The sequence below is a fragment of the Orcinus orca genome, chromosome 19 (genome assembly GCF_937001465.1).
Source record: "Orcinus orca chromosome 19, mOrcOrc1.1, whole genome shotgun sequence".
Classification (NCBI taxonomy): domain Eukaryota; kingdom Metazoa; phylum Chordata; class Mammalia; order Artiodactyla; family Delphinidae; genus Orcinus; species Orcinus orca.
In genome coordinates, this window is record NC_064577.1 from 11,573,765 (window position 1) to 11,635,391 (window position 61,627).

The following is a 61,627-nucleotide window of genomic DNA, read 5'->3' on the forward strand; positions in this document are numbered from 1 at the left end:
GAGCCTGCGCTCTACAGCCCCCGAGCCACAACTACCGAGTCCCATGTGCCACAACTACTGAAGCCCGTGCACCTAGAGCCTGTGCTCTGCAACAAGAGAAGCCACTGCAATGAGAAGCCCACGCACTGCAATGAAGAGTAGCCCCCGTACACAGCAATGAAGACCCAACACAGCCAAAAATAAATAATAAATAATTAAATACATAAATTCTTTTAAAAATACATAAATAAATAAAAATAAAATAAAATTCTGAAGGTGTCTTTTACCCTAAACGATTTTGGGGGTTCCCCAGAAGGTCACTGGATCACTACAAAGATTTTTTTCTTTTCCTTTAGAGAGAGATGGTAACAAACAAACAAACAAAAAAGGTTCATTTGGTGTGCACCATATTCTTAACTATCTCATCACTATTTTAAGAGCTATATGGGAAGAGCTGTTCAATCAAAAGGGAATTCAGCCATCCCTAGGTTAATATGTACTGGCAAAATGTTAATGGTAATATAAGTGTTTCAGAGATTGTACACTCTACAGATTGGAAGGTGTTGGAGATTTGTCAGTGCCCTCATTGACCACAAAATGGTCTTCCTCTTTGGGAAACATACATCAAATCCTCATAAAATAGTTCTGTATTACGTTCAATAGATAACATTATTCTCCATTATGATATTGGTGGTTATTATAATAAATTAACTGTAGCCATTCAACCTTATCAATCTGTAAGTTTTCTGTTTCCTTCTGCTCTTGCCTGAAGACCCTGTTTGTAGCTATGTGGTCTAGAAAAATGTCTTCAACAAAGAAGGGTAGTCTGAAAGCCTCAGGAAAGGCATGGTACCAAGTATTCTTAAATACTATTATTTCAAGGGACACACTCAGGAGTATGGGCTTCTGAGCAGATGTTGCTTAGATAACTGTCAGTTCCATCATTAGACTGAGTCAGGATTTCCAGGACTATTCTAGTCTAGACACAGAGAACTTCATGAGACTTGAATGCTGACCCAACATCCAGCAGAACAAGAATCAATTAAGTGGGACTGCATAAAGTGATGAGGGAAATGACCTGGACGTTATTGGTTTGGAGTATTATTGGTATGGTTTTAATGTTCTGTGCCCTTGGCTACACTGGGTTCCAGTATTTTGTGGCCACAGAACTCACTGGGTACTGCTGCTCCTTATGGAATCTCTTGCATATTGGGCAGTGTCTTCTGGACCCATCAGTTCCAGGTCCCCTCAGAGCACTTTCCATCAAGACCTCTCTCTGCCCCATCCTGATGATTTTCATGTGATGCTGGTGGGCAGGGTAAAGTGAAAGGGTGCTGCTTCCTGGGAGCTAAATTTTGTTTTTCCCATACCTTCCCTCTGACATCACCCTCTTTAATTTTAGTTAACATTAATTGAGACACTCCTATATGCCAGGCAGTTTTCTTGGTACCAGTACGGTAATGAATGGGTCCTGTCCTCTCTTAATGGGAACCTTTAGCTTTGAGCTGTTTCTCCATGATTGACATGCTTCCCCTGGTATGCTAGATTGTTAGAAAAATAGCAATTTCCATCCCTCCCTATACACATTCTCTCCACAATATGGCTTTGTAGTTCCTCCCATCAAAAGGTGGAGTCTATTTCCCAACTCTCTGAATCTGGGCTGCCTTGTGATCTACTTTGGCCAATAGGATGCAGCAGAAGTGATGCTTCAGTTCCAAACCTAAGGCTCCAGAGTCCCTGCAACTCTTCAGATTACTCTCTTGGAACCCTGCCCAAACACTATGCAAACAAGCCCAGGCTAGCCTAACATGGTCCATTACCCCAGCCCATTACCCCAGCCCATAGCCAGCCAAATGTCAGACACAGCAGAGAGGCTGTCCTAGACCAGCCAGCTCCCAGCCAACCCACCACAAATGCATGAACCAGTCCAGCTAAGATGAGCCACGCCTAGCCAGACCAAAAAACCACCCAGCTGATCTACAGACCTGTGAGGTATAATAAATGCTTGTTGTTTTAAGCCACTGAGCATTGGGGTGGTTTGTTACATAGCAATAGGTAGCCAATACACCTGGGATCTTATCTACTTTTCCCAACAATTCTGGGATCTTCAAAGAAATGAAAGAATTACCTTTCCTTATTACCCTAAGTTTACCTGACTTTTAAGTGACAGAAAAAGAATTGAACTCAAATCTATATGAAAGGAAAATGCTCTTTTCACAATAACATAGGACTTTCCAAGACCTCACCTAGCTTCTCCATTCTGCCATTTTAAGGTTGTTAAAAATCAGGTGACATGAAATACATCAGATTTCACAAAAGAGTATATACTGTGTGATTTCATTCATAAGAAATTCTAGAGTAGGCAAAACCAATTAGCTGTGAAAGAAAGCGGATCATTAGCTGCCTGGGGACAAATAAGTGGGTTAGACCGCAAAGGGCTATAAGGGAACTTTGGGGGGTGATGGAAAATGTTCTATCTTGATTGGAGTGGTAGTTACCTAGGTATTCATATTTGTCAAGAGTCATCTCTGCTCTTTAAGTGTGTGTATTTTATTGGGTAAGAATTACACCTCAATAAAGCTGATTTTTAAGGTTAAAAAGAAACAGAAGTTGGTGAGGATGTAGAGAAAAAAAGAAACCCTTAGGCACTGTTGGTGGGAATGTAAACTGGTGCAGCCAGTATGGAAAGCAATGTGGAAGTTCCTCAAAAAATTAAAAATAGAAGTACCATATGATCCAGCAATTCCGCTTCTCGGTTTATATCCAAAGGAAATGAAAACAGGATATCAAAGAGATATCTGCAGTCCCATGTTCATTGGAGCATTATTCACAATAGTCAAGATATGGAAACAACCTAAGTGTCTATCAGTGGATGAATGGATAAAGAATAATATTCTACCATATATCCATTATATATATGTATATATAAAATGATGGAATATTACTCAGCCATGATAAAGAAGGAAATCCTGCCATTTGCAACAGTATGGTTGGAACTTGAGGGCATTTATACCAAGTAATATAAGCCAGACAGAGAAAGACAATACTGTATGGTATCACTTACATGTAGACTCTTTAAAAAAAAAAAAAAAGTTGCATTCACAGATAGAAAGTAGAAGGGTAGTTGCCAAGGGCCGGGAGTTGGGGGGAACAGGAAAGGGTTGGTAAAAGGGTAGAAACTTTCAGCTATAAGATGAATAAGTTCTGAGAACCTAATGTAAAACACGGTGACCATGTGACCAACAAGGGATTAATTTCTGAAATTTACAAACAGCTCATGCAGGTCAATATCAAAAAAACAAACAACCCAATCAAAAAAATGGGCAGAAGACCTAAACAGACATTTCTCTAAAGAAGACATACAGATGGCCAAGAGGCACATGAAAAGATATTCAATATCACTAATAATTAGAGAAATGCAAATCAAAACTACAGTGAAATACCACCTCACACCAGTCAGAATGGCCATCATCAGAAAGTCTATAAACAATTAGTGCTGGAGAGGGTGTGGAGAAAAGGGAACCCTCCTACACTGTTGGTGGGAATGTAAATTGGTACAGCCACTATGGAGAACAGTATGGAGGTTCCTTAAAAAACTAAAAATAGGGAATTCCCTGGTGGTCCAGTGGTTAGGACTCCACACTGTCACTGCCAAGGGCCCAGGTTCAATCCCTGGTCGGGGAACTAAGATCCCACAAGCTGCGTGGCACGGCAAAAAAAAAAGAGAGAGAGAAAGAAACTAAAAATAGAGCTACGATAAGGTCCAGCAATCCCACACCTGGGCATATATCTGGAGAAGAACATTGTTCAAAAGGATACATGCACCCCAATATTCATTGCAGCGCTGTTTACAATAGCCAAGACATGGAAGCAACCTAAATGTCCATCGACAGATGAATGGATAAAGAAGAAGTAGTACATATATACAATGGGTATTACTTAGCCATTAAAAAGAATGAAATAATGACATTCACAGCAATATGGATGGGTCTAGAGATTATCATACTAAGTGAAGTAAGTCAGACGAAGACAAATATCATATGATATTGCTTACGTACAGAATCTTTAAAAAATGATAGAAATGAACTTATTTACAAAACAGAAACAGACTCACAAACTTAGAGAACGAACTTATGGTACCAGGAGGGAAGGGTTGGGGGGAGGGATAGATTGGGAGTTTGGGATTGACGTGTACACACTACTGTATTTAAAATAGATTAATAATAAAATAAAATAAATAACCAACAAGGACCTACTGTATAGCACAGGGAACTCTGCTCAATACTCTGTAATAACTTAAATGGGAAAAGAATTTGAAAAAGAATAGATACCTGTATATGTATAATTGAATTGCTTTGCTGTACACCTGAAACCAACACATTGTTAATCAACTATACTCCAATATAAAATTTTTTTAAATAAAATAATTATAAAAACCACAGTGGCCATAGTTGATAACACTGTATTGTATAATTGAAATTTGCTAAGAGAGTAGAACTTAAGTGTTCTCACCTAAAAAAATAGATAAATATCTGAGGTCATGGATATGTTCATTAACTAGATGGGGGAATCCTTTCACAACACATACCTGTATCAAATCACGATGTACACTTTAAATATCTTACAATTTTTGTACCTAAGTTATACCTCAATAAAGCAGAACTTTTTAAAAAAATACCTTAGGAACTCTAGATAATCTTTTAAAAGTTAAGGGGGAAAAAAAAAACCAACTCCAAACAATGGCAGTGCTCCAATCTCCCAGGGCTTATTCCTCTCCCACAGGAGAAGGTCCCCCTCCCCCAGCCCCGCCATTTCCTTGGCCAGGTGGTCCGCTCCCCTAGCTGCCCTTGCTCAGCCCAGCCTCGCAGATCCAGTGGTAGGGTCTCTGGCACGCGTCGTCATTCCACTTGCCATCGGGGTGGAAGTGGGCACAGTCCTCGCCCCCACCCAGCCCGTGCCCTTGCCAGTCGTCCGGCTGGCCTGGCTTCCAGTTCCTGAGGGGAGAGGACAACAGGCAGCTAGGGAGGCACAGAATCCAGGTCAGGGAGAAGGGGCTGAGGGTCAGACCCTGGAGGAACCGAGCTGAACGAGGAAGAAGGGCACAGAAACCCGGGGCACTCACTTGAAGTTGGTCTCATAGTCCGTCCCATCCGCCCATTTCCAGACTCCATCCAGATCACTGAGGCCCATCCAGGTGTAGGAGGAGCCTATATGGGCCTGGACAAAATCCTGGGACAACAGAAGGGCAGTGGTGACTTCTCCCCACCCTGCCAACTCCTTGGACTAGCAGTTCTGAACTTAACGTGTTCATTAAACCCGTCAAGGAGATTCGGGGTGTTAATCCCAACGCCCGGGGCCAATTAAACCTCTGAGGGTCTGGGTCAGATGGCAGTCGTTGTTAAAAGCTCCCCAGGTCGGGCTTCCCTGGTGGCGCACTGGTTGAGAGTCCGCCTTCCGATGCAGGAGACACGGGTTCGTGCCCTGGTCCGGGAAGATCACACATGCCGCGGAGCGGCTGGGCCCGCGAGCCATGGCCGCTGCGCCTGCGCGTCCGGAGCCTGTGCTCCGCAACGGGAGAGGCCACAGCAGTGAGGCCCGCGTATCACACACAAAAAAAAAAAGCTCCCCAGGTGATGCCAATATGCAGCCAAGGCGGAGAACCATTCTCTTCAATGGGACGTGTCTCGGATCTGCGCTCTAGGGGCCTCACCTGTTCCTCTCTGGAGTTGATGACCACCAGGTAGGCATCCTCCAGCTGGCAGTACTTCTCAGCCTCGGGCCAGGGCTTCCCCGAGGAAGAGAACCAGTAGCAGCTGCCTTCATGCTCCAGCCAACTGGTAGGACAGCAGTTGTTTTGCGAGCCTAAGGGGCCGGGGCAGGGGAGGGTCTGAGATGCTGTCTGGGGGATGTGGGCAGACGCTGGGGCCGGCCCACCCCATGCAGCCCTCACCATTGCTCTTGAGAGCAGCCATCTTGCAGGTCAGGGAGTTCAGGTTCTTGACCAGCTGTTGGACTCGCAACAGCGTTTCGGAATAACCTGGGACGCACACGGATGGGCAGTGGGGACAGTGCCCTGGGTGTGGCTTCTGCTCCTTGAGTCCCTGGAGACCAGAGGTCCACGCCCGGGGCCCCAGCCTAGGAACCCCCTTGCCCTCCCACACGCCTCATGCCCAGGTGGAGGGGAGCAGGGGCCTGACCTGCTTTGAGTTCCTGCAGCTGGTTCTCCAGGCTGCTCTCCAGAGAAAGCACCTTGTCATTCAAGCTACGGGCTGGAAGGGAAGGCACTCAGCACCACGTGACTGCTCCCTTTTCTCCCCCCGCCCTGAGTGCCTGGCACTCACCCCTCCACACACTCTCCCGAAGGGTCTCTCACCTGCTTGCAGTTCCTGCTTGTGACTTTCCACCTCAGCTTTCAGAGATGTTATCATTTCTTGCAAACTTCCACCTGGAGAACACAGGGACTCAGGGCTCAGGAGTCAGTTCCTCCCCCTCTCCCACCGCACCCCACCCCAGTCCAGAGCCCCTTCCATACCAGGCTCACCCTGGGATTTCAGTGCCTGGACCTCAGCCGTAGTGTTTGAAGTGAAGTTGCTGAAAGTTGTTCTCAGGGTTGCCAGGTCCCTCTGAAACTTGGAATCTGATCAGGCGGATAAGACAATCAGTGCTAAGGGTTATCAGGTCCTCTGTGCCAGCACTGGGCAGGGCACTTGACATGCATTGTGTCATTGGGTCCCTACAGCGTGACCCCACCCAAAGGGATGGGTACTATTGTTATACAGTATTGCAGGTGAGGAAACTAAGGCTTCGAGAGGGGACGTAATTTGACCTCATTCCCCAACTGATAAGTGACAGGGCCAGCAGTCATCCTCATTTATCACTCTCGCCACCAGTGCCCCCACCACTGCACCCCATTATTTCTCTCTTCCCTGCCCACCCGGTGCCCCTCACTTTGGGATCCGATCACACAGATGCCGACCAGCAGAAGGAGGCTGAGGCCCAGGGAGAGCAGGAAGGAGCGGGTGCTGGAGAGGAGCCGCTGCAGGAAGGTCTCGAGGGCAGGCAGCCCTGCAAGAGGAGAGGGTGTCAGGACAAGGAGGGTCCAGGACGTGAGAGACGGGGAGGAGGATAGGGCCACGGGGACCTGCAGGGAGGAGGCTGCTGCAGCTGATGCTGGGGGGAGGCTGGACAAGGAGAGTTGTGGGCGGGGGGACGTCCAGGCCACTGACCCCTCATGGACCAGCACAAGTGCTCAGTCACACGGGCCCCTCACACCCCTGGGGACACATGTACACAAAGACACACAGACAGGGGATGATGGCGATGTATAAGGTCCTATCATCAGAGCTGGGGCACCAGGCAGGAGGACCCAGGGAGAGAGACGGCGACTACCTTAGCAGGCTCACACTCATCAGTGAAAACAAGTTAGAAAATGGGTTTACTAATAAGGGGCACATTGCACTTGCCCATAAGGAACACACACTGCTGACCTCTGGATTAATAAGCAGAAGTACAAGTAGGGCACATCTATAGGAGAGAAGAGATTTACTGTTGGCCATTAAGGTAAAGGCTCTACGAAGAAGTTATTCCTCAAGACTTTGGAAATAAGGGCTTCCCTGGTGGCGCAGTGGTTAAGTAATCCGGCTGCCAATGCATGGGACACGGGTTCGAGCCCTGCTCCGGGAAGATCCCACATGCCGGAGAGCAACTAAGCCTGTGAGCCACAACTACTGTGCCCACATGCCACAACTACTGAAGCCCACGTGCCTAGAGCCCGTGTTCTGCAACAAGAGAAGCCACCGCAATGAGAAGCCTGCGCACCACAACGAAGAGTAGCCCGTGCGCAGCAACGAAGACCCAATGCAGCCAAAAATAAATTAATTGATTAATTAAAAAAAAGGCTTTGGAAATAAAAGAAGGAAAAATAAAATTCTGGAAAATGTACACTAGGTGCTTTTAACATGCCCAGGCTGGGAGGCAACAATCATTATGGCTGCAATGGTTTTAAAAGACAATATTAGCAATTTCCTTCAGTGTAATTAATCTGGGTCTATGTTTTGTTATTCCTGGATGTGTCCATAATAATAATAGCTACAATAAATAGCCAGTAAATCTTTTAAGTGGCAAAATTAAAAAAAAAAAAAGAGAGAGAAAGAAAATGGGTTTACTCTCATGCCCTTCCCCAGAGCACAGGAAGCCAGGACTGCTGTGGACCTTGAATCGTGTTTTTATTGGGGTCCCCAGAGGCTGGGGCCTCCCCTTCAGAGTGAGAGACCCCACCAGTACATATGGTAGAGGTGCAGACATGACACGACAGCAGAAATCCTTCTAAACATATTCAGAGGAGATTTTAGGAAAGACCGTTTCCTCATTCATCTTACCATCTGTAAACCCCTGGCTTTTCTTCTCACTCTCCAAGTACTGGAGGTCTTCATACTTCACTGACATGTTTGGACCAACACGGCCTCTGAGGCTGTCAGAGCTGAAGTAGAGGCAGGGCCAGCGGCCAGGCTGGGGAAGGAGCTGGGATAAAGATGGAGGCTGGGACCAGGTAAGACCCGCGTGCAGGGCTGGAGATAAGGGAAGAGATGAGGGTTGAGAAGAAGCCCAGGGTCAAGGCTAGCAACGGGGGATGGGCTTGGCTTTGCAGCTGAGGTCAGAAGTGGGGTCAGGATTGGGCTTTGAGCTAGGGTCAGGTTGAGTTTGGGGTTGACAGTGCAGGTAAAGTTGGAGCTAAATGTATTGCTAGGACTGGGTCTAACACTGGGAGCTGGAATCGAGGTTGCGTCTCCTGCTAGGATTGGGGTCAGTACTCATGTTGAAGCCATGGATGGAGCTGGACCTAAGCTTGGTGCTGAAGTTGGAAATAGGAGAGAGTTGAGGTTCAAGCTTGGGTGGGGGCTGGTGTTAAGATTCAAGCTGACTTGGGACTACCCTGGCGGTCCAGTTGTTGGGACTCCCCGCTTCCACTGCAGGGGGCAGAGGTTCAATTCCTAGTTGGGGAACTAGGATCCCGTGTGCCACACTGCACGGCCAAAAAACCCACAAAGGTTCAAGCTGACTCTGGGGGTGAAAATGCCATTGGGGTTAAAGGAGGAACTGGGGTTGGTACGGGGTTCGGCTGGAGTGGGGGCTGAAGACAGGGCTGGAACTGGGCTAGAGAAGGGGTTGAGTGTGAGTCTCAGTTTGTGACTGAGGTTGTGGCTGCCACAATTCAATCTGCATCCAGTGAAGGGAAGAGAGTCTAAAATCTCTGCTCGGTCATTAAATCCCCAAGCTGCCCCCTGATATATCTTCCCATTCAGTCTCACCTAAGACCCACAGTCCCCTCTCCCTGCTTTCTCTGACATCCTCCCTGCCCCCTTAGTCTCACCTGCATCCCCAACCTGGTTACCTGTGAAAAGTCCAGAGGCTATGATTCTTGAGTTCTTTGTGCAGCAGTGACCAGAGCTGGAAAAAACTAAATCCTGCAGAGTTGGGATGGAGGTGACTGAAGGAGGAGCCACCTAAGTGACTGGAGACCTGCTGGTCTTTGTGTCTGAAAGACCAGGAGTCTATAATCTGGGAATCTCCCGTTTCCCTGATTGGGGCAGTAAATAACAGGATGGAATTGAAATCAAAACGCAGGCAGACGTGGTGTGCACAGGGCAGCTGGATACGGGGCCAGCTCTGCTTTCCTCTTGCAGGGAGTGTCTACTCCCTTTCCGCTTCTTTTGAGTTCCCATGACTTCCTCAATTTTATCATTTGGGAGAGAAGCACTGGACCAGAAGGAAACAGAGGTGCAGTCTGCCCCACACCTCCTTTCACTTCCTGCATCTGAAGACCTCAGAATCCTTGGTGTCTCCATCACTGCAAACCCGGGTCCAGAGGAGCCCATTGCTCTGCTCTCGCTCAATCCTGACCCGGGGTCCCTGGCATCTGAGCTTCCTCTGGGGCCTCAGCCATCATGCTCCCCTAGCTCTGGCCAGCTCTCTTCACTCCGCTCGGAAGGAGGGAAGCGGGTGGTGGAGAGTAGGATTTCCTGGCCGGAATGGGAGGGGAGAAGCCAGGGGAAAGAACAGAATTTATTGAGCACGCAAATCTGATGAGGATTGTGCCAGACACTTGCATTAACCATTCAATTTCCACAAGAACCTTGGGAGGAATTTTGGATTATAGACTTAGGGTCAGAGCCATTGTGTGACTTGCCCAAGGTCTCACCCCTGGTAAGCAAAAGAGCCAGATTTCCAGCCCAGTGCTGCCGGACACACTAGCCTGGGCTCTCTCCACATACACTGTCCTCACGAAAGGGATTCAATTTAATCCTGTCAACTCTGTAAATCCCTCTAAGGGGGCTGCTCTGAATTCACACACACAATCTTTTCACAGTTAAGAAAGATTCTTAGTGTCTTAAAAGGGGAGGAAGGAAAGCAAATACATTTCAGTTTCTATTTTCTAATTAAATGGGATTGTGTTCTGCTATTTGCTTTTTAAAATTCATTTAACAATGTATCAGGAACATTTTACCATATCAGTTCATAAAATGTCCTTTATTCATTTTTCATCTTCATCTCATTTCATAATCTGTGCCATAATTTATTGACTAAGCTTTTCCCTATTGATAAACATTTAGGTTGTTTCCAGTTTCGTTTTGTTTTCTTGCTTTGCTTGTATTTATTTGGTATTTGAATCAGTACTTGTTACAGGTTGGGTTATTGGAAGCCAATTTGGGGTGCAGTCTATTTATTAGGGATCCACATCTGTGAAAGGATGGGGAAAGAAGAGGAGGAGGCAGAGGAAGAAGTTAAACAGATGCAAAGACCCCACAAAGCTTTAGCCAACCCAACTGCACCGCCTGTCAGAGCTGCCCATCACTGGGCTGAACCAGGGCCTTTATTACCTGACGTTGCTCAGTCACCAGATGCTGCCACCGCAGCAGGGGTGAGACCTCAGGGGAGGTGGCTGTGTGCACAGGTTACACTCCCCACAACTGGGCAGCAAGTCCTTCCTGGGAGCGGGGTCTGGGTCTCTCATCTCTGTGTCGACCCCAGTACTGTATTAGTTTCACACCTTAATTGGGGATAATCAACATTTTTGCTTATTATTGAATTATTGATTATTATTGAATTAAAGATTATTGAATCTTTCTCACAAAGAACATGGTATGTTTCTCCATTCACTCATCCAAGCATTTACCCATCCATTCAACAAGTATTTACTGGGTGTTGATAAAAGAAATTTTCACATATTGAGGTATGGGGAAGTCATTCTGGCTTTTTCATGAGCTAACTTGAATTTTATGCTAACTAAAACAGCCTGTTTGTGGCCTATCAAATATACATTGTGGGCTTCCCTGGTGGCACAGTGGTTAAGAATCTGCCTGCCAATGCAGGGAACACGGGTTCAAGCCCTGGTCCGGGAAGATCCCACATGCTGCGGAGCAACTAAGCCTGTGCACCACAACTACTGAGCCTGCGCTGTAGAGCCCAAGAGCCACAACTACTGAAGCCCGTGTGCCTAGAGCCTGTGCTCCACAACAAGAGAAGCCCCCGCTCGCCACAACTAGAGAAAGCCTGCATACAGCAACGAAGACCCAATGCAGCCAAAATTAAAGTAAAAATAAATGGCCCTTAAACACACACACACACACTGTACATCTGCTTTAATTAGTAAAGGAAAGCGTACACTGACCAGAAGTAAAGAATGTCCATGTTAAAATAAAGATTAAATGCCCCTCTTCTTGGGATGCCAATGCTGGTCCTCCTTTGATGATAAGACTCCCTTCCCAGGTGCCAAGGCCATACTGACTTGCTGTGTACCTTTTGGTCTGGCTTTTTTGAAACCTTGAAGAAACATATCCTTCAGAAGTAAACAAACAGGTAAAAAAGGCCCTGGTCACAGAGCTTATATTCTAGTGGGTGACAGATAAACAGAATAAATGAGCAAAATATAGGGACATCCCTGGTGGCACAGTGGTTAAGAATCCCGCCTGTCAGTGCAGGGGACATGGGTTCGATCCCAGGTCTGGGAAGATCCCACATGCCACAGAGCAACTAAGCCCGTGCACCACAACTACTGAGCCTGTGCTCTAGAGCCCGTGAGCCATGACTACTGAGCCTGCGTGCCACAACTACTGAGCCTGCATGCCACAACTACTGAACCCACAAGCCTAGAGCCCGCACTCCGCAACAAGAGAAGCCACCACAATGAGAAGCCCTCACACTGCAATGAAGGGTAGCCCCCGCTTACTGCAACTAGAGAAAGCCTGCACACAGCAATGAAGACCCAAAGCAGCCAAAAATAAATAAATAAAAATTAATAATAATAAAAATATATTGAGTAAAATATATATAATGTCACACGGTGATAAGTGCTGTGGAAGAAAATATAGCAAGGAAGTGGGTAAAATAAGGTCAATTTTTAACAGGCTGTCAAGACTAGGATGTCAAGAACAGCCTAGACTGGGAAGATGATTATCTGAGCAAAAGTCTGAAAGAGGTGAGGGAGAAGTAGATGAATCATAGCGGGAAAACCTGGAGCTCCAATTCTTCAGGGCCTGTAGGCTATTGTCACGGATTTGTTTTTACCCTTAAGAGGGGCAGGCTTTGGAGGAGGGGTCAGAGCAGAGGACTGAGTGAACTGATTTACATTTAAACTGTAACAATGTGACTACTGTGTTGTGAATTTCATGAACCGGGACCAGAGTGGCAACCCAGAGTCGGGGAGAGGGACAAATTCGGAGGTTGGGATGAACAAACACACACTACTATATATAAAATGGATAACCAACAAGGACCTGCTGTATGGCACAGGGAACTCTACTCAACATTCTGTAATAACCCATATGGGTAAAGAATCTGAAAGAGAACGAATATATATATACGTATAACTGAATCACTTTGCTGTACACCTGAAACTAACACAACATTGTAAATCAACTATACTCCAAGAAAATTTTTTTAAATAATAATAAGAGCCATTGTAATAGCTGGGTGAGAGATGATGGTGGTTTGTGCTTGGTGGTGGTGAGAAATGTTTTGATTCTGAAATACTGTGAAGGTAGAATTGACAGGATTTTTGCTGATAAATTGCACGTGGATTTTACATACACACACAAAACAGTTCTCCTTCTAGTCCCAAAAATAAATGAAACTTTGAGCATTTCCCATAAATTGCTGACTCTCTAGGAAAAACAACTTTCTCCCTGCCTTTGTAATGCTGATGCCTTAAGATCTCTCATGACCTTTTGTGCACAGGCTAATCATGTGAGAGAAGTTCTGTTTTGCCATCAGGAGCAGACTGATGAAAACTTGTTAAAACTGGTTATTGTGCAGTATTTTCCTTTGAATACCTGGTGTGGTTTTCTTTGGTAAGCCTGTCCTCCCAAAGTCTGATTCCCTTACAACTTTTTTTTTTAGTTTCAGCTAAGCAGTTTAATTTATATCCCTGGTACTCATTCCTTGTGAATATATTTATTATCCATATTGTTATTCAATCTTAAAAATTGTGACACACAGGCTCATACTGTTTACATGATCAATCATGATATGTACATGTTAAACAGGTCTGAAACAGACATTTGTCTTTATCTTCCTAGGAACCCATGCACAAAAGAGCACAACAAATGAGAATTTAAATATACATTCAGCGATGATTCCAGAGAAAGTTCTTTCTTTGATCTGAAGTGGGATTTAAATTTTTATAGTAAGAAAAGATTAAATATAAAAATTAATGATTAGTCATGCCCTTACAACTTCCTTGCAAGTAACCTTTTTTTTTTCCCTTTTGTCTCTGAGACTTCTTTCATGGTTGACAATCATAGCTTCCTTCTTCCACTACCTTTTCCATGATCCCTTACCCTCTCCCAGCACCTCAGCTGGTCAGGATTCTTTTACCGAGTGGGGTGACCCCAAACTTCATTTCTGCAGCATCCAAGTCCTTATGGTCCTGTCTATCTTGGGTCACCACAATGCACCACTGACCATTATATTATTGGACATGTGAGTGCTATCTAGCACCCCAGAGTCTCATGAATTCCAGGCTCTGTCTTCTTTTTCCCCATCGTGAAGCAACATACCTATTTCCCTTCTTAATAAGAATCAGTCACCCCCAAAAGTACAATTTCCCATATCCCCTACCTAGTGGTATAATGAGGAGCCCAAATCAGCCAGGATTCAATCTCATCTTCAAACTGAAACAGAACCAAAGGTGTGTTCCCTGGTGGGTGGGTTCTTTCCTTGGGCACTAGAACTTCCAAAATCCAATGATCCCAGATTGTGCAGATGAAAAGGAAAAAGTCCTTACGTGGGTTATTAGGTGCCAGGTAAGAGACACTACCCTTCTCTGTCTCTTAGTCGTGTACATGGCTGTGGGGGAGAGGGCACCATATTGGTCACTGATTTAAGGTGTATCCTCACCTGTAGCTCAGGCATGATAGGTCAGGGAAAGATAGTAAAATAAGAAATTTATCCAATTTCCAGCCCCCGAGCCCAGAAATAGAAATTTGATGTGTCTTTTCAGATATATTTATATACCTATAAGAATACACGCACATAAGTAGAGAATTTTTTTTTTTAAACACAGAATTTTCTCTGTAACATGCTTCTGCCGAAAAATGGGTCTTGAGGATTTTCTCATGTGGCTGCCCACCTCCAGTTTAACGGCTGCATGGTGTTCCAGAGTACAGATTTCCAGACTTCATTTAATGATTCCCTTGGTGATGCATTTTGAGATGCTTGTATCTTTGGCTTTTATAAATAATGTTGACGTGAATAGGCTTATATATACTTGTTTGTGCTAAGAAGCAGATATTTCTCTTGGTTAAATATCTAGAAGTAGAATTGCTGAGTAGACACAACTATCTTAAATTTTTTAATTGTACAGATACTGTCAAACTGCTCTGAAAAGACATTACCAATGTATTTTCTCCCCGACCATGTATAAGATACTGTCAAACTGCTCTGAAAAGACATCACCAATTTATTTTCTCCCCGACCATGTGTAAGGATTTTCATTTATTCCCACCTTCACCAATAAACCTTTAAATGGTGGCAGGCTGTCTTAGGGGAATCCGCTCCTCCTGGGGAACCTTCCCTCCACTCCTCTGGACCTCAACCTGAAGCCAAAGGCAGGGGCAATCCTAGGGCCTTTTGGATTTATTCCTACCATATAATCTCAGGTTTTCAATCTACCATACTATGTTGTCTTTTTTCTTTCCTGACTTTGACAGATTTGTTATTTCTTCTTGCATTTTCTTTCTTCTAATGGTTTAGAAATTATGCACCTTGTTTCTATTCTTTCAGTGATTACCTTCAAAAGTTCTTATCTGGAAAGCTTTTATTATCTTATTGTTCTACATGATACTCTGAAATTCATAGTAATGGGACTAGGTATGGGCCTTTTTTGACCCATTGTGCAGAGAATTTGAGATCCATTTCCATTTGAGATCTATGTCATTCAGCTCTGGGGGAGGTTCTGGTATTTCTTTTTTAATTGTTTTATATTATCAAAGTATATACACATAAGTACACTAGGGGAAAGTAAAAAATATTATAATCTAATTGAATGACTTAGTAGAAGACCTGGAAGAAAAAAGTTGAGGAAATTTCCCAGAAGTAGAGCAAAAAGAAGCATTTCTTTAGAGCTAGATAAAGGATGTTCACTCTCCCCAGTTCTTTGTGAGATTGTCCCAGTGAAGAAAGACAAGACAAATCAAACACATGAGGACTGAAAGAAAGCTGTCATAACTGGTAAATGATATGATTATCTACTTTTAAAATCCCAGAGAATCAGCACACAAATGATTAAATCTTAAAGATGCTAAATGTATATCTTTTGTTTTGAGATCTCCAGTTTGCAAAGTTGATGTCAGATGTTTGAAAACTTCTCACGTTTGGATATTGCTGGAGTAACTTTGGTTGTTTGTAAAGGTGGTAAATGGTGGTAACTTTGCTCATTTTGTCAAATATTAGAAAAGATAGATTGCGGAATTGTGCCTCATTTCACCTTATTGTCCAGGACGTCTCAGTGGGATATTAGAAGCATAATGCCTTTTGGCATGCTGTTTTCCCCCCTGATTCTTACGTAATCAAAAAGGATTGCCATTTCTTTTATGGCTTCTGGATTTCTAGCCTTGTTTAGAAAGAGCTCCCTATCCCAATTTTATACATTTTCCAAATTTTCTTTCTAATATTTGTAATGATTAATGTTTGCATTTAAATAATTGATCCATCTAAGGTTTATTATTCCTGTATAGGGCTTGAGACAACAGTCTGGCTTTGTTTTATTCCAAATGAATAACTGATTTATAAACTATATTATATTTTATCTTTTCCTCCAATGAATTAAAATGAGACTTTTGTCACATGTTAAATTCCTAACTATATTTGTATATATTTCTGGACTTGTAGTATGTTCCACTGATTTAATTTCTTTTCTTGTGCTAATATCATACTGATTTGATTTTAGCAGATTAAAGTGACCTCTCACAATTTCTTAACCATAAATCTTATATATACTTAGACTTTGGTTCTTCTACATGAACATTAAAGTTATTTTGTCCTGTTCCAAAAAAAGTTTACTGGCATTCAGATCAAAATTGCATTATGGGGGCTTCCCTGGTGGCGCAGTGGTTGAGAGTCCGCCTGCCGATGCAGGGGACACGGGTTCATACCCCGGTCCGGGAAGATCCCACATGCCGTGGAACGGTTGGGCCCGTGAGCCATGGCCGCTGAGCCTGCGCATCTGGAGCCTGTGCTCCGCAACGGGAGAGGCCACAACAGTGAGAGGCCCGCGTACCGCAAAAAAAAAAAATTGCATTATGTTTACATATAATTTCTGGAAGGACTATTTGTAGTATTATACCTTGCTATCCAGAAACACAACACAGCTTATCATGTTATCAGGTCTAGCTGGTGTTTCCAAATGTCTGACGGATATTAATCTTTAGGATTCAGGAGCAAGAAATCAGAATTCTAGGAAATTCTCAGGAATTACTGAAATCACGTTATTCCAAAAATTTAACAATGCTATATTTACATTATTGAAGTGATAATGAGTTACTCTGCTAATACTTGGAGAATCTTCTTTATCAATAGGGCAATACTAAACATTTCAGAAATTTAATAAAACAAAACATACATAATAACAGATGCATGGTTTGTTATTATTACGAGCCAATATATTGCAACAGGATTATATATTTCAAAAACATGTAAATATGCCCTCCAAACACCACTGTTGAAAATAAAAGACAAGTAAAAGATCTTAAAAGCATCCTCCTACAGGGGAAGAAGGATTCTGATGACAGCTGAAACTAGTTTCATTAGAAATTGAGGCCAGAAGGAAATGGCACATTTTTCAAATGGTGAAAGGAAAGAACTATCAACCAGAGTACTATGTCCAGTGAAAATATCCTTCAGAAATTAAGGTAAAGACATTCTCAGTTGAAAGAAAACTAAGAAAATTTAATGTTAGCAGATCTACTCTAAAAGAATGACTAAAGGAAGCTATTCAGACTGGAAGGAAATGACACCAGAAGAAAACACGGATGAAGAGTAACAGAAATGGTAAATGTCTTGGTAAAATAATAGATTCTTGATCTCTTCTTGAGACATTTAAATATGCTTGCACAACACTGTAAATCAACTATATTTCAATAAATTTTTAAAAAATAAAATAAAATATGCTTGATGGTTAAAAACAAAGAAAAAAAGTAACATTGCCTACTGGGGTTTTCAAGGTATGTAGATTTAAAATATAAGACAACTGTAGCATAAAGAGGGTGTTTTAGTTTTCTAGGGCTACCATAACAAACTACTACAGATTGAGTACCTTAAACAATAGAAATTAATTTTCTCACAGTTCTGGAAGCTAGAAGTTCATGATCAAGGTGTCATTAGGTTTGGTTCCATCTGAGGTCTCCCTCTTTGGCTTACAGATAGCCATCTTCTCACTGTGTCCTCATATGATCTTTCTTCTGTACATGCACATCCCTGGTGCCTCTTTTCGTATGTCCAATTTTCTTCTTTTTATAAGGATACCAGTCGGATTGCATTAGGGCCCACCCAAACAGCCTAATTTTAACTTAATCACCTCCTTAAAGGCCCTATCCCCCTAAACAGTCACATTCTAAGGTACTGGGGATTAGGGCTTCAACATATGAATTTTAGGGGAGACACAATTCAGACTATAACAGAGAAGAAATAAAGGATCTTTACAGTGGTAAAGTTTCTGTATTCCATTAAAATAATAAAGCATTGATTCTAGGTAGGCTGTAAAAAGTTAAGTATGTATTTTGTAATTCCTAGAGCAACCAATTTTTTTACACTACACAAAGAGATACGGTCAAGGACTTCCCTGGTGGGGCAGTGGTTAAGAATCCACCTGCCAACGCAGGGGACACAGCTTTGAGCACTGGTCCAGGAAGATCCCACATGCTGTGGAGCAACTAAGCCTGTGCGCCACAACTATGGAGCCCACGTGCCACAACTATTGAAGCCCACGCACCTAGAGCCCGTGCTCTGCAACAAGAGAAGCCACCGCAATGAGAAGCCCGTGCACCACAACAAGGAGTAGCCCCTGCTCGCCACAACTAGAGAAAGCCTGCGTGCAGCAACAAAGACCCAACATAGCCAAAAATAAAATTAATTAATTAATTTTTAAAAGAGATATAGTCAAAATCACAATAGAAAAACTAAAATGGAGAATTAAAAATGTTTAAATAACCCAAAAGTATGCAGGAAATTGGAAACAGAGGAATTTAAAACAGAGGGAAGAAACAGAAAACAAATCATGGTAGATCTAAATGCAAAAATATCAATAATGACATTAAATGTAAATGGTCTAAACACATCAATGAAAAGGCAGGGAATGGATTTTTAAATGACCCAACTATATGCTGTCTACAAGAAACTCACTTCAAATATGATATAAATTGGTTAAAATTAAAATATGGGTAAAGATAACTAGGCATGGCTTCCCTGGTGGCTCAGTGGTTGAGAGTCCACCTGCCGATGCAGGGGACACAGGTTCGTGCCCCAGTCTGGGAGAATCCCACATGCTGCGGAGCGGCTAGGCCCGTGAGCCATGGCCGCTGAGCCTGCGCGTCTGGAGCCTGTGCTCCACAATGGGAGAGGCCACAGCGGTGAGAAGTCGGCATACCGCAAAAAAAAAAAAGATAACTAGGCAAACCCTAATCAAAAGAAAGCTGGAGTGGCTATATTAATACCAAAGTAAAAGTCAGAGCAAATCCAATTACTAGGGATGAAGATGAACATTACGAGATAAAAGGGTTAATTCACCAATAAGGCATAACAATCCTAAATGTATATACACTTAACAACAGTATTTCAAAATACATGATACAAAAACTGAAGGAAATGAAGAGAAAGAGACACATCCACCATTATGGTTGAAAACCTCAGCACTCCTTTCTGAGTAATAAAACATGTAGACATAAAAATATAGAACTTAATACCATCAACAAATTAGACCTAATTGACAGTTATAGACCACTCCACCCAACAATAGTGAAAACACATTATTTTCAAGTTCACATGGCACTTTCACTAAGATACACCATATCATGGATCATAAAACAAACTTTAACAAATTGGTACAAGTTAAAATTTTATAACATAAGGCCTCAGATAAAAATGGAATTAAACTAGAAATCAATAACAAAAAGATAATTTAAAAATCTCCAAATCCCCAAAATTAAACCACACATTTCTAAATAATCCATGGATCAAAGAGAAAGTCTCAAGAGAAATTACTACAATTAAAATATAAACATATCAAAATTTGTGGGATGCAGCTAAAAAAATACTTAGAAATTTACAACATTAAATGCTTATCCTAAATAGAAGAAAGATCTTAAGTCAACAACCTAAGTTCCCATTTTAAGAAATTAGAAAAAGAACAAAACAAACCCAAAGCAAGCAGAAGAAAGGAAATAATAAAGCTAAGAACAGAAACCAATAAAATTGAAAACAGAAAAACAGAGAAAAATCAGTGAAACCAAAAGCTAATTCTTTGAAAAGATCAATACAATTGATAAACCTTTAGCAAGACTGACCAAAAAAAAAAAAGGACCAAATTAATTTTATATTAATTTACTAATATCAGGAATAAAAGAAGGGATATTACTATACACTCAGAAGAGATTAAAAGGATAATAAAGGAACATTATGAATAATTCTATGCATAAAATTTTAACAACTTAAATGAAATTATTCAATTCTCCAAAACCCACAAACTACCACAACTTACCTAAGATGAAATAAATTAACTGAAGTGTTCCATAACGGTTAAAGAAATTGAATTCATAGTTTAAAACTTTCCAAAAAAGAAATCTCCAGGCCTAAATGGTGTAACTAGAGAATTCTACCAAACACTTAAAGAAGAACTAACACCAATTCTATGTAATCCTTTCCAGAAAAATAGAAAAGGAGGGAACCCTTCCCAACTCATTTTATTAAGCTAGCATTTTCCCTGCTACTAAGTGAGACAAAGATAATACAAGAGAAGAAAACTACAGACCAACATCTCTCATGACCATGGATATAAAAATCCTCAACAAAGTACTAGCAGTTTGAATCTCACAATAAACAAAAAGTATAACACACTATGACAAAATGAGGTTTGTTGCAGGACTGCAAGGTTGGTTCAATATTCAAAAATCAATGTAGTCCACTATATTAACAATATAAGAAGAAAATCCATGTAATCATATCAATCATTCAGAATAGCATTAGATGAAATTCAATACCCATCCATGATTTTTTTAATATTTATTTATTTGGTTGCCCCTGGTCTTAGTTGCAGCAGGCAGACTCCTTAGTTGCAGCATGCATGTGGGATCTAGTTCCCTGACCAGGGATCCAACCCAGGCCCCCTGCATTGGGAGCACGGAGTCTTATCCACTGCGCCACCAGGGAAGTCCCCAACCATGATTTTTTAAAAAACTCTCAGCAATGGGGCTTTGCAGGGCACTGGGCCATGCCGCCATATAATGGGGAGAGTTCACACGTACGCGCCCCGCGCTTCTGGATAGTGGAGCAGCCACCTTTGGTTTCCTGTGCAGATGGGCTCCGTGGCCTAGTGGCCCGGTCCCCACTGTCCGCGATTGCTCACCGAGGCCCGCGAGGGGTTGCCGCCAAGGTTTCCACCAGCGCACAAGCAAGAGCATGACAGTCATCCCCTCCAGTGTCTCTCTGGTGGCCATCCACGACTAATACCAGCACCACCTGGGTTCCAGTTCCAGTAACAGCTCCTGCGGAAGTGCCAAGTACCCTGGGGAAGCCATCTCTCACCACCCCAGTCTCCCCAGAGCCGACCCGGGACACTGGTGGGCTAGCTTCTTTTTTGGGAAGTCCACTCTCCCATTCATGGCCACAGAGCACTTGGAATCTGCCCAGGCCTCCACAGGTATGCTCAGCTGTGACCTGGCTCGGGAAGCCATGTGGAAGCAGCAGCCTGGCAAAACCAACTGCTGCCCTCCTCGTCCTGAGTGGCCACCACCAGCTGCCAGGCTTTCTTCCAAGGCACTAGGCTCATCAGAGCTAACTCCACCCCCACCCCCTTCCCCTCCCCGAGCTAAGCAGGCTGCAGCCAGTGGAAGCAGTTGGGTTTTTAATATCAAAACACCAAAACACTAAAAAGGAAGTTGAGAGAATCCCACTCTTTACTATCCAAGACACATGAGAGTCTTCCTGATACCCCACAACCCTGTGCCTTGCACCAAGTGGAAAATAAACTACAAGCAGCCATCAATCAGTCAATCAAATAAATAAATAAAATAGAAAACTAGAAATAAAAGGGAAATTCCTCAACCTGATTGAGGGCATCATATACTGTCATTCCACTGTTACTAAATAGACTTTCTCGGATTTTTTCTTTCCTGTATATTCAGCTATAAGATCAGTCTTAATTTCAGGTCTCTAAAGTGCAGTCTAAAATAAAACTAAGCTTTAAACTTGCATCCAGGGCTTCCCTGGTGGCGCAGTGGTTGAGAGTCCGCCTGCCGATGCAGGGGACATGGGCTCGTGCCCCGGTCCGGGAAGATCCCACATGCCGCAGAGCAGCTGGGCCCATGAGCCATGGTCACTGAGCCTGCGCGTCCGGAGCCTGTGCTCCGCAACGGGAGAGGCCACAACACTGAGAGGCCCGCGTACCGAAAAAAACAAAACAAAACAAAACAAAAAAAACTTGCATCCAATTAAAGCTTTATACAGCACCAACTCAGGATCTGCAGTGGCCTGGCTGTAGCAGACACTATCCGGATTTTGCTCAGATTCCTTCACTCTTTTCAAGCACACTGGTTTCCAATGTGACTTTATTCTTTTTTTTTTTTTTTACATCTTTATTGGAGTATAATTGCTTTACAATGGTGTGTTAGTTTCTGCTTTATAACAAAGTGAATCAGTTATACATATACGTATGTTCCCATATCTCTTCCCTCTTGCGTCTCCCTCCCTCCCACCCTCCCTATCCCACCCTTCCAGGCGGTCACAAAGCACCAAGCTGATCTCCCTGTGCTATGTGGCTGCTTCCCACTAGCTATCTATCTTACGTTTGGTAGTGTATATATGTCCATGCCTCTCTCTTGCTTTGTCACAGCTTACCCTTCCCCCTCCCCATATCCTCAAGTCCATTCTCTAGTAGGTCTGTGTCTTTATTCCTGTCTTACCCCTAGGTTCTTCATGACATTTTTTTTTCTTAAATTCCATACATATGTGTTAGCATACGGTATTTGTCTTTCTCTTTCTGACTTACTTCACTCTGTATGACAGACTCTAGGTCTATCCACCTCATTACAAATAGCTCAATTTCATTTTTTATGGCTGAGTAATATTCCATTGTATATATGTGCCACATCTTCTTTATCCATTCATCCAATGATGGACACTTGTTTCCATCTCCGGGCTATTGTAAATAGAGCTGCAATGAACTTTTTGGTACATGACTCTTTTTGAATTATGGTTTTCTCAGGGTATATGCCCAGTAGTGGGATTGCTGGGTCATATGGTTGTTCTATTTGTAGTTTTTTAAGGAACCTCCATACTGTTCTCTATAGTGGCTGTACCAATTCACATTCCCACCAGCAGTACAAGAGTGTTCCCTTTTCTCCACACCCTCTCCAGCATTTATTGTTTCTAGATTTTTTTTAGAAGATGTTGAGGGTAGGAGTTTATTAATTAATTAATTTATTTTTGCTGTGTTGGGTCTTCGTTTCTGTGCGAGGGCTTTCTCTAGTTGCGGCAAGCAGAGGCCACTCTTCATCGCGGTGCGCGGGCCTCTCACTATCGCGGCCTCTCTTGTTGCGGAGCACAGGCTCCAGACACGCAGGCTCAGTAGTTGTGGCTCACGGGCCTAGTTGCTCCGCGGCATGTGGGATCCTCCCCGACCAGGGCTCGAACCCGTGTCCCCTGCATTAGCAGGCAGATTCTCAACCACTGTGCCACCAGGGAAGCCCCGTTTCTAGATTTTTTGCTGATGGCCGTTCTGACTGGTGTGAGATGATATCTCATTGTAGTTTTGATTTGCATTTCTCTAATGATTAATGATGTTGAGCATTCTTTCATGTGTTTGTTGGCAGTCTGTATATCTTCTTTGGAGAAATGTCTATTCAGGTCTTCTGCCCATTTTTGGATTGGGTTGTTTGTTTTTTTGTTATTGAGCTGCATGAGCTGCTTATAACTTTTGGAGATTAATCCTTTGTCAGTTGCTTCATTTGCAAATGACTTTATTCTTAACAAGCAGCACCTGTGTCTCTGTCAGTGGACTGCCCTCAAGCTGCTACCCATCTGGGCACAAAGAAAGCAGGAAATATCTTGGAATTTACATTCTCGCCAACCATAGGCCACCCTTAACCAATGACTGTGGATGCAAGAGTTCAAATACTCCAGATCCCTTGTTTCTGACTGAGACAACTCTGAGATGTGACTGGCGTTTTCCCGATTCTTCCCCTGTGGGACTGAGCCTGTTATACCACCACCACAGGACTTTGCTTAATATTGCCTAAAGCCACTTCCTCATGGATCACTTTTACAAGAACCCTCATCTTACGGTCAACTTCTATTATACTCCTGCTAGAAGTCCTTCTCTTCCTCATCCTGTTCCCCCATATCCTTAATTTTCCTAAAAATACTTTCTAATGAATTACTTTCATAGGGATCCTCATTTCAGATCTGCTTCTGGAGAACCTAGGACAGGAGTCATGGACTGTTTGGTTCCTCTTTTCTTTCTTTCCTCTTCTCTTCATTGATCCTTGAGGGTCGGGGCAAGGGAGAGGAGAATTCAAGGAAAAGAGCTCTGTGATCTAGTGCTATTGTGGCGGTCAAATTGCTCTTCATGGCAGGCCTCCAACACTGGCCTTACTTGTGTGGTGCTTCAGAGACCCCTATGGGACCCTCTGCACCATACCAGCTCTTCACAAGGATGATGAGCTCTCTCGCTGCCCTCTGTGATGGTCACCATTAGTTCCTGCCCCAGATTGCAGCTGTATACCCACATCCTCTTTCAGCCTCACTGCCATGCAGTCCTCTTGGGCAGGGTCCTCTCTAGGTGGTTCAACCTTGATATCCATAGGGTCCAGTCGGCTCACAGGTTCCCTGACAGACAACTAAGTGTAACCCAATCAACTGATGAATGGGGCAGCTCCAGCCCAGGTTTATGTCTTCAGACTTCTGTCAAGGACGAGTCTATTTCTCCATGGTTACTCCAAAACTCCTCAGCACACATCCACAGCCTCCCTGCAAACTCTTCTTGCCCTTCTAAAATAGCAGTCCAATAGAGTGTGCAGCTTAACTACTATCTGGCCTGGTAGTGACAGACCTGTCTTACCCCCTTGAAGACAACTCCAGTCTCTGCATTGGTTCCCTTTGGACTCCATCATCTGGCCAATGGGGCATGGAGAAGCGTTCCTCTCCCTGATATGGAGAGAAAAAAAGTGTTGAATCTCTCACTACATCTAAGAATTCTCTTGAAATAATCTTCACTTACAGAGGCTGGGAAGAAGAATGGTTTTTTTTTTATCATCTCTTAGTAAGTTGTGACTAGTCACGTTCAGCACCTCTCTGGGTTTCTTTTCCAGTTTGTTTGTTTTTTAATAAATTTATTTATTTATTTTTATTTTTGGCTGTGTTGGGTCTTTGTCGCTGCGTGCGGGCTTTCTCTAGTTGCAGCGAGTGGGGGCTACTTCGTTGTGGTGCACGGGCTTCTCATTGCGGGGGCTTCTCATTGCGGTGGCTTCTCTTGCTGCAGAGCACAGGCTCTAGGCGTGTGGGCTTCAGTAGTTGTGACATGTGGGCTCAGTAGTTGTGGCTCACAGGCTCTAGAGCATAGGCTCAGTAGCTGTGGCACACGGGCTTAGTTGCTCCACGGCATGTGGGATTTACCTGGACAAGGGCTCGAATCTGTGTCCCCTGCACTGGCAGGCAGATTCTTAACTACTTCGCCACCAGGGAAGTCCTTCTTTTCCAGCTTTATTGAGATATAATTGACACATAACACTGTGTAAGTTTAAGGTATACAATGTGTTGATTGGATACATTTATAAATTGTAAAATGATTATCACCATAGTATCAGCTACCACTTCCAACCCACCTCATATTTACCATTTCTTTTTTGTGGTGAGAACATCTCAGATCTGCTCTCTTAGCAACATTCAAGTATACGATACAGTATTGTTAGCTATAATCACCATGCTGTACCTTAGATCCCCAAACTTGTTAATCTTATAACTGGAAATCTGTGCCCTTTGACCTATATCTCCCCATTTCCCCCAACCCCCAGTTCTTCTCTGCTTTAAATGTATAAGCACTTACCAACAATCATTCTCAGTTTGGGGAATTCAGCCAAATTTCTATAAAAACAGGAAAAGTGTCATTTAACCTCCTATCTCAAGTAGTCATGTCACTTTTCTCAGTTCCTTAATTGGGCTTGCCAACATTTTATTTATCACAGTCTTTTTAGAAATGTTTTTGTTAAAAGGATAGACAAACTACAGATTTGGAGAAAATGTTTGCAAACCACATCTCCAACCAAAGGCTAGTATCTAGAATATATAAAGAATTCTCAAAACTCAACAGTAAAAAATGAAAAAGAAAATCCAATTAGAAAATGGGCAAAAGATATAAAGAGACATTGTGTCAAAGAGGATATATGGATGGAAAATAAGCACACAAAAAGACGCACAACATTAGCCATCAGGGAAATGCAAATTAAAACCACCGTAATATATCACCACACCTATTCGAATGGCGCTAAAGATGAAAAAAAAAAAAATAGTGACAGCAACCAAATGCAGGTGAGGATGTGGACAAACCTCTCCAGAGGTTTTCCATATGAACCCGAGGGACACTGGGCAGGGAGGAACGCAGCGCGGGACACCAGCAGCAGAATTCAAGCAAGTAGCACCAGAATCCTCTTGATGGCCCCAAAGACCAACCACTGGGCTCCCAACCACTGGGCCCCAACCACATCTGTTACACCGTCTCCTTCCCGCTCTCCCAGATGAAAGAAGCCTGTGAGAGCCGGGTATACTGACTGCGAGGCCTGCACCAAAGGCACGTCAGTGGTGATTTTCAGACCTCAGGGTTAAAGGGAACATCCTAAAGAGGGGGAAGGTTCCCATCCAAAGGATCAGGCCTAGAATAGGGTCAGCTCTCTCCACAGCACACAGCAAATGGAAAACACGGGGTGAGGCATATGAAATGGTGAAGGGACATCATTTTCAACCTAGAATTCCATATTTCCACAAACGATCAATCAAGCTATCCAAAAAAGTCCCTTCCTTTTCCAGGAAGCTACTGGAGGGGATGCTTCAATAAAACAAGGGGATAAACCAAGAAAGAACACACAGATCCAGGGAAGAGAGGATCCAGCCCAGAAGAAAGAGGCGGTCCAGGGGTTTCCCAGGACTATCGGGAAGTCCCAAGAAAACTGCTGGCAGGGGGAGGTGGGGGGGAGGGGAGAACGGGGGAGGGGAAGGTACAAAAGTGGATCAACAGGAAGCCTAAGGGAGCTTGAGCTCGAGGCTCGATTGTGGGCCCCTTACATGGCACCCGAGGCCATGATCAGAAGTTTTTGTCAATTATAAAAACAAATAACTGACTATAACCAGTTAAGATGACCACATCACTTTTAACTCCGACTTCTCCTTCACATTTCCCTCTGTGTCAGGTGGTCTTTTTTTAATCCAACTAAGAAGTTGGGGTGGAAATACAGGTTTGGCTTGAGTGGAGAGGGACCCTGCTATGTGCTCTGCAGTCACATCATTCATCCTTAGGGTTGGCTCACCTGCCCAGGCATGGCTTTCACAGGCACTGTTGGCATCAACTGCGTAGACTCACTTGGGGGTGACATGAAGGTGGGCCATGAGCTTCCCTGAAGCACTGACATCAGTAGTAAAGAAGAAACATGCTAGAGGAAACCCTCAATTATCCTTCTCTTCTCTCTGTGGAAAGTCTCCTTACAACACCTTTGTCACATGCAGAAGTAAACAATAAGTATGCAGCCGAAAAGTGTGGGGAAAATGGATTTCACAGGTGTGTTGGAAGATGATTAAAAATATTCTATCAGTTTTCTGTATTTTGTGATGTTTACGGTAGCTTTCAGCTTTTTTTCCCTAACTTAACAGCAATTTTATGCTTAATTTTGTATTCATCATTTTGTATTTTTTCCTAAGGAGGCCTCTCCAAAATTGTGTACATTTCAGCCCCCATAAAACTTGGATTCACCCTGGTGGCTCTAGGAAAAAACCACAACTGAAGTGCTGGCTATGTGACCAGTTTGCACGTGCAGAAAATTATGTTGTCAGCCTTTTTACAGTTAAGGAAGACTTTGCAATTGTTTCAAAGAATATGAAGCAAATTTTTCAACTATTAACTTCAGAAGAAACAAAAGTTGTGCAAGAAAGGAAATGTAATCAGATTATACTACTTGGTTCAGCAGTTAACAATATTGACACAGCCATAACTGACACAGATTCTGAATTAGGATTTAAGCAAAAATTGCTATAGACTAAATTGGAAAATTGTGCCCACCTACGTGATGAAAAGTGACTAAATAATGTCTACAACTGATAAAGAGATATCAGTTTGTGTATATTATTTAGAAGTATAAATGTCAACACTAAGGGAAACAGCTAAAACACTAGAAGTGGTTTCTCTAAGCAGCAGGAGTGGCTGAAGGAAACAGTTCTTGTAACTGCTTCCAGCCCTACAAGACTTTAAATTGTATGTATTATTTCTGTCATAATTTTTTAATTTAATGCCAATTGCATATATTTTGAAGGAAAAGTCCTAGAAAAATTTGCAGCTGAAAATTGGGAAGTCTTGACCCAGCACAAGCTTAGAAACAAAAATTGCTTGAAACATTATATGTGAAAACAAACAAAAATAGCAACTACTCACCCACCACAGAGAATGATTAAATAATATATGGCACATCCATACTTTGGAATTCTCTACCCCTGCTAAATTCAGTGAAGTAAAACCTCTCAGGAAAGCATAGATGGATCAATGAGACACTGGAGAGTGAAAAAACAAGCTACTAATGACATGTAGTATCACATATATGCACATACACAGGAAACATCCTGACAGGAACCCTGTAATGGTTCATTTTTATGTGTCAACTTGACTGGGGCGCAGGGTGCCCAGATATTTGGTCCAACATTATTCTGAGTGTGTCTGTGAGAGTGTTTTGGATGAGATGAACATTTGAATTGGGAAAGCAGATTGCCCTCCCTAATGCAGGTGGGCCTCACCCAATCAGTTGAAGCCAAGAAGAGAACAAGAAGGCTGGCCCTCTCATGAGTAAGAGAAAGGTCTTCCTGCCTGACCCTCTCCAAACTGGCACATGGAAACATTGGCTCTTCCTGGTTCTTGAGGCTTCAGACTCAGATGGGAACCTTGGGGCTCTTCAGCTCACCTGCAGAACTCAGGAGTTGTCAGCCTCCATAATCACATAAGCCAATATATCTCCTATTGGTACATATACATCCTATTGGTTCTGTTTCTTTGGAGACCCTTGACTAATACAATATCCATGAAAATTGTTAACTCTGCGGAGAAGTGGGAAGGGTGAGAGGAGGAGACTCCCAGTGTGCGTGTGTGTGTGTGCGTTTGAAACATTTTTAACTAATAGTATATATTACTTTTGTAATAAAAATAAAACCAACTAATCTAATTGATTACAGACTCTTTTAAGGTCAATTTCAGAATGATCTTGGAAGGTGCAGTTTACCCACTGTAGAGACTGTTGGAGACACCATGTGCTGGAGACACGTCTAGGTCTATCTGGGGTCATACCAATCCTCCTTCTCTTAGCACACCTTTGTCACTGACCTTCGCCAGCCCAGTTCACAGTTCCCAGGCTGACAGTGGAGCAGGGGTGTTCCCTGGAACCTCTTCTGGAGGGGATCCCAACTGCAGGGAACCCCTCAGGGTGTGGGCAGACCCTCCAGCCCCAGCCCAACCAGTTCCCCGCCCCCACCAGTGCCTTCCACGGGGCCTTCCTCTGTTTCAATCCTCTTCCCTCCCCTCCCTGACCCATGTCTTCAAGATTAGGTGTCAAGGACAGCCATCTAGCACTTAAGCTTTCTCTCTTCCAGACCCTCTCCCTCCCTCTTCTTTGTACCCTACAGTTCCCAGTTCCAAATAACCAAACCACGCAGAGTTTCAAGTATCTGTCCTTTTCCTAATCCACTGAGGAGGCCAAAAATTATAATAGTAATTACAGTGACTTTCAGAAGGAGGCGGGATCTCAGTCTCCCCAAGGTCTGAGCTTCTTCAACCACCCCCTTCTATCTCTCCTCAACCCCTCCCCACACCTCTGAGGACTCTCTTCTTCCTTTCTTCAAAATGCCCAGTGGAGGACTTGGAGGCAGGCAGGATGCAGGTCAGAGGTCTGCTGGAGGTCAGAGGTCTGCTGGAGGTCAGGACACCTAGATGGTGATGTTCCGCTTTATCTCACACACCCAGCGTTTCACTTGCTGGCAGAAATCGTCGTTCCAGCGGCCGTCCCCCCGGATCTCAGCACAGTCCTCGCTGCCCCCCAGCTCGTGCCCCTGCCAGTCATCTGGCTGAGTGGCAGCCCAGTTCCTAGGAAGGCGGGACAGAGCTCAGCTCTGGATGCCCCCTCATCCCAGCAACCCTCATCCCCACCTCAGAAACGCATGGCCTTGGGCGGTTGAGGGAGCAGCAGCTTGCAGCCTTGGAGTCTGGGAGTCTGGGGGGAAGATGGCTGGAGAATTTGGTCCCTGAGGGACAAGTGGGAGTGTACTGGGGGAAGAGACGAGACGGCCATCCCCAGGCCAAACTAACAGGGAGAGAGGAGGAGAAGCCACTTACTTATAGTTGTGCCTATAGTCTGTACCATCCACCCATCTCCAGGAGCCATCACTGTCAGTGAGGCCTATCCAGGTTTGAAAGGGGTTCGTGTGTTGTGCAATGAATTTCTGGAAAACAGGCAGGAGGGAAGTTTCTAGTCCCTTGTACTTCCACGCAGGCATCAGTTATGGTTCCCTCAGCCCTCCCCAGCCTGATCTGCTGCCACCTTGAAGCAGCAGCTCCCAACACTAGTTCCTTGCTTTTTCTTCTGCAACCATAGCTAGCATTTAGTGAATATTTACTGGGCTAAACCTTGCACTAAGTGCTTTACAAGGATTATTTTATTTAAATCTCATAAAGCCCTCTAAATTGGGCGCCCTAATGATTCACACTTTACATGTGAGGTCAAGGAACTCACGGTAATCGTGGAACCCAGAGCATCAATCCAGTGCCTGAGTTCATGACCGCTGCCCCCTGACCTGGCCTCCCGTTTTATTCCTAACGCACGGCTGCTAGACTCAGATTCTAGGCTTCTCCTTGTCTTCTGCTCACAGCCTCAAACTCTTGGATCCTGACCCCGGCCCCTGCCGCCCCCATGGGCCCCAGTTACCCATTAAGGATCTCAGTTTCACTCGCCTCTCATGTACACTTATCTGCTCCTGCTTCTGTGTATAGCTGTCATTTCTGTTGTTTTCCAGGCCCCAGAGCTTCCAAGCTTGGACCCACTGCCAGCCCTGTTATGACTTGGCTACATGGAGTCTAGCAGTCTGGATGAAAATAGGAAGATGCCCTATGTGCGAGGGGCAGCCCAGCCATCCAGCTGGCAAGGGCTGGGACACAAGTTGTCTTTGAGATAGCTTGCCAGGGTTCATGCACACCTCCTAGGACAACAGACATCCGAGCAGCTTTCTCTTATAGATATGGCCCTTTCTGGGAACTTAAGTCCCCTGGTTTGGGAGGGCAGCAGAGGGAGGGTGTGATCACCTTGTTTTATGAAGGAAACAGGAGGATGGGTGACCAACATGCACGTGTAGCAGTTCTCTTTGACAGCTTATGAAAGGTCTCCAACTGCATTTGGAGGAAAATTTCCTAATTCCACTCTCATGTCCTAGAGACCCAACTAAGATTGCAGTTAGTCACCTCATCTAAAGGCAGATACAGTAGCACCTTTGAATTCTAGAATCCTGCAAATAGGTCGACATCCTGCGCATGAAGGGACAGCCCTCAGAGGCTGGTAGGGGTGCTCCCCAAAATCAAGGGAGTCAACTGAGCTGGAGGGAAAGTGACTGGAGACAAGATATTCTATTCGCTGCTGCCACCTGCCCCAGTGCCCTCTTCCCACCATCACAAGAAGCTGAATAACTGAACAAAGAATACAAATCATCAGTATCCAGCCCTCTGTGTTGAAGACTGAGGGGAAGAATGAAATACTGCCAAATGATTGAAGAAGATAGTCCAGAAGAATGCATCTGCCCTGTTCACGAGTAAATAACAGGCAAGAAAGAATTCAGCCCATTCAAAGAAGTAGCACAGGGGAGTAATATCATGGAACTTGTGCAAAAATAGAGGATGGAAAGGAAGAGGAGGAAGAAAAAAGCACTGTGATATCAAAAGAGAGGTGAAAAATATACTTTGTAAAGAAGGCATGTTTCAAAACATAGGAGGATACTGGAGAACAACTTACATCCTCAAAAACATTGAAGAGGAGATGAACGACATAAAAATATGAAACAATATATCAAAGAAGAAAGATAACAATGAAAAGTAAAGGGAAGAAATTGAAGAGAAAATTTTGAAGTACATTAAAAACAAAAAAACCCAGCAATTCAGCAAAAAAAACAAGCCTGAAATACAAAAGATAGGCTTGAGAAAAGAACCCAGAATACAGAGGAAAAGAGAGAAAGATAGAAGTAAATAGCAATAAGATGATGGCTATAGGGGCAGACAATGGAGATCATTTTGGAAGATGTGCTCCAGAGGAAAAGAGAACAAATGGTCAAGAAAAAATTTTCAAACACAGGGCTTAAGAAAATCTTCCAAAATGTTAGAAAACCTAACTTTATGTGTTAAAAGGACTCTCCTGGCCTCAGAGTAAAAATACAGAGAATGAGCAACACTGAGATATATCTGGACGAGGTTAATGAAATTCAAAGACAGAAAAGACTCCAACTATTCGTGCAAACATTTAAGAAATGTGGGAGAGAAACGAACAAGGCGTTATAAGCCTCAAAGTTGCTAAGAGACTAGTTCTTGATTGTTCTCAACAAAAAAAGAAATGATAATTATGTGACATGATAAAGGTGAGAGCTAACACTACTGTATTAACCATATTGCAATATGTAAATGTATCAAACCAGCATGCTGTACACCTCAAACTTACACAGTGTTAAATGTCAATGATATCTCAATTTTAAAAAAGAGAAAAGAGTGAGGCATGTGAAGGTGTGCTGGTTTCCTCATCTTTCATATGGAAAGTTATATAACCTCTTATTTTTGAAGCCAGTGAATTTCAGCCCATCATTTAAAGTTATGACAGTAGGGCTTCCCTGGTGGCGCAGTGGTTGAGAGTCCGCCTGCTGATGCAGGGGACGCAGGTTCGTGCCCCGGTCCAGGAAGATCCCGCGTGCCGCGGAGCAGCTGGGCCCGTGGGCCATGGCTGCTGGGCCTGCACGTCCGGAGCCTGTGCTCCACAATGGGAGAGGCAGCGGCAGTGAGAGGCCCGCGTAGCACAAAAATAAATAAATAAATAAAATAAAAAAATAAAGTTATGACAGTAATTACTAGTATAATGAAATACAGGCTACATCTAGTCCAAAATAACACAGAGGAGAAAACAAAAATAATAAATCTCTGATAGCAAATGGCAGAAAACAAAAGCAGCATACAAAACAGAAAAAAAAAAGACTGGATTAAAGATATGTATTTTAAAATAAATGTAAGTAAGACAGCCCAGAGATAAACCCACACACCTACGGCCAATTAATCTACAACAAAGGAGGCAAGAATATACAATGCAGAAAAGACAGTCACTTCAACAATTGGTGCTGGGAAAACTGGACAGCTACATGTAAATCAATGAAATTAGAACACTCCCCCACACCATATACAAAAATAAACTCAAAATGGTTTAAAAACCTATACATATTGGGACTTCCCTGGTGGTACAGTGGTTAAGAATCCTCCTGCCAATGCAGGGGACACGGGTTTGAGCCCTGGTCTGGGAAGACCCCACATGCCACAGAGCAACTAAGCCCGTGCGCCACATCTACTGAGCCTGTGCTCTGGAGCCCGTGAGCCACAACTACTGAAGCCGGAGTGCCTAGAGCCCATGCTCTGCAACAAGAGAAGCCACTGCAATGAGAAGCCCACGCACTGCAACGAAGAGTAGCCCCCGCTTGCGGCAGCTAGAGAAAGCCCGTGCACGGCAACAGAGACCCAACGCAGTCAAAAATAAATAAATAAATAAATAAACTTATTAAAAAAAAAAAACCTATATATGACATGTCACCATAAAACTCCTAGAAGAGAACATAGACAAAATATTCTTGGACATAAATTATAGCAATATTTTCTTAGATCAGTCTCTCAAGGCAAAAGAAATAAAAGCAAAAATAAATGGGATCTAATCAAACAAAAGCTTTTGCACAGCAAAAGAAACCCTTAACAAAAAAGACAGTCTATGGGGCTTCCCTGGTGGCGCAGTGGTTGAGAGTCTGCCTGCCAGTGCAGGGGACACGGGTTCGAGCCCTGGTCTGGGAGGATCCCGCGTGCCGCGGAGCAACTGAGCCCCGTGAGCCATAATTACTGAGCCTGCGCGTCTGGAGCCTGTGCTCCGCAACAAGAGAGCCCGCGATAGTGAGAGGCCCGCGCACGGCGATGAAGAGTGGCCCCCGCTTGCCACAACTGGAGAGGGCCCTCGCGCAGAAACGAAGACCCAGCACAGCCATAAATAAATAAATAATTAAAAAAAAAAAAAAAAAAAAAAAAAAAAAGACAGTCTATGGAAAGGGAGAAAATATTAGCAAATGATGCAGCTGACAAGGGGTTAATGTCCCCAATATAAAAACAGCTCATACAGCTCAATATTGAAAAAGCAAACAACTCAATAAAAAAAATGGGCAGAAGACCTAAATAGACATTTCTCCAAAGAAGACATACAGATGGCCAACAGGCACATGAAAAGATGCTCAGTATGGCTAATTATTAGAGGAATGCAAAACAAAACCGCAATGTGGTATTACTTCACACTGGTCAGAATGGCCATCATCAAAAAGTCTACAAACAATAAGTGCTAGAGAAGGTGTGGAGAAAAGGGAACCCTCGTACCCTGTTGGTGGGAATGTAAGTTGGTGCAGCCACTACGGAAAACACTATGGAGGTTCCTTAAGAAACTAAAAATAGAGCTACCATATGATCAAGCAATCCCACCTGTGGGTATATCCCGTGGGTATATATCTGGAAAAGACAAAAGTTCTAATTCGAAAAGATACCTGCACCCCAACGTTCATAGCAGCACTATTTACAATAGCCAAGACATGGAAGCGACCTAAGTGTCCACTGACAAATGACTGGCTTAAGAAGATGTGGTGTATGTATGTATGTATGTATATATATATATTACTCAGCCATAAAAAAAATGAAAAAATGAAATGTTGCAGCAACATGGATGGACCTAGAGATTATCATACTAAGTCAGACAAAGACAAATATTATATATCACTTATGTGTGAATATAAAAAATAATACAAAGGAATCTATATACAAAACAGAAATAGACTCACAAACAGAAGACACAGAAAACAAACCTATAGTTACCAAAGGGGAAAGGGAGGCAGGGAGGGATAAATTAGGAGTATGGGGTTAACAGATAACACACTACTATCCATAAAATAGATAAGCAATAAGGATTTACTGTATAGCACAGGGAACTATATTCAATATCTTATAATAACCTAAAATAGAAAATAATCTGAAAAAAATATATAACTGAATCACTTTGCTATACATCTCAAACTAACCCAATATTGTGAATCATACTTCAGTTAAAAAAAGAAAAGAGGGGCTTCGGGCGTCCCTGGTGGCGCAGTGGTTAAGAATCCGCCTGCCAATGCAGGGGACATGGGTTCGAGCCCTGGTCCAGGAAGATCCCACATGCCGCAGAGCAACTAAGCCCGTGCACCACAAGTATTGAGCCTGAGCTCAGAGCCCACGAGCCACAACTACTGAGCCCGCGTGCCACAGCTACTGAAGCCCATGCACCTAGAGCCCGTGCTCCACAGCAAGAGAAGCCACTGCAATGAGAAGCCTGCTCACCGCAACGAAGAGTAGCCGCCGCTCACCACAACTAAAGAAAGCCTGCACGCAGCAACGAAGACCCAACACAGCTAAAAATAAATAAATAAAATAAATTTTTTAAAAAAAGAAAAATAGGGCTTCCCTGGTGGCGCAGTGGTTGGGAGTCCGCCTGCCGATGCAGGGGACACGGGTTCGTGCCCCGGTCCGGGAAGATCCCACATGCTGTGGAGCGGCTAGGCCTGTGAGCCACGGCCATTGAGCCTCCGTGTCCGGAGCCTGTGCTCTGCAACGGGAGAGGCCACAACAGTGAGAGAGGCCCACTTACCGCAAAAAAAAAAAAAAAAAAAAGAAAAAGAAGAAGAAATGTAAATGAGATAACACTCACCTCTTAAAGGCAAACAGTCTCTAACATACTGAGTTTTCAAAAACCAAAAACAACTATACACAACCTGTAGGAGAAATACCTTAAGCTTAGCTGAACAGTAGAGTAGCATCACACGGGTGGGGTCGGGGGGAGACCTTAAAAAATCTCAGTGCCCAGGATGAATCCAAAATTAACTAAATCAGAATCTTTGAGTGTAAGACCAGGTGTCAATATGTTTTAAATTCCTCAAGAGATTACAATATACTGCGAAGGCTGAGAATGACTCATCTATGAGACTCAGAAAGGTTGGAAATAAAAGGATGGGCAAAGATACATGAAGCAAATGCAAGCGAAATCAAGGACCAGTCTATTCATATCACATGAAGATGAATTCAAGGCAAAAAGCATTAAACAGGACACTGACATTCACTTCAAAATGATGAAGGTGGGGACTTCCTTCGTGGCACAGTGGATAGAACTCTGCGCTCCCAATGCCGGGAGCCCGGGTTTGATCCCTGGTCAGGGATCCCACATGCATGCCGCAACTAGAAGCCCGCCTGCTGCAACTAAGGAGCCCGAGAGCCACAACTAAGACCTGGTGCAACCAACCAGATAAATAAATAATTTTTTTTTTTTTAATGATGAAGGTACAAACCCATCCACCATGAAGTTGTAGCCGGCATGAAATTTTGTGGACCAAATCACAGACTGCTGAAATCTTAGGTTGACCCAAATGAAATTGATATTTTATAGGCCAATACTGATAGAATGTTGGCAATTTCAACCTGATTGGTAAAGCAAGATATGTTTGGAATCATTCTACCATGCAGAATGTGTGGCAAGTTACTTAACCTCTTTGCTCTTTAGTTCCCTCACCTCTATGCCCCTCAAAGTGGGGATAACAAGAATGCCTACCCCATAGGGTTGTGAGGATTAAAGTAGATATATAAAAGTGCCTGGCCCATAGTAAGGACTCAGTAAATATTACCATTTACTTTTCCCAAAAATGCCCCACCCGTTCTAAGGGGTTGGTTCTTCCCTGTGAACTTGCCATTTGGGGTTGTGGTCTGGTGATAGCATCAGGAAGGGAGACCTGGGGTGCTTTGGAGGAACCCTGTAACCCACAGCGGTGAGTCTCTGGGAATCCCGCCCACTCTGTTCCGTTCACCCAAGGGACCATCACATGCCAAGGCCAGCACACAGCAAGCAGGGACTCTCAGTGGCTCCACTGTGTTCTCCACCCAAGTCCCGGCCCTTTAGTTCATCCTGCCACATATTCTGTCTCCTGACGTGCTCCTCATCACCCGGTCACCTGGCTCCTGTGTTTTGCCCCAGCTCCGGGCTGTAATCTCCCACCTCTTAGAATCAATGGCTTAGATTCCATCATGGATCTCCCAGATCTGGGCCAGACTTCTGCTTCTGGATTCTTCCTCAGGTTAGAAAAAATAACAAAACAAGCCTGACCCAGCCTCCCAGAGTTTGCATTCCCAAGGTTTCCTCCTGCTTTTGGGAAAGGTACGGTTTCACCTGTTCCTCTCTGGAGTTGATGACCGCCAGGTGGGCGTCCTCCAGCTGGCAGTACTTCTCAGCCTCAGGCCAGGGCTTCCCTGAGCGAGAGAACCAGTAGCAGCTGCCTTCATAGTCCACCCAGTTCACGGGGCAGCACTCTGTGCCTGAAGGCATTGGGGGGCAGAGGGAGATGAGATCCAGCTGGACGGGACAGGCAGGAGGGACTGGAGACCCCCACACACCCCGCCCCGTCCCTACCGTTGCTCTGGAGGAATGCCAGCTGACAAGCCAGCGTGCGCATATCCATCGGGAAGTGCTTCAGATGAAGCAGCAAAGTGGCATGATCTAGGGGCCAAAATGATGACAATGGTGTGGGCAGTGTGTGTGCCCACCTACCAGGACTCCAGCATTTGGCTGGGGAAACACAACACACACACACACACACACACACACACATACACACTCAAGGGACAGTCTCTGACCTGCTTTCAGGTCTTGCTGCTGTTTTTCCAGCTTGGCTTCCAGAGATGTCACCTTGTCACCGGCGCTGCCTCCTGAAAAAGAGGAAAGCTAAACTGTTTCCCTCCGTTCCGCATCCCCAACATCCCTCTATCCTCACACCACTGGAGCACCAGTCTGGGCCACCTTTACCTTGACATGGGACGTTGCGTGCCCCGCCCACTGGTCTCCCCGACTCCGCCCACTCTTCCCGATGCTGCGCAGTGGTTTTCCGAAGCGTAAACTGCGCAGGCCTGTCCACTGCTAAATCCTTCCGATGGATTCCCACTTTCTCAAAATAAAGTCTCACGAGTTAGCATGGCTTGCCTGCATGGCCTGGCCCCTACCCACCTCTCTGGCCCACACCTCCTGCCACACTGGATGCGTTTAGAGTCCCAGAATGTGCAGTGGTCTTCCTCATGCCCCGGTCATCACAGACTCTGCTCTCTACCTGGCTCTAACCTCCATCCTCCACTCTAACACCTACTCATCCTTCAGGGACCCTCGGCTCAGGAATCAGCATCCTTAGAAGCCTTGCCCAGCTTCTCCGGTTGGGTTATCTGCCCGCATCTGTGCACACCCTGCCCCCAGCACCCCGCAAACACTCCCCTATTGCAGATCCAGCACTGGGCACCCAGCACGGAGTCCAGCAAACCCATGCTGAAAAACCAGCTCCTTGACCATCCAGCCCATCCCAGTCCCTCCCCTATGGGCACTCCCACTCACCATGGGAGCTTAGAGCCAGGATCTCCATCAAGGTGCTCGAGGAGAAGTTGCTGAAAGTTTCCTTTAGAGTCTGCAGCTCCACTTGCAGCTGTGCTCCTTGTCAGACAGAACAGGATGAAGTGGGCTGCGCTGTGTTCCATATCACTATCCATCTGACTGTCCCCTTCCCCACCCCAGCACTGCCCCCATATTTGCCCCAGCACTGCCCCCATCTCTTCCCCTATCGTGGCTCTCATTGCCCCCAGCACTGCCTGTATCGCCTCCCCCACTGCTGCCCCACCCCTGTGACCCTTACTTTGGGACCCCATCACACAGACGGCCACCAGCAGCAGGATGTTGAAGCCCAGGACAAGCAGACTGAGGCGGAGCTGGGAGCAGAGACGCTGCAGGACAAAGGGCTGGGGAGGCGGCATCCCTGCAAGAGAAGGGGTGTCAGGACGAGGGGCATCGGAGGCAGGGGAGCTGGAAAGCCAGTGTCATTGAGCATCAGGGGAACAGAGCCTGAGGACGTACAGCCTTGGGGTGGGAGGGGGCGAGAGGAAGGTAGATGGGGGTGCTATTGGGGGAGTCAATGGGCTTTACCCCAGCGTTCACGCAGCGTGCACACACACACACATTTGTACACTCGCACCCACACGAACTCATGCAAACATGCACACACACAGAGGCATATGATGCACATGCACGTGATATTCACATCATCTGTGTGCACAGCCTTGACCCTGGACCTGGGGGTCCTAGAGGCTAGACCCTGTCTTAAAATTTGTCTGGGCCCCTCAGACAAATCCAAAACTGGGACAACTGCCCCCGATTCCACTGGGATCCTTAAGTCAGGGTCATTCCACCATGGACCACTCCCCAGGGGCCGCCCCCCAAGCCCATCCTCCCATCTCCCACCACTCAGGGCCTCCTTGCCCTCTTCCCTCCGCCCTTGCCCCCCAGAAACCTCTGTTCCACCATAAACCTTCTCCCCTTAGCGCTCAATCATCTCACAGAAACCTCTCCGTCCCCCGTGACCAAGCTGAGCCCTGATCCCCCACACACACATAATCACACACGCATTTTTCATTTCACTCATGCGTGCACACACTCTCCTTAGCACATTCTCACACACGCACTAAGATGCCCGTCCTCTCACACACTCTCACACATACTGCAGCACACGTAACACACACACATTCTCACACACTCACACGCTCTCACACTCGTGCACCCACATCTTCACACACGCAGAGCTGGCCTCTCCCCTCCTGCCAACTCTGCAGGCTTGGCAGTGGCTGTCCTCCCAGCCGTGGGCTCCTGCTTTTGTGTCTTCCTCCTGCAAACAGAACACTTCCTCTTCCCTGCCTTGGACCCTGAGCCCCCTCTCTCCACAACCAGGCACCCCCTCATCCACCCAGAACTCTTGACCCCTCACACCAAGGACTGTCACCTTCCTCCACGTCAGCCACACCCAGCCTTCCTCTTGACCCAGGCAGGCATGTCTCTGACACCCCACTGCCCACTCCCCCCTCTCAGCATATCCTCCCCTTTTCCTCTCACCCCCAACAAGTCTTCCTCAATCCCCTGGGAGAGAAGCTCTCCCAGACCACAGTCTTCCCCACCCAGAGGGGACCCCATGGCTGAGCCCTGACTGCTCTCTCCAGCACCATCCACTCAGCGGGCCCCTGTCCTGCTTCCCAACCTGACCTATGACCTATAAACCCCTGACTCTGGGTCAGCTCAGCATTTATCCCTGCACCTCTACCCTGAAACCAGACCCTCCACGGCTGATCAGCTGTGCCACCAACTGGCTCTGAGGTCACAGACAAGTCATTGAACCTCTGGGCGCCTCCGTTTTCTCATGTCCACTTAAATGAGGAATCTAAAAGAGTCAAACTCAGGAATTGAGGGTACAATGGTGGTTGCCAGGGGCTGGGGAAATGAGGAATTGCTGTTCAAGGGGTATAAAATTTGTCATGCAAGTTGAATAAGTTCCAGAGACCTGCCGTACAACATGGTGCCCGAGCTCACAATGGGCTGCTGGGCACTTAAAAATGTGTCAAGTGGGTACATCTCATATTAGGTGTTCTTACTGCGATTTTTAAAAATTGGGGTAAGAACAGTAGCTACCTGAATGGATTATTCTGAGAATGAAATTAAACATAGAAAGTGCTGCACAGGCAAGTTTGAAAGTAAAAAAAAAAAAAACGGGTCTAAACATGGACCCAGAGGGACTAGATTTACCCTCCTCCCAGAAACAACCACAACAAAAGACAGATAGCTGTAAGACACAATATTTTTCGAGACACTGGGATTCAGGAAACAAAGGGCAATGATCCCTGTGGAGACAGGAAACAAACAAGGTGAGCCCTCTGATTGCCCCAGCGTCCCGCTGGGAGAAAGTTTTCAGGCCACAGGGCTGGGAGGGGAAATCCAATCAGAGCCCAGATGGAGCTGGAAGTCTGTGGAGACCAAAGGGTCAGAATTCACAGGACAGAGGATCAGAGAAGAGAGCTGCAGAGAGAATCCCAGAGATCTGGGGAAGGTTTCCCTCAAGCAAGCAGCTGAGTACTGATCAACACATGCGTGTAAGGAAAACTACCCAAGGCCAGGAGAAAAACAATCCAAAAGCTTTAGGGAACAGTGCCTGGCAGGAATAGGGCCAAGAATAGTGCCTATTCCCACAAGCCAGACTGGAAATCTCATAACCCACAGGGCACTGGGTAGAGTACCCAAGAAGTTCCCAACCCACCTAACAAATTATAAAAGCAAACCCAAAAGGATCAAATTGACTCCAAGTTACTTAACCACATCCCAGAACAAAGCTCATGAATATTTAGAGGAATACAAATATATCCAGCACACAAGGAGGTAAAATTCACAATGTCTGGCATCCAATCAAAGATTACCAGGCATACAAAGAAGCCAGAAAACACAACTCATAATGAGGTTAATAAATCTACCAAAACTGATCCAGAACTGACACAGATGTTAGAATTAACAGACAACGACATTAAAAGTTATTGTAAAGTATTCAAAAATTAAGTTGGCTATCAAAGAAGATATTTAAAAGTCCCAAGTTGAACTTCTAGACATGAAAACTACAATGTCTGGAATGAAAAATACACTGGATAGAATTAGTGCAAGATTAGACATGCATAAGGAAAGATCAGTGAACTTAGAGACATAGCAATAATAACTATATAAAAAGAAACACCAAGAGAAAAAAGATTCCCACCCCTCCTTCCAAACTAGAAAGACCACCAGTGAGCTGTGGGATCACTAATATATGTGTAATTGGAGTCTTGATGGAAAGGGGAGATAGGGATGCAGAAAAATTTTTGGAGGAAATAATGGCCAATATATTTCTAAATCTTCTGAAAACTATAGGCATATAAAAGGCTGGGGAAGAATGGAATGTGGTCCCTGGTAAGCAGGTGGCAGATGTCAGCTGTTGACTTAAAAAAAATGTTCCAGTTCAGTTTTATTTGGGGCAAAATGAGGACTGCAGCCCGGGAGACAGATAACTCTGAGAAACTGCCCCGAGGAGGTGAAGGGAGGAGCCAGGATATATAGAGGTTTTGCAACAAAGGGCTGGTAGTTGGGAACATCAAAAGATTACTGTTAATTAAAGAAAACCAGATATCTCAAGTTAAGAGCTTTTCTATGCAGGGGTCTGGGCTCACTGAAATCATTCCTTTGATATGCACCTCAGCCATCTGGGGCCAGTATCATGTATTTTCACATCCTGAGTTTCTTCGGGGCTCACCGCAGGGAGTGGCTGCAGTCTGATAGCTGCTAGATGGCAGGTGTTCTTTTCAGCCCCGAGTTCCCTCAGGGCTCACCAGCTCCCATTGGAGGGTTGCAATGTTGATGACTGTGACATCCTTTGTTTATTGATATGGCAGGAAATATTCCATTTATAAATATTCCATTTATCACAGCCCACATGAAGGCAGCAGAGGCTGCTGGAGAGAAAAGTACTGATGGTTGCACCTGCTCGGTCTCACCCTGCAATGCTGTCCACCAGGTCTTTTTTGGGTGAGCCCCCTCTCCCACGAAATCCAAAACCTCTAGACTCTCTCCAAGCCTCCTGTTTAAACACTGAATCCTTTTGTCTTCAGAAGATTCAACAATATCCAAAATCGTTTTTGAGTGTTCACTACATACCAGGCAGCACGTGGGCCCCGGCGGTGCAGAGGGGAGTAGACAGATATGGCCTCTCCCCACGCAGCCTACTGCCTGGTGGAAAGGTCTGCCAGCCCGCTACCCCAGGAAAGGAGAAGTGTGGTGGGAATACCTGTCCTTCCTGCTGTTCCTGCCCTGCCCAGCTCCCACCCTCACCTGCGAGAGCACCTGCCCTCCCTTGGTCTGCCAGCCTCAGGACTGAGAGGTCCCTCCTCCCAGCCCAGGCTAACCAACCCTCCTCCCTGAGCTTCGAGTCCCAACCCCTCCTGGTCTCCACAGAGCTTCCCTCCATCACCAGCACGAACACCTGACACCCCTCCCCCACCCCAGCTCCAGCCCTTCAGCCTAGAATTGCTCAGATCCTTCTCACCTGAAAACCTTCTCTCAGACACTTGGAGCCTTCGGTCAAGATTTGCTAGAGAAGGATCCAGGCAGGGGGCTTGGGGTAAGTGGGAATCTTCCAGAATCTCTGTGCTCTTTCCCTCCAACTCACACCTACCCACCCCCCCACACACAGAGACACACACACGGCACACGCTACCTAGGTTGGAAGGAAAAGGGGGTCCTTTCTTGGGGTCCTGGGGGTGGAGAAGGAGGTGAGGTCAGGGGACAGTCCCTGGTCACAGAGTGAATGTGACAGAGACCTTGGAGGGACAGAGGGTGACCAGGAGCTAGACCAAGGTGGAGCGAAGCCCCAGACACCAGACACTTGCCTTTCCAGAATGGATCTTCTCTCCTGGGACTGCGCCCGCGAGTGCCTGGGCCCTCACCTCTGCAAAACTGGTGGTCGTTCTCCTCAGAGCCCAGATGCTGGATGTCCTGAAAGTCCCTCGCCATGCTGGATCCTGGGCTGTGGCTGGACCCGGGCTGGGGCTGGGGCTGAGCTCGGGCTTGATGCTGTGCTAAGATGCTAATTCAGGCGGAGGCTGATAGTAGGTCGAGGCAACTGTTTGGGTTGGATCTGAGGTTGGCGGGAAGTGTGGGGCTGAAATACAGCTGGGTCCCATCCTTCCTCAGGAGATGCTTGGGACTTGACATAGCCGGGAGCCTCCCCTCCATACGTTCCAAATCACCCCACATCTTCCCATCAGCCCCCGACTCTCTCTGAACCAGGGTCTCTTTAATCCCAGACACCCCGGTCCCGCCTGCCTCCCAACCTCGGTTACCTGCTACAGGTTTGGAGGGCTGACTCTCCAGTCTCCCAGGCAGCCCAGGCCCCAGGGTGAAGGAGGGGCTTGAGCCAGAAGTGGAGCAGGTGGTGCTCACAGAGGAAAGGAGGGAAGGGGAGGGGGCCTGTCCAGGCGAGGGCCCTGAACCTGTGTGTCTGAGTGTCCAAGTGCTTCTAACCTGGCATCTCCTGCCCTTGGGACTTTGGACGGTAAACAGAAGTGGTTGGAACTCAGGCAAAGCGTGATGGGGGCGGGGGGCAGGACTGTCTCTGTCCCTCACAGAGAAAGGGTCTCTTTGGTCCGCTTTTCCCCCACAGGCAAGTCACCTCACTCCTCATGGCACATTTGGGAGGGGGCCAGGCCAGGAGGGGCCGGGGTGCAGTTGGCTCTTCCCCCTCTGCCCCTCCCCCCTTTCACTTCCCGCCTCTGAATTTCCCAGAATTGTTGGGCAGATATCCCTGACCAGGATCAGACGGGTCGCTTCTGTGCTCTTGCCCAATCCGGCATCTGAGCCTAGGCGCACCCCGCCGCGTCCTGCTGCATCAGCCACCAGGCTCCCCGGCTCTGGGCCAGATGGCCTCACTCTCCAGGAGGGGAGTAAAGCCCCTCAGGGACCCAAAGTTCGAGGGAAGGAGGGAAGAGCATCCCTTCAGAAGGCAGTGGGCAGGAGGGGTTCAACCTCATAAATAAGCCCCTTCTGTGGCCCTGGCAACACAAACCTCGGTCCTCACACCCAGCCATGGGGCTGAATGATCCACAGACCTTTTCTCAGGTAACTCTCACTCCCGAAGGTGGGTCTTCTGCTGTTCCCACTTCACGGAGGAGGAAATAAAGCCTTGGGGAGATTAAGTGACTTGACCCGGGTGGAGGTGGGTAAGGAAATTGGGAGGCAAAACCGGATAAAGAAGAAAAAAGGCATACCATCCGAGGGGGTCTTCACAGTCCTGTGAGGAAGACGTGCCTCCACGAACTGAGAAGCGTGATTAACTCGCCGTCTACTCTCGCGCGAACTTGCCGTCTACTCTCGCTCGAACTTGCCATCTACTCTCGCAGGACCTCGCCGTCTACTCTCGCGCGAACAATAGCTTGGGAAAGAAAACGCGGTTTTCTTCCCTGATCTTCTGACCCTCACCAAACTTAGCTGCAGGCTACGGGCAGAGTTCTTTTTATAAAGCTGCCTGTGTTTCCCCTTGTGCTGAAAAGGGTTTGGGACAGAGGCCTGTGCTTTTCTTGGGGTAACTTTCTGACACACAGGAAGTAGCCACACACTCCAATAGCCTGGCATTCCTGCGAAGCCACAGAAGCAGTGGTGGCTGCTTTGCTTTTTGACTGTAACTCGCAGTAAGAGATACGTTTTACAGTGTGATCCAGAGCACACACGCAGGCACCCACACACACGCATATTTGTGTGTTTTGCTTTCTCCTGAATCCCCAGTGCCTGGCACATAGTAGGTTCTCAATGAGTATTTACTGAATGAATGAATGAATGAATGAATGTGTAGATATTAAGATGAACGTTTCATAAAACAATGCTTACCTTACTACTTGCATTCAAATTCATGACCAACTAAATTGAGTTTCCCAAGTTGGGGTCACAACTCAAAGTTTGAAAAACACGACCATGAAGTCTCAGTCTTGGCAGGGATGTGGTTTTAGTTCCAAGATGCAGGCACAAGCTTAACAAATGGCTTATTCTACTGAGTATCAAGGTTTACCAACTGCCATCCAGGGATGGGGGCATTCTCACCGGCCACGTACGTTTACGGAACTGATTCCAAGTTTCAGGGTACAACCCCCCCACCCTGGCACTGGCGAGAGAGGACAGAGAAGACGTTTCTCTGCATCCTTCTTTCTCCCTATTTGAAAGTCAGCATTTCAATCTACCAAAAATTGACATATGCTTGGGCTGTTTCTGAGGTTTCCATATTGTCTCATTACTTTTTGTTGGTTTTCTGATTTTGGTTATGGAATCCTGTTTTATTTGGTTGATTTAGATTTTTTGTTTGTTTGTTTCGTTTCTGTACCTCAGGTGCAGGAAGTTAGGTTAGTGGTATTCCCGAATTCATGACACCCAGTCCTCCTCGGAAGTCTGAGCAAGACCTTTCTCTTATTTTATTGCTTTTCCTCCTGCATCCTGTTTTCCCACACCAATTCCTCGACTCTTCAGAGGCAGCCAAAATCATGCGTTTGCAACTTGTTACAGTCACCAAAGATGGCGGCCGTCAAGTTCTCCCCTCACTGTCCATGCAGGTCACACCACCCATCCAGAGGTCGAGTCCATTTCCCCTCTCCTTGAATGTGGCCTGCCCGTGTGACTTGCCTCGACCAATAGAAAGTGCTCGAATTGACAATCTGTCAGTTCTGGACCCAGCCTTCAAGAGACCTGGAAGCTTCATTTTTCACTCTTGGAAGCCAGCCACCAGGCTGTAAGGAAGTCCAGCTATCCTGCTGGAGAGAGAGACCTAGTGGAGAGACCCGGGGGGTAAGACACAATATGGAGAGAGAGAGAACATGAAGGCGCACCAAGGCCCTCCACATGTGAACAAAGCCTTCTGGGAGCTTCCAGCCCAGCCCAGCCAACAGCTGAATGCATCCAAGTGTGTAACCCTAGCCAATGCCACATGGTCCATGTGGCCTAGGCCTGCTCAGATTTCTGACCCAGAGAATCCTGAGAAACAATAAATATACATTTGACCCTTGAATGATGCAGGGGTTAGGGGCACCGACCCTCCCCTGCAGTTGAAAATTCAAGTATAACTTCACCCTCTGTATCCCCGGTTCAGCATCTGCAGATGGTGTAACACATTTTTAGTGAAAAAAATCTGCATATAAGTGGAACCACGCAGTCCAAACCCGTCTTGTTCAAGGGTCAACTGTAGTTGTTTGTTTTAAGCCACTGAAGCTTTGGGTTGGTCTGTTATGTATCAATAGATAACTGAAATAATATATATTCTTAAATATGTATCCTTATCAAATATGTGGTATAGTTTGTGTGCCTGTTTTTTAAAGTAGATAAATGGAACTTTTATACATCTCATTTGTTCCTGATCTTTTTCACCCAAGAATAAATGTTTAAGATCTAACCATGTTGCCATTTGTACATCTGGTTTGTTGCTATGAACCGCTGCACAATATTCAATGGAGTGTATCCATCATAGTATATTTACCCAGTCCCCTAATGATGAACCCTAGATTGTCACCAACACCCAACTACCACAATGAACACATCATGTCCCCACGTGGACCTAGGTGAGACTGTCTCTAGGGACTATAACCAAGAATGAAATTGCCAGGTCACAGAATATTCTCACACTTAATTTCATGCACACACGCACACATTATTATTTTTTTTTGCATCAATGAGATCCTATCCGCAATACTCTTTTTCAGTACAGTTTTTCTTCCTTTTCTTTCCTCGATTGCCTTATGCTTCTCTACTCAGTCCCCTCACTGCATCCTCCATCCTTGCCTCTCCTGTGATAATATTAATCACCTAGAAATGGTCTTACTGTTTTATCTCTGCTATTAATGCTTCATCAAGTTCCCATGTGGACCTAGGTGAGAATTTCCCTGTGAAATATACCCAGGAGTGAAAGTGGGAGGTCACAAAGGATTCTCTTGCTTAATTTCACTGAGTCCTGGCAGGCTCTACATTTTCCAGAATTGTTGTGCCCATTGACACTCCCACCACCAGGACATGAGGACTCCCTTTTTTGACTCATCCTTCTCAGCACTTGATATTATCCAGCTTCTCAGTAGCTGCCAGCCTGATGCCATCTCACTGTTCTGGGTTGCATTTAGGGTTAATAGTGGGTCTGAACATTTCTTCATCCATTTTCTAGTCTTTCGGATTTCCCCTTGCACAGACTGCTTTTTTACATCCTTTATCCATTTTTCTATTGGGTTTCCTGAATTCACTTTGCTGATTTGCAGAATTTCTTGTATATTCTTGATACTCTTTCAGAAAACAAGAAAGGTCTTTTGAAAATAAAAAATATTATTGTTAAAGCCAAAAAAATTAACAGAAGTTTTGGAAGATAAAAATTAGGAAATCTTTCAAAAAAAAAAAAAAGAACAAAAAGACAAAGTTTATTTTAATTTTTAATGAGAAAACAGCTAAGTTGGGGTCTTTTTTTCCCCTGGCATCATGTTTCCACGTACATTTCCCAGTAGGGAAACTCTCTGGGCCTCCCTCCACACGTCCCTGCCCTCACTCACTCTCCCCAGGGGAGGAAGCCTGACGTACTGAGAACGCCTGGCTCAGCCCCATGGGGCTCTCTTTGGTGTCTCCCTGCTCAGTTTGTGATCTACTTTCTGCCAGGACACTTGAGCCTGCCCCTGCAGAGAAAGCCTGCTTTGCCCAGCTCTGCCTGTGACTAGGTAAATATGTCTGCCTAATTCCTGGATGAAATATTAACAAGTCCTTTTTTTTTTTTTTTGGCGGTATGCAGGCCTCTCACTGTTGTGGCCTCTCCCGTTGCGGAGCACAGGCTCTGGATGCGCAGGCTCAGCGGCCATGGCTCACGGGCCCAAGCCGCTCCGCGGCATGTGGGATCTTCCCAGACCGGGGCACGAACCCGTGTCCCCCGCATCGGCAGGCGGGCTCTCAACCACTGCGCCACCAGGGAAGCCCAACAAGTCCTTTTGATTTAAGGTTCTGAGCCAAATCCACCTTCACTGCTTATCAACAATAAAGCTATTATTGTATATTTATTATATAACAATAATAATAAAGAATTAGAATGGATTCCGCCTTTCAGCTGTTACATTCAACATTGGGAGACAGGATGATGCCTTCACACTTCCAAGGGAAATTTTTTTCAACCTGGAATTGTAGGTGAAAATGATCTTGGCATGAGAAAGTAGAATAAAGAGCTTTCAGATGTGCCATGGCTCAGAATATTTATTTCCTATTTCTACTATGTTTGGAAGTACCATAGAAAGTGAGGAAATAATCCAAAAACAAGACACATAAAAGAATATCTCAATATGGGACTTTTTGTTATTATTAAATAAAATCTTATTCAACTCTTTCTGTATTTCTGCCTACAGGTTGGCTTTTTTTCGTATAATGCTAACTAATGAAATTCGAGAGGCTGGCCTTAAAAATGCAAGTCATTTTTATAATAAATAATAAACTTAAGAGATACAAGGAAGAGATGGAGACTCATTTTTCTTTTTTTTTTTTTTTCTTTTTTTTTGAATGCATTGAGTCTTCGTTGCTGCCCGCCAGCTTTCTCTAGATGTGGCAAGCCAGAGCTACTCTTCGTTGTGGTGCACGGGCTTCTCATTGCAGTGGCTTCTCTTGTTGCGGAGCACAGTCTCTAGGCGCACGGGCTTCAGTAGTTGCAGCATGCGGGCTCAGTAGTTGTGGCTCACCGGCTCTAGAGTGCAGGCTCAGTAGTTGTGGCATGGGCTTAGTTGCTCCGCGGCATATGGGATCTTCCCAGACCAGGGCTCCAAACCCATGTCCCCTGCATTGGCAGGCAGATTCTTAACCACTGCGCCACCAGGGAAGTCCTCTCATTTGATAGGCTGTACAGTGAGGATGATCACAAGCCTACCCATCTTGTTACCCTGTGAACTATGGAGACCAAGGTGGACTTTCATAATTCTTGTGGATGTATTCTATTCTCTGCAACATTAACTCTCTCTTTGGAAGGCTTAGGATTCCCAAAACTTTCAAAGAAATTGTTGCCATCACTGGTGAAAATAATTTCCCAAAAATGCCTGTGGTTCTGACTGGTTGTCTTTCTTGGTCACTTGTTGTACTGGGAATTTCTAAGCAAGGATATAATTCTTATTTCAAATCAGAAATAGTGGCTCAGTGGCCCTTTCCTCTTTTCTCATGGGCATGATGGAAAAACTAAGAGCTAGGACTCTGCTAGACTGATACTTAGCAAATAATTTGAATTAACACTCAAGACAGTGGCTAAGAAGACTATAAAGAAGTCCTCCTGAGAAAAGTGAATTCGATTTTATGGAGTTTTAATTTTAAGAAATAGAAAATTATTGTAAGGAAAACATTGCAAGATGAATAATTATTATATCTCCAGTAAAAGCAAAAGAAACTGTACAAGAAAGAAAATGTTATAATAGTAGAGTAATAGGTCCTAGAGGACATAATATTTACATAGACATATAATGTGAGTGCTTTCTTTTTATTTTTTTGAACACTTTATTTTTAAACTAAAGATGCCACTATTACTATATTTGGAAGATAGCAGTGGCATAAGAGAGCTAATTCTCATCTCTCATAGAAAATAAATGGTCTAACATTTATAAATCCCCTCCTCTACTTTGTCCAGTGGGCACATTGCAGGGGTGGGGGAGGGTGCAATAGAATGAGTGGGAGGAAACCTGACAAGTAATTGTCCTTTTGCTTTATGAAAAGGTTGGCCCTGGGCCTTGACATGACTTGTGCCCTGGTAGGAAACCATTTGGAGAACACAGTGTCTTAATACATTGTGGACCCAGGCCTCTACTTCCTGTATCTTAAAGGATGTTAGCTAGAATTCTAGGAATCACCTAGAATTTTAACCAGTGGAGGTGGGGAGCATATGAGAGCCAGGCTTCTGGCTGAGACAAGCATGTGACTAGTGGTGCCACTCATCAGTCGAGGAGCACATGGGGAGATCTGGTACGGCAGCAGGGGCAAGGAGGCTGACTTTCACTGGGGACATGGGTTTATGTCCCATCTGGTGGCCCATTCAGATGGAGCTATCTAGAGGGCAGTTGGACACAGATGAATCTAAAGCTCAGTGGAGGGACTTCCCCGGTGGTGCAGTGGTTAAGAATCCACCTGCCAATGCAGGGGACACGGGTTCAGGCCCTGGTCCGGGAAGATCCCACATGCCGTGGAGTAGCTAAGCCCGTGCGCCACAACTACTGAGCTTGCGTGCCACAACTACTGAAGCCTGAGCTCCTAGAGCCCGTGCTCCACAACAAGAGAAGCCACCGCAATGAGAAGACAGAACACCACAACGAAGAGTAGCTCCCGCTCGCCGCAACTAGAGAAAGCCTTCGCGCAGCAACAAAGACCCAACGCAGCCAAAAATAAATTAAGACAAAATAAAAATAAATTAATTAAAAGAAAAAAAGAAGGAAATTCTCACACATAATCCAACATGGATGAACCTGGAGGACATTATGCTAAGTGAAATAACACAGCCACAAAAAGACTAATACTGTATGATTTACAGTGGCCAAATTCATAGAGAAAGAAAGTAGAATAGTAGTTGCCAGGGGTTGGGGGAGGTGCGTATGGGGAGTTATTATTTACTGGGTACAAAGTTTCAGGTTCTCAAGATGAAAAAGTTCTGGAGATGGATGGTAGTGATGATTGCACCACAATATGTACTTAACGACATTAAACTCTACACAAAAATGACTAGAATAGTAAATTTACTGTTATCTATATGTTACCACAACAAAAAAGGGGAGAAAAATGGAGAAACGAAAAGAGATTTAAATTGCTATATCTCATCAGATATAAGATGCCATCAATTGTAAGATACTTCATTATTTATGTGCCACATAATTTTTTTTTTTTTTTTTTTTGGTCATGCCATGAGGCTTGTGGGATCTTAATTCCCTGACCAGGGATTGGACCCAGGCCCTCAGCAGTGAAATCAGAGTCCTAACCACTGGACCACCAGGGAGTTCCCACCACATAATTTCTTATCACTTAGAATTTCTATGGTATACTCACTACACGAGCTTTTTTAGACTTATTTGGACATGTATTTTATCCTATATCACTCCTGTGCATACCTAAATATAAGTAAAGTAAAACAGTTTAAACATTCCTTAAACGTCTTCATTTTCAGAATACGATTCTTTTGAATCGTTTTTGACTCAGAATTGTCAGTGCCCGTGTTTTCCCACACAATGTCGTCCTCTGTGCCATCAAGAGTGTTACTGATGCAGGTTTTCTTAAAAGAGTGCTCCAGGGCTTCCCTGGTGGCGCAGTGGTTGCGAGTCCGCCTGCCGATGCAGGGGACACGGGTTCGTGCCCCGGTCCGGGAATATCCCGCGTGCCGCGGAGCGGCTAGGCCCGTGAGCCATGGCCGCTGAGCCTGCGCGTCCGGAGCCTGTGCTCCACAACGGGAGAGGCCACAACAGTGAGAGGACCACGTACCGCAAAAAAAAAAAAAAAAAAGAGTGCTCCATTGTTATCTCCAGGATTTTCTTCCAAACAGCTGATCTCCACTCTACAAGCTTTCTTTATTGTTCCAGAATATGTCAATGGAAGGTTCTCAGACAAGATTCAGAACTCATATTCTTTCCACAAATGATGCTTAAATGGTTAGCTGTCTGAAACACAGAGGCACTGCAATGACTGATCAAGCCTTCGGGAACAACAACCACATTTGGACATGCACAGGTAATGACATTTATGTCACAACTATCACCTGGATGTAAGCAATTGTGAGATGTCATCAACTATAACATATCCCAATTTCAGAGATGCTAATGTGAAAAAATGTACATGATAACAACTATAAAGTATAGTATAAGTAAAATTATGAGGCAGTAAGGTAGAACCACTATATCCAAAATACATGTAAGAACTGTAGAAAAAGAGTAGAAAACAATGGAGAAGAAATAACCTAAGAAATAAGAGAAAACACTTCCTCAAGCTGTATAAAGCCTTCATCTATTGCTCCGATGGATTCATCTAGAAATTGATCCCTAGTGTCTGAAGCAAATGCAACCCCATTCATTTATTAATTTGCTTGTGTATTCAGTTAACAAATACTAGGAACTTGCTGTGCTTCAGCACTTGTACTCCATACCTTAACAGTGCCTCAAAAAAAAGCCAGTATATTTCTTTCTCTCTGATAATAAATACTATGTAACCGTGTCTCCCTTTTCACTTTAGTTTCCAGGAGTCTCAGAGTGAAACCAGAGACTAAACATTAACTACTTTACAAAGTAGTAGTCCTGGTAGCCTGTATTACTTCTGTTTATCTTTTTCTCTTTATCTTGACTTTCTACTTTTATTTTCAGTTTCCCCGATCCATAGTCTTTATTTTCAGATATATTTTGTCATCTCTCTACTCTGTATTTTTATTGTAAATCCTTCAAATACTTTCAGAACTTATGTATCCCCTACCACCAGCAGCCAACCTGCTTCACCATAGGCTCTCCATGGAAAGCCCCAGAACCAGCCTTGACCCTTCTCTCTCCTGTCACACTGGTGAATTACACATCCTGCCCATCCAACCTTCTAAACATTTCCACAAGCCTTATTACAGCAGCCCCAGCTCAAGGTCCAAAAATGTCACTTTATTTTTCCATAACTGAATTTGAATAGTATATCAAGCCTTCTTTCTGCTTCATAGCAGAAATTTTATTAGAACAGGATAAGGGATGTAGTGTTTACTTCTAACAATAACTTGAGACATGGTGAAAGAAATCTGTTCACTTTCTTTTTGTGCCACTTACATCCCACCACACACACGCACGTGCGCGCGCACACACACACACACACACACGAAAAGAGACAATTACAAGCTGCCAGTTTCAACAAAGGTCAAGTGTAAACATAAACAAGTGGGTTTTGTGAACCAGAAGAAGTGGATGTTCTTTTTTATAACAAGAGGATGAGATTTTTAAACAAATACAAAGAGTGGGCTGGAAGGAAGAGGGGATGAGATTTGGAGAAGGGAGTTTCTGCAGGTAAGGGGTGCCTTATTCCCCCACCCTGGAGGCAAGAAGCCTGCATTCCTCCCAGGATGTATGGGCTTCCAGAGCTCTCTCAGAAGCTTAGCGATAGTTTCACAAATAGGGCAGTAGGGATGATGCTTCTGAGGGCCAGGGACCAGAGAATTAATTTACTCAAGCTAAGCCTGAAAGAACCATCCCTAGCAAGGTGAGCGAAGTCCCCTCTCAGCAACCCCACAGCTCTTGGAAGACTAGACTTTTAAGAGTTCCTGTAACCCCGCAAGGTGAAGGCAAGGCATGGGTGATCCTGGGGGAAGTGTCACAGAAGTCATCTGGCTGGGCCAAAGGAACCTGCCAGAAGGGGACAGAGTATGGACCACCATGGGGACTAAAATGCAATGTTCCCCTATGGGGTCAGCACATGGCAAGTCAATCAGACATCACATAGAGGCCCAGTAGAGTTGGATCTTGCCCAGCTTGAACAAATGGTAAAGAATTCTATATTCACCCCAGCAGTAAAGTGAAGGAAGGCATTGCAACCTTAGTGGTTGTGTATCATTCCATCTATTCAATCTGACCAAACAAAGTTATGGAATAGATTCAATGGAACCCAGGGGATGTGAGTCGAGAGTTCAATCCCATCTTAGCAACTAGAAAAAGGCTTAGAAATTCTCCCTGTGGCTCCAGGAGAATCATTCAAATCACAAGCAGCCCCAGGTCCCATATCCCAGTCTCAGAACTCTGACCAGAGAGAAGCCCCAGCCCCAGGCGACATGGGATGGTAACGCTTTTCCTCTAGGGAAGTATATTCTAAACCCAAGAAGGTTTGAAACTAAATACATAAATGACAAAGTAAATCAAATACATGGTATTAGTACTTTTGAGTTAAATTTAAGAGCAATCTAATATATTGGGTATTGAGATGTGTAAGGAGATATAGTATACTAAAGAATTTGAAGTTAGCCTTGGGATATCAAGTTCAAATATAAAATCAAGTACTTGATTTTAGACTTGTGGTTTCAGTTGGAAAGTATAAAATAATTTGATGATGTCTGTAAACAGTACGGAATGTTTAAGAGGCCTTGAGATTCATTATGAATATTAATTTATAATAAATTAATAATAAACAAGCTTAGTTTTTGCTTGTTAGGTCAGACTTTTTTTTTTTGGCCATACCACACAACTTGTGGGATCTTAGTTCCCCAACCAGGGATTGAACGCGGGCCCTCAGCAGTTGAAAGTGCAGAGTCCTAACCACTGGACCGCCAGGGAATTCCCAGGTCAGACATTTTTAAATATGTAAAATAAAATACATTGAATGGGGCTTCCCTGGTGGCGCAGTGGTTGAGAGTCCGCCTGCCGATGCGGGGGACACGGGTTCGTGCCCCGGTCCGGGAAGATCCCACATGCCGCGGAGCGGCTGCGCCCGTGAGCCATGGCCACTGAGCCTGCGCATCCGGAGCCTGTGCTCCGCAACGGGAGAGGCCACAACAGTGAGAGGCCCGCATACCGCAAAAAAAAAAAAATACATTGAATGTGTAAATTCAGTTTAAAATGTTTCCAGGCATTTAACTGCACTGTGAATGGGACAGATTATTTTAGAGAGTTTTGTGTCTTCAACTTACGTCATTCTACAATAATTAATGAGAAAATGAAGTTGGTGGCTCTGATTTTGCTCAATTTATAAAGAGAATAATCACACTTAGAAGCTGAACTTATAAGAAGCTGAAAGAAAATGAGTTTTTAAATCTATTTGCACAAATTGATTATTAATTTTTTTTAAACCAAATAACAGTAAATAGTCCTTTCTGTAAACAAATACCACCACAAAAATCAAAAATTTACCTTGACATTAGGGTCCATGTGCCAAGGGGCTGGGGTCCAGGGCAAGCTGTCTAGAAGGCACCCACAATGCCAAGAACATCCACAGTAGAGCCCATTCTGACTCCCCTCTGGCCAAGCAAATAGACTGAGCAGAACATCCACTGAGCTCCACCATCACCAGCCTCAGAAGCCAAGAAGGTGGACATCCCACTCTGGCCACCATCTTCCCACATCAGGAGGCTCTGTGTGCATCACCACCAACCCTCCCCTTCCCTCTTCCCTGCTCTCTTTTTCTCCATAGCACTTGTCACCATTTAATATATTACGCATTGGGGGTATATAGATTATCACATTTCTGCACATACTGGAACACAGACACCATGAGAAGAGGGATTTGGCCTCATTCAGTCCTAAACCCCCAGGCCTAGAATGGTACCTGCCCGTGGTCTGCTCCCAATATACTAATATGGCGCGTGAGTGAATGGGTAGCTTTTGTTTCTTACTGTCTGTTTACACATCTCCCTCCCTGTCTGGACTCCAGCTCCTGGAGCTCAGGAGCTACCTTATTACCACTCAATATTCATGCCAAATATTCTGGCACCATGCCCAGAAAAAAAGCATGGGCCCAACATATGTAAACGTGGCCCTTGTCTGAAGGCAGTGTGGAGAAGACCAAGGCCTTTGGAGTCAAAAAAACCACACGTTTGAGTTCTGGTTCTGATACTTACCAGCCAGAAGTGAGCCCTGGACAAGTTACTTAAGATCTCTGAACTTCAGCTTCTTCAGATGGAAATGGATATTATAATAATACCTACCTCTTGCTGTTCTTGGGAGAATTAAATGGGTTCATGGCAGGGAAAATATCTAACACTGAGCCTTTACACAAAGTTCCTTTCACAGGAGATGCTCAATAAAAATCCATCCACTTACTCCTTTTCACCTCCTCCAGCTGCTACAGAGCAAGTCTCCTCCCTGACCACGCACCCTGCCCCCAGCTTCGGGTGCTCAGTCTGCATTTACTCTCTGGGGTAGTGACAGGTATTGGAGAGACTGGCGGCCTCTGAGCCCCAGAGGGAGGCCACTGCTGCCTGTGACTCAGGCAGGGGGATGGGAGCAGAAGAATAGGTCCCTGGTTGGGGATTTGGAGACACCAGTAATTTGGGGAACTTCAAGGGCAGGAAGTGAAAGAAGTGCGGTGCAGAGGGGAACCAGCAACCCGCATCCCTGTGCTTTCTAGACACACGTACGCATGCACTCCTGAGACACAAGAATGAGGAACCCAGGAGAGCAGACAGGAAGGGTCAAGGGGTAAAGACTTGGCCTGGAGGAGGAGAGTCAAGATGGCCCCACCCCCATTCCAACCCCAGGCCCAGCCCCTGGCCTGATCCAAACCTCTATCCTAGCCCTGATCTCAGGCCCAACTCCAAAGACACGAAGAGCTGGGAGCCCCGTAGGAACTGAGTGCCCCCAAATCATGATAGGATTTCCCCGGTCTCTGCCGTCTGCGTTCCTCCTCCTCCTGGTCTCTGTCTTCCTCCATATCTGCCTTCGCCTCTCTCTCCGCCACTGGCTCCCCTTCTGCCCCCTGGCTTGTTCGCTCATGTATTTCACAGCAGATATTTGTTAAGCATCCATTTGGGAGGAGGTCTGGAACCCCTGTTAGAGTCCTCTGGGGAGAGACAAGAGATGTGAGTCATAGAATCCTACAGTATCCCAGCTGGCGGGGCCCTTAGGCCAGCCCCAGGCTGCCTGCCTCCATCCAAGGAGAGGAAATTGATTCCCCAAGAGAAGACTGTGTATCCAGGGACCCACAGCCCATCTAGGACAATGATCCTGGATAGATGAGATCCTGAGGATGAACGTGTGTATTCATTAGCTAGGCCTGCCATAACAATACCACAGACAGGCTTAAACAACAGAAATTTACCTTCTCACAGCCTGGGGGCTAGAAGTCCAAGATCAAGGTGTCAGCACGTTTGGTATCTCCTGAAGTCTCTCTCCTCAGTTTGCAGATGGCCACCTTCTTGCTGTGCCCTCACATGGCCTTTCCTCTCTGTGTGTCTGTGTCCTAATCTCCTCTTCTTTTTTCTTTTTTCTGTTTTTGCGGTACACGGGCCTCTCACTGTTGTGGCCTCTCCCGTTGCGGAGCACAGGCTCCGGACGCACAGGCTCAGCGGCCATGGATCACGGGCCCAGCCGCTCCGCGGCATGTGAGATCTTCCCGGACCAGGGCACGAACCCGTGTCCCCTGCATTGGCAGGCGGACTCTCAACCACTACGCCACCAGGGAAGCCCCTAATCTCCTCTTCTTATAAGGACACCAGTCATATTGAATTAGGGCCTGCCCTAGTGACCTCATTTTTTTCCAACTTAATTACCTCTTTAAAGACCCTATCTTCAAATACTGTCACATTCCAAGGGACTGGGGGCTTCAGGCTTCAACGTATGAATTTGGGGGAAACACAATTCAGCTCATAACAGCATGGAACAGAGAAATCTTTTCTGGGAGTGTATGTGTTTTCACAGGTGTGTGTCACATGCATTGAGGAAGGAGGGGTCAGAGGAGAGTTACTCTCCCCAAATCCAGCTCAGCTCCAGGCCCCAGAGGAAAGGGCTAGGACAGCCCTCCCATCCATGCAATTACTTTATTCAAAAGTATTTCCTGGAATTCCCTGGCGGTCCAGTTAGGTTAGGACTCGGCACCGCTTTCACTGCCAAGGGCTCGGGTTCAATCCCTGGTTGGAGAACTAAGATCCCGCAAGCCGTGCAGCACAGCCAAAAAAACAAATATTTCCTTAGTGCCTTCTCTCTGCCAGACAGTGCTGTAGGCAGCTCTGCCCTTAGCCCTACGCTATCGAGCCCACACTTGAGAAGACCCCTCTGTGACCCTCCTTAAGCCACACTCCCTGACTAAGGAATCCATCAGGTCAGGAGACAAGCCCGCCTGCACCTTCTGGACCAGCTTCAGGACACAGGGACACCCTGCCCACATTCAGGGCCTCACAGCTCTCTTTGCCGGGGGTGGGGTGGGGGTCCTCCCGAGGGCAGAATTCCCCTCTGGGAACATAGCCCTCGGCCTGGGGTGGCCGGGGGGGCCTCTGTTTTCAGTGCACCCAGAGGCGGTGTGGCAGGGCAGGCTGCACTGGCTACACCTTTGTGTGTGAGGTTCCTCTGTGAGGACGAACCAGGGGTGAGAAGGGAAGGGAGGGCTGGGCCCAGGGCCTCCATGTGGACCCTTGGCCTGGGCTGCAAGTTAGTGTGGACCTGAATAGTGACAAACAAAACAGACATGGCTCCTGTCCCTTGCAAACTTCCTCTCTAAAAGGGAGACAAATAATAGACAAGCATTAAATGGAAAATAAACTAATTTCAGGGAGTGAGCGAGTGCTTGAAGAAAACAGGAGTGATGGCAGGGGGGATCTCTGGAGGAAACAATGCATGCAAAGGCCCTGGGGCAACAAAGAGCTGGGTGTGGTTGAGAAACAGCCAGGAGGTTGATGTGTGAAAGAAGGCCGGTTGGAGGAGCAGAAGTTGGAGAAAAAGTCAGGGGCTAGATCATGTGGGGATCTCAGGGAAGTGGAAGGAGTTTGGTTTATCCTCCTCTGTGAAATGGGGAGCCACTGATGAGTGACTTGGTCTGATTTCCATTTTCAAAGGCTGCCGTTTGAGGATGGACCTTTAGGGGCAAGGGTGGAAGCTGGGGGCCGGGGTTGGTCCAAAAGTCCAAGGAGAGAGATGGTGGTGGTTGAGACTAGGAGATGGCAGTGACGACAGCAAGAAGAGGCCAGATTAAATGTAGATCTTGGAGGAAGAACCATCATCTCAGCACTGGTTGGGGAGCAACCGTGCGCGGGCAGGGATAGTAAGGCTTGACGAATGATCCCTCAGATGTGGCTGAGAAAGCGGGCAGATTTAAGTGAGTTGGGAAGATGGGGAGAGGGGTTGTGGATTGCAAGTAGAGTGGAAACAGGAATAAAAAAAAGCCTGATTTGGGACATAGTCAGTGTGAGCTGCTTGTTGGACCCGGAGATGTAGATATCAGAGGGAAATCGAATATATAATCTGGGCAGGGTCACACACACACACACTCACCCCCATTCCAGGAGCCCCTTTGTCCTCCTCCTGCCAGGCTGGTCCCTGGCCACTGGCTATGCTGGCCGCCGGTCTGTGTCTCCTCCCAAGCCAGGATCCCTGGGGGGCTGTGTGTGAGAAGCCCCTGTCCTTGGATCTCCCATGGGAGAGGACTGAGAAAGGGAGTGTGGGGACAGGAAACCCCATTAAAAACACCAAAACCAGAAAGTCCCCAGTTGTTGGACTGATGTTTCCTGCAAATAATGACATCCCTGCCCAACCCACCATCTCCATTGAGGGACCTGTGCTGGAGGGCTAGCAGGGCTGCAAACTCTGTGCTCTTCCTTTTTTTTCTGTAAAGCAGGGCTCTATCACTCCCCAAAAGCCCCTGCGGAAGTCACGCCGCCCTCAGTCACCGTCGACGCACTTACCCATATCTGCCCGGCTGTGGCCCTATTGATGGAGGCCTCGTTCTCCTTTCCTGGTTTACAAAATCCATGTCACCTGGGATTTTTTGTGGACACACGTGTCACAAGGGCACTGGGAGGCTGGCATGGTTGAGGATATTAGAGATGTGAAACGTAAAAGAGGACCTGAGAAACGCAGCCTTCGGGAACCTTCCTCAGATTCCTTGAGCCACAGTCCTTTCTGCCTTCTCGACGTGATCACAAGATCCTATGAGGCCAAATACAAGCAGAGGGGCCTGGTAATGGCAGAAGACGCCCACTGTGTGCAGCTCAGGGCTTACGCCAGGGGTATAGGTATAACCGGGGAGCCTGCCCTCAAGAAGACCGCAAATGAGAAGGAAACAGATCCATAGACAGCACAAGCTCGGAATCAAGAAAGAAATCCAGAAGGGACTTCCCTGGTGGTGCAGTGGGTGAGACTCCATGCTCCCAATGCAGGGGACCTGGGTTCGATCCCTGGTCAGGGAACTAGATCCCACAGACATGCTACAACTAAGGAGCCTGCCTGCGGCAACCTGGAACAACCAAATAAATAAAATAAAATAAATATATATTAAAAGAAAAAAGAAAGGAGGGCTTTCTAGAGAAGATGGTGGCTCAGCTGCCCTCAAGGGAACCTCAGCCTCCAGACTTTTCCACCTACGGTCCCCTAATGTCAGAGGAGAGTAAACTTTGAGAGATCCACTTGCCAAACCACTTTTTAATATAAAAATAATTTTAAATTAAATATCACTGGGACTTCCCTAGTGGTCCAGTGGCTAAGGCTCTGTGATCCCAGCACAGAGGGCATGGGTTCGATTCCTGGTCAGGGACCTAGATCCCACATGCATGCCTCAACTAAGAGTTCACATGCCACAACTAAAGATCTGCATGCCACAACTGAGACCCAGAACAGCCAAATAAATAAATAAATAAATAATTTTTTAAATAAATATTACAGAGTCGGGAATTCCCTGGCAGTCCAGTAGTTAGGACTCCGCCTTTTCACTGCTGATGGCATGGGTTCAATCCCTGGTCAGGAAACTAAGATTCCACAAGCTGCGTGGCAGAGCCAAAAAAAAAGAAAAGAATTCAAAACAAATTTTTTTTTAATATTAATGAGTCAAAATAGACTCTCCGGGGGGGAAAATGCACCTGACACATTACCAAGTAATAATCTAATAATACTAGGTTGACATTTATTGAGAGTTTATTAAGTGCCAGGCTTTGTACGACGTGCTCTACATCCACCATCTCAGTTAAGCCCAATGACAGCCTATGGCAAAGGTACTGCTATGACCCCCATTTTACAGATGAGCAAACTAAGGCTTAGAGAAATTAAATAACATCCCTAACGTCAGTCACAAACAAGTGGCTGAGCCAGGAGGCACACCCAGGTCCGTCTGACTCCAGAGCCAATGCTCTTGCTATCATGCACCCCTGGGTGCATCCCTTGCGTCACAGACTTGCATCAGTTTGAGAAGCACAAGTTAAGAAAGGTCCAAGCTCCTTGCCCCCACCCTCACACATGCTCATCTCCAGGCTCCCACACGCTGAACTCTTAGAAGCTGCAGGAAACTACTTGGAGCCA

General features: G+C 45.4%; 2 protein-coding genes and 1 non-coding gene across 8 annotated transcripts; 1 reads left to right on the top strand and 2 right to left on the bottom strand.

The window, feature by feature from the left end:
• Window positions 1-2,858: 2,858 nt before the first annotated feature.
• Window positions 2,859-9,959, bottom strand: CLEC10A (C-type lectin domain containing 10A). Of its 2 annotated transcripts, none has more exons than XM_033423057.2 (10): window positions 9,371-9,959; window positions 8,358-8,546; window positions 6,928-7,044; window positions 6,521-6,616; window positions 6,353-6,424; window positions 6,177-6,248; window positions 5,930-6,016; window positions 5,690-5,841; window positions 5,102-5,208; window positions 2,859-4,973 (listed from the first exon to the last, which is right to left on the bottom strand). In XM_033423057.2, the coding sequence occupies exons 2-10, from the start codon at window positions 8,422-8,424 to the stop codon at window positions 4,817-4,819; spliced, it is 927 nt and encodes a 308-aa protein (XP_033278948.1). In that variant the 5' UTR covers window positions 8,425-8,546; window positions 9,371-9,959; the 3' UTR covers window positions 2,859-4,816. The 2 variants fall into 2 exon arrangements, with proteins under 2 accessions (XP_033278948.1, XP_033278947.1); XM_033423056.2 differs by having other exon boundaries at window positions 6,512-6,616.
• Window positions 3,591-3,663, top strand: TRNAD-GUC (transfer RNA aspartic acid (anticodon GUC)). Its single transcript has one exon. It is a non-coding gene; the product is annotated as a tRNA-Asp (tRNA).
• Window positions 9,960-29,551: 19,592 nt separating the features above from the next.
• On the bottom strand, window positions 29,552-44,225 carry ASGR2 (asialoglycoprotein receptor 2). Of its 5 annotated transcripts, none has more exons than XM_033423055.2 (9): window positions 44,024-44,225; window positions 43,571-43,818; window positions 38,983-39,102; window positions 38,688-38,783; window positions 37,946-38,017; window positions 37,722-37,808; window positions 37,482-37,561; window positions 30,317-30,423; window positions 29,552-30,067 (listed from the first exon to the last, which is right to left on the bottom strand). In XM_033423055.2, the coding sequence occupies exons 2-9, from the start codon at window positions 43,692-43,694 to the stop codon at window positions 29,911-29,913; spliced, it is 843 nt and encodes a 280-aa protein (XP_033278946.1). In that variant the 5' UTR covers window positions 43,695-43,818; window positions 44,024-44,225; the 3' UTR covers window positions 29,552-29,910. The 5 variants fall into 5 exon arrangements, with proteins under 5 accessions (XP_033278946.1, XP_004266996.1, XP_033278944.1 ...); XM_004266948.3 differs by having other exon boundaries at window positions 29,555-30,067; window positions 37,482-37,627; window positions 43,571-43,754; window positions 44,024-44,221; XM_033423053.2 differs by having other exon boundaries at window positions 29,555-30,067; window positions 37,482-37,627; window positions 43,571-43,803; window positions 44,024-44,221.
• Window positions 44,226-61,627: the final 17,402 nt, after the last annotated feature.

Bases quoted from the DNA above. Each gene is read 5' to 3' on its own strand.
- CLEC10A (XM_033423056.2), bottom strand. From the start codon at position 8,424: ATGTCAGTGAAGTATGAAGACCTCCAGTACTTGGAGAGTGAGAAGAAA. The intron at 6,017-6,176 runs GTCAGGCCCCTG...TGTGCGTCCCAG, and splicing joins GCTGCAGGAACTCAAAGCAG to GTTATTCCGAAACGCTGTTG. The intron at 5,842-5,929 runs GTGAGGGCTGCA...CCGGCCCCTTAG, and splicing joins GGCTGCTCTCAAGAGCAATG to GCTCGCAAAACAACTGCTGT.
- ASGR2 (XM_004266948.3), bottom strand. From the start codon at position 43,694: ATGGCGAGGGACTTTCAGGACATCCAGCATCTGGGCTCTGAGGAGAAC. The intron at 39,103-43,570 runs GCAAGTGTCTGG...CTTCTCTTGCAG, and splicing joins AGAAGATCCATTCTGGAAAG to GGATGCCGCCTCCCCAGCCC. The intron at 38,784-38,982 runs GTAAGGGTCACA...CTGTCTGACAAG, and splicing joins CTGTGTGATGGGGTCCCAAA to GAGCACAGCTGCAAGTGGAG.